This window comes from Hyalella azteca, unplaced genomic scaffold (assembly GCF_000764305.2).
Source record: "Hyalella azteca isolate HAZT.00-mixed unplaced genomic scaffold, Hazt_2.0.2 contig16234, whole genome shotgun sequence".
NCBI classification, from domain to species: Eukaryota; Metazoa; Arthropoda; class Malacostraca; order Amphipoda; family Hyalellidae; genus Hyalella; species Hyalella azteca.
Window position 1 is genome coordinate 5753 of NW_025946060.1, and position 72089 is coordinate 77841.

The 72089-nt window shown below is 43.7% G+C and overlaps 3 protein-coding genes across 6 annotated transcripts; 2 read left to right on the plus strand and 1 right to left on the minus strand.

Annotated features, from left to right (window-relative positions):
- The first annotated feature begins 2256 nt into the window (after window positions 1-2256).
- On the plus strand, window positions 2257-3165 carry LOC125179264 (neurotrophin 1-like). The gene has a single exon (XM_047884806.1). It carries the CDS (start codon window positions 2257-2259, stop codon window positions 3163-3165), a length of 909 nt encoding a protein of 302 aa, XP_047740762.1.
- A 2110-nt stretch (window positions 3166-5275) lies between these two features.
- Window positions 5276-31141, minus strand: LOC108666444 (hemolymph clottable protein). 3 transcript variants are annotated; one of them, XM_018153320.2, is made up of 35 exons: window positions 30767-31141; window positions 30362-30479; window positions 29831-29988; window positions 29349-29489; window positions 28918-29138; window positions 27277-27473; window positions 26820-27013; window positions 26358-26504; window positions 25783-25863; window positions 25102-25391; window positions 24106-24268; window positions 23298-23504; window positions 22907-23089; window positions 22456-22568; window positions 21587-21691; window positions 21017-21119; window positions 19872-19985; window positions 19569-19682; window positions 17654-17780; window positions 17112-17340; window positions 16005-16188; window positions 15390-15515; window positions 14708-14814; window positions 14319-14425; window positions 14050-14078; window positions 13768-13849; window positions 12302-12483; window positions 11572-11727; window positions 10926-11072; window positions 10387-10520; window positions 8857-9111; window positions 7600-7744; window positions 6814-7204; window positions 6218-6363; window positions 5276-5757 (listed from the first exon to the last, which is right to left on the minus strand). In XM_018153320.2, the coding sequence occupies exons 2-35, from the start codon at window positions 30462-30464 to the stop codon at window positions 5593-5595; spliced, it is 5346 nt and encodes a 1781-aa protein (XP_018008809.1). In that variant the 5' UTR covers window positions 30465-30479; window positions 30767-31141; the 3' UTR covers window positions 5276-5592. The 3 variants fall into 3 exon arrangements, with proteins under 3 accessions (XP_018008809.1, XP_047740760.1, XP_047740761.1); XM_047884804.1 differs by lacking the exon at window positions 23298-23504; XM_047884805.1 differs by lacking the exons at window positions 27277-27473; window positions 28918-29138; window positions 29349-29489; ... (1 more) ...; window positions 30362-30479; window positions 30767-31141 and adding an exon at window positions 27195-27220.
- A 14594-nt stretch (window positions 31142-45735) lies between these two features.
- LOC125179265 lies at window positions 45736-55844 on the plus strand. 2 transcript variants are annotated; one of them, XM_047884807.1, is made up of 4 exons: window positions 45736-47959; window positions 52360-52465; window positions 54873-55087; window positions 55672-55844. In XM_047884807.1, the coding sequence occupies exons 1-4, from the start codon at window positions 46390-46392 to the stop codon at window positions 55788-55790; spliced, it is 2010 nt and encodes a 669-aa protein (XP_047740763.1). In that variant the 5' UTR covers window positions 45736-46389; the 3' UTR covers window positions 55791-55844. The 2 variants fall into 2 exon arrangements, with proteins under 2 accessions (XP_047740763.1, XP_047740764.1); XM_047884808.1 differs by having other exon boundaries at window positions 54876-55087.
- The last annotated feature ends 16245 nt before the right edge of the window (window positions 55845-72089 follow it).

Genomic DNA, 72089 nt, shown 5'->3' on the forward strand with positions numbered 1-72089 from the left:
CGGGTTGTTGTAAATAGTGTTTGCTACAACACGGGCGGGTTGTTGTGAATAGTGTTCGCTGCAACACGGGCGGGTTGTTGTAAATAGTGTTTGCTACAACACGGGCGGGTTGTTGTGAATAGTGTTCGCTGCAACACGGGCGGGTTGTTGTAAATAGTGTTTGCTACAACACNGCTTGCTACAACACGGGGCGGGTTGTTGTAAATAGTGCTAGCTACAACACGGGCGGGTTGTTGTAAATAGTGCTTGCTACAACACGGGGCGGGTTTGTTTTTGCTCTTTTGTTGAGAAGCAACGCCTGAAAAAGTCAATAACATGTCGATCGCGTTTTGGTTTCGGGGGAAAAGGTTATTTTCAGCCTGAATGACCAATATTAGTATTTTATCATGTTGATATCTTTAAAACAATTCTGGCACCCTCGAAAATGTTAGACGAGAAAATAACAGCGACTCTTGCTTGGAAAATTGAAGTCGTACAAAAAAATCGGGCTTGGATGGCAAACTGCCTCACTTGACGCCGTCTGCCGCAGAGTGCGCCATTTGCGCAACATCGCCCCACACAGCGGAGTGTGCCGCGGCGGGGTGATTGCGCCAACTAAAACGCAGGCCACATGGCAAGATGTTGCGGCGAGTGCGCCACATGGCAAGATGTTGCGGCGAGTGCGCCACATGGCAAGATGTTGCGGCGAGTGCGCCACATGTTAAAATGTTGCGGCGAGTGCACCTAATGGGAACTTATGGGAAACATGTTGCGAAAAAAATCACTTCATCGTTAAAACGTGAGAATCAGCACGACTCAATTGGTGCGAAGCTCTTAAGCACAAAAGTCATGAATTTTATATAATATTCTCGCCTTACAACAAATGGTCACATCGAAGAAACTTTTGTAATCGCAAGCAAGTCGGATTGATTCACAGAGTAAATCTACTAAAGGAAACATTGCAGTGGTCTCGTTATTGGAAGAGCGCTGCATCAGTTCGACTAAAACCAAATAACTAAATCCGAGAGATTAAATGCAACTGAGAAGCAGACGTGAAGCGATATTCAACAAAAAAAGCGCTGTAAAATCGATCAAGTTATTTGCAATAGATGCTAGATTCTTTGTAGGCTAATTGCTGAAAGGTCTGTGTGTCTGTATCGCTCTGAGTCCTTCTTCTCTACAATATTGTAGTTGATTGCACATTGAAGTTTGCCAAGAATGTTATCGAACGTTGCATAAGTTTTGAGATGAGAGTGAAATATATTGCCGTATTCGACCAGCTCCGACGAAATAAAAGTTCAAGTTCTCTACTAATAATTTTATCTATGCAATAACTATATGCGAGACCACCAACAGATCATCGAGAAGGAGATTAATGATTAACTAATTTAAGTGAAATAGCATAGATTTTTAATTGAAAATTAAAAGAATATACATTGTTGCCACAGCAACAATGGTTGACGTTCACAATGCTTTTGCCTTAAGAACGAAGGTATAACGCAGACTTTAAATAAAGTAAATAATTCGGTTAAATGAAATTTGATACACATTATGAAAATCGTTTGTGGATTACAGCAGTTGTGGTGGCCGTGCAGGCCGAGTCAACGTCGCACGAGTCCATCAGTCTGGGCAAGTCGAGCCTCGCCTACCAGCACGACCACGAGCACGGCAGTGGCCGGAACAACCACCAGCTCCTGCGAGGGCACCACGACCACGAGCACGGCAGTGGCCGGAACAACCACCAGCTCGTGCGAGGGCGCCACGACCACGAGCACGGCAGTGGCCTGAACAACCACCAGCTCCTGCGAGGGCGCCACGACCACGAGCACGGCAGTGGCCTGAACAACCACCAGCTCCTGCGAGGGCGTCACGACCAGGATGTCTACCACCTGCCGCCAAGTCCACGCTACCAACACGCCTTGCATCATCACGACTATGCACCGAAATTTGAGTCGGGGCTTCAGATTGAGAATCCGTATATCCTAGGCCACAAAATTTTGTCTGAGTTTGATGAAGAGCCTTGGCGTACAGAGAAATTGGGGTTCAGTGTAGATGTTCTTCACAATCCATTTGCTATGAGCCCATTCATCCACCCTGCTCCGCCAATATCATACCTCAAAGTTCGAAAATACGGCAGTGGCAGTTCAGTCTTTCATCCTTCTATTAAACCTCGTTTGTTCGCGCAGTCTGTAAGCCCATTCTACTTATCGCCAGAATTATTATCCCACAATCATTCTTTAAAAACTAAAGAACATGAAGTGAAAAAAAGAATCTAAAATGTTAGTTACCGATCAGGGTTTTCTAGCTGAGAACAAAGGTGTAACAGTTTTCCGAAGACAAGATCCGGAAGTGAAATTGACGAGCAACAAGGAAGAGGCTGCGGGAGAGGAGGAGGGAAAGGTTGAAAACAAACCCATTGGTTCAAGCGAGGAGCTGGGAGAAGAGGAGGCCCCAGACAGCAAGTCCAGTGTAATTGACTCCGTGACGCCTGAGGAGTTCCATATAAAAAATGTGTACCCTCCGATTGAGTCAGTCCGATTTCTTAAGGATGAACCTCTTCATATCCCCAAACGTCTTATCTCCCCGCAGACGGTCAAGTCGAAACACAAATTTACTTTTGGCGCTCACTCTTTCAGCCCAACATATCCATGGCGGCATGATCGTTTGAATGAAAACAAGTACAACTCCGACAAGAAGCCAAACTGTGCCGAGGATGACAAGCACTACTGTGAGAAAGATGTACATTATCCAATGAGTGAAATATTGGACTCAGCCCAGCAACACGCAACTCAGCTGCTCGAACTGTACGCTGATGTTGCCAGCCTCGACACCGAACTTTCTGTGGCTTTGCCCGGGGAAGCCAAAGGCGATGAATCGTACGTCTGCCCATCCAATATCACTTACGCTCAACCGTTCCGCGCCAAGAACAAGAGCGGCAAGTGGATGGTGATAGTGAACAACCTGCAGGTGAATTACCAACTACTGACGCAGTCAGTGAGGCTGGAGGAATGTCTTGCTACTGGGGAGAGCTGTCCCCTCATACCCCACTGTTATCAGTCGCGGTGTTCACAGAAGTTCAATTACCACCGATTTCTGGTGTATGTTCCCTACGACCCCTTCTTTCCATTCGCAATTGAGAGCTTCAAACTTCCATCCGCGTGCGCTTGTCACTTGAACGAAAATTAGCTTGGAAATTTAAAATTCTTCGTTTGTAACTGTACCTGTCTTTTCGTTACTCTGTCATATCCGATAATACTATCCGTTTTATAACTATTTAGTCAGCATTTACTCGAATTCTTTAACCTGATTCCAGGTAGTAGCAGATATAACGGATAGAAACTGATATATGTTTTAGCAATTCATATGTAAACTAATTGCAGTTTCTATGTTTAATTTCAATTTTCAATTCAAGAAAAGTTTACCAACTTTCATTGGTCAATGTATGAACTCAGGAGAACGTTTCTGGAAATGGTATGCAAAGAAAGCAGTTCTCTAGTCTAGCGATGTAAAGCATTTCCCTCGAGACAGCGTATACCCGCTGGTCAACATATGCATGGAAACGGCTCTCGCGTTAATATCTAAAGTTTAAACATTATCATATAAGAAAAAGGGCGTTTATATCTCCTAAATGCTAGATGCCATTAAATAACGTTGGTATGATGGTAAAAATTCCATTGTATTTTCATCCTACGATATGATAGGGCAAATGAAGGAAGGCTGATCTTGAGGAATGTTTATTGCTACACAGGGGTAGGTTGTATGGCTTGGCTCTGCAGAGGCACAGGCACTGTCTTGTTCTGCTCCAGTCGTAGGGGTGACAGTAAAGATATTGCAGAAAATTGCAATTAATTATTTGATCCTGAGCATAGAACGTACGACTCGAGATGGCAGAATATGACCGATAATAAGGCCACTTAAGCACTTGGTTTAACATATCAATGGAGCAGCGATTGCGAAACACGTTTTCTCGTTCATAATTTCAGTCGGGGCAGTAATCCAATTAAGTGCCGGACTTCGAACAGGATATTGGCCATGAAAGAGCATGTTAAGAAGGTAAATTATTACTATTTAATTAGTTGAAATTTAACATGAATGTCAAATTACTTGTCAATAAAACATAATGAACAATTCCCATTTAAATGCAACATAAGACACCTAGAACGAGTTACGTTCCGTAATTGCTAATGTATGACAGGAAATTCGGAGAAGCCCAGGGCAAGTCTGCGTGAACGCTCGTCTGTGTGAGTTCATTAATTGCCTGCGTTTTGTGGTTCGGAACACTCGGGTTCCAATTGAATTGATATCTTGGATTCGCCCACACAACTTTTACGCCAAAAGTGTTCAGCTGCATTGTCTGTGTCTAGCGAGCCTTACAGTGATGTAGGGCATAAGTATATAGCTCCTAACATTCTTATTCATTGCAATAACTCACAGAGTATTGAATTAAAAGGTTAGAATATAGTCCATGGGTTTGTTCAATGCAACGGGCGTTGTTATAATGCAATTATTCAGCAGGTTCCTAGGCAGCGGGCACTCGGGCGAATCTCACAGTGCACGGCAGCAGCTGATGTTGGTCGTTCCAATTTGTATCAACGACGTGGGTATTGCTTTACGAAGGTTAAATTTAAGTGAGGCTTGACTTTAACTTTCCTTGCAGGCTGTAGATTGTAGAATTAATGGTAATGAGGATGGAAAAATTGCAAATTGTAATTAGGAAAAAATTAGATAAGTACTCACTGCAGTGAGTGACTGAGAGCGCATTTTCTCGTCCGTCCGTCCGTGAAGTCACGGACAGACAGACGGACGGAGGGACGGACGGACATGACGAGCATAGTAGCGCCTTTTTTCCATAAATTAGAAAATGGCTAAAAATGAAAGGCGTCAAGCGGTGCTCCCGCACGGCATGCACCAGCAAAGGTTGGTGGGACTCCTGGTAGATATGTGCTTTAGTTAATGTTGTCGAGAACTTAGCTAAAATATGAGCAAGCTATGGTTTTCCGCGTTGTACCGAATTAGTTAAAGTTGTCGGGACTCCAGCTTAGGGAAATGCAAGTTAATTTAGCGGGAACCCTACTCAGGGACGCGCTGGTTAAGCCTGTCGGGATGCCTAATTAAGCGCACTAATTAAGGCGCTTGGAACTTATCCAAAAGGAGGCGCTAGTTAAGGCTGTCGGGACTCCCACTTAAGAAGGCGCTAGTTAAGGCTCTCGGTCCTCTCACTCAAGGGACGCTAGTTAAGGACATCGGGACTCATGGAACGCGTTGGTTAACGATATATGGCCTCCCACTTAAGGGGGGGGATGCTAGTTAAAGACGTCGGGACTCATGGGACACGTTGGTTAACGATATTGGGCCTCACACCTAAGGGGACGCTAGTTAAGGACGCCGGGACTCATGGGACGCGTTACTTAACGATTTTGGGACTCCCACTTAAGGGGACGATAGTTAAGGACGTCGGGACTCGTGGGACGCGTTAGTTAACGATGTCGGGACTCCCGCTTGGGGACGCTAGTTAAGGACATCGGGACTCATGGGACGCGTTACTTAACGATGTCTGCACTCCCACTTAAGGGGACGCTAGTTAAGGACATCGGGACTCATGGGACGCGTTAGTTAACGATGTCGGGACTCCCGCTTGGGGACGCACTCCATGGGGAAGGACAGCAGGACGGGCATAAGGGTGCCTGGGGAGTCCTCGAGGTAGGACAAGCGCCCCTCCTTCTGAGCCTTCTTCAGGCTCTCCGGTAGTCGCGTCTCCGCCCAGCACTTCACCTCAAACTGGAGGAGGGGGAAGTGAGGGGGATTAAATTGATTTTCAGTAAGGAGGAAAAATGCAATTGCCAAATGTATTAGTAAGGAAAATGCTGACGAAAATTGTATTATTTTCCGCATATGTATTTATATTTTAGTGTTTTCAAGCTACACATTAACACACTATATGGTTGAAGAAATCATTGAACATTACGGGCAAGTAAGTCCACAGAGATGAGGATTAAGGCGAAGGAAGATATAACGCCAGCAACGCGGCCATCTCAGCCACGAATTTGTTATTGTCAAGAGGATTCAATATTTTTGTTCAGAGAAGGTTAATATTTTTACATAGGGAAGGCTACTATTTTTGTTCAGTTACAGTTATTACTTCTGTCTAGAAAAGTTCACTGCTTTGCCTAAATAAAGCCACTATTTTAGCCTAAATAAGGTCACAATTTTGGCCCATATTGCAGTCACGAGGCCCCACCATAGCCTCGCGCAGGGTGCCGGAGAGAGGGGCGCAGTCTGGAGCGCAGGCACTGACGGGGACCGTGGTGAGGCACACGTGGCCTGGCTGGGCCACCACACGGTGGGCCTCATCGCTGCAGCGCTCAGGGTCATAGTCCTCCGTGGCTGAAGGAACATGGGGAGTGGTAGGATGAGAGTGGTGATCGAGTGGTGGAGGTGAACGAGTGGTGGTAGTGAACGAGTGGTGGAGGTGAACGAGTGGTGGAGGTGAACGAGTGGTGGAGGCGGAACTTGAGGCATATTGACATCACCGCATTACTGCAGAGTGAAGTAAGCACTAATGGCAACATCCATGCGAGGCAATCAGACGATAATTATATCAAACGCAAAGTTAACATAAACGGATCAATAAACAATAAACGCTCCATGGGTGATGGTTCTGAAGTAAGGTCTACGTTCAGAGTTCAAATATTTAATAATTTGAAGGAATAAAACGTAAATTAATTAGAAAATATAATGCGTAATACGGAATAATCAGATAATTAATTAAAAAATATAATACGTAATACGGAATAAACCGTTAATTTATAAGTGGACTTTATACGCGGTGCTCACCAGGCTGGCCGAGTTCTGCAGGAGTCCTCGGGCAAGTCCACTGCTGCCTCTTGAGCTTGTCCACGACCTCAGAGGGAAGACTGCAGGGCTGCACAGTCCACGACGCCGCCATCGTCTTCCCCTGATGGCGGAGGAACAGACACCCTCTAGGGTCCTGCAGATCCCCTAGGGCAACGCCGTCGAAGTTGCCACAGAGTCCTCCGACCGCCCCCCTGAAGAGGGCGCTGTCCAGGACCCGCAGCACGAGGGCGTTCGAGTTCCTGATGAGCGCCTGCAGGAGGGACGGCAGGAGCACCTCGACAGTGTCGGAGGTCCTGCTTACACTCGCCACCACGGAGCCTGAGGCGTCCACGACATCTTTGGTGTTGCCTGCCATCGTTGCGTTGTTTATCTGAGATAAGGAATGTTCGTGCAGTAGTTGTAGAGATTATGTTTCGTTGCCGCACTTTATTTTCTAACACTAGTGCGGAACTGGAGGCGCCAACAACTGTCATGTGCTCACTAATTAAGAGCTACATTACCTCGGGAACTCTAATGACCAGCCACGAAAATCATTTGCAAAATGTTATGAAATATTTAACAATAATACGCTTGCCACGTGCCAGTGCCAAGTGACCTCAGTAGACCTGCCAAGGAGTGACCACCCAGTATGATCCCCAAGTGATCACAGTAGACCTGCGCGATCATCTATATTAGGATGAACGAGTAATTTGAAATGCCCCACAAGAGACGGTGGATTTATTACTTGTATTCTAGCAATGCACAATCACAAACATTAAATCTCACCAGCACAGAGTGTCCCTCGACGCGGATATCGACCCCGGCGGCCGGCATGAGGACCCTGTAGCTCAGCGGCGCGTGAGGCGACTCGTCCGATCCTCGGAAGCTCACCAGGACGCCAGAGTTGGCACCCACGTGTTCGAAAATCACCCTGCACGCCAGAGATATTGTTCAGCTAACTAAAATAACATTTGAGTAATAAATATTAACTAAGTGCAATTATTATTGCGATTTGTCACAGCTTTAAATTGTGTATCGTTGAGATGCCAGTGTTGTCTTGAGGTCCTTGTCTTCCCACACAAGCCTTGGAAGATCCTATACTCTGGAAATATGGACTAAATATCAAATTTCGAATAAAAAATATTTACGCTGAAACTTGTATTAATTGTTGAACTTACAAACGTCATGTATATTAAATATTCATCGACGGCGACGGTTGGAAAAGTGTAATTAAAAAGTTCAGGTATACGACAACCTTCACATGTTTAATTAATTAGTCTAATATTAACCCTTTTCTTTAACTAACAAATTCCAGGTTGTACATAAACGTTATTTTATTTTAGTGGATTCTTTGGTTTGGATCTTTACAGTCATTCGATAGTTAAGTTTAGGATAGTTAGCCCAACTCGTGATATTGTAGCCTCTAATGACCAGGCCTTCGCATGAAGGGATGCCATTTGAGGCACGTCATTACATTGTGGTCTCCCTCTCTCCTTACATTTAGGTTTGCTGAGTGGCAATGTTACTTAAGATGAGAGTACCTAACCGTCATAACCGAACTCACAGCCGTGCTAAGTTGGCAATGAGTCTTAAATTTCTACGATTGTCTTTCTCGATCCTTTCTCCTCCGTAAGTTAATTACGTTAGAGAAATGCTGTGCACCAACACAACCATAAGCAAGAGATGCTGTGTACCAACACAACCATAAGCAAGAGATGCTGTGTACCAACACAACCATAAGCAAGAGATGCTGTGCACCAACACAACCATAAGCAAGAGATGCTGTGCACCATCACATCCATAAACAAAAGATGCTGTGCACCAACACAACCGTAAACAAGAGATGCTGTGCACCGACACAACCATAAACAAGAGATGCTGTGCACCATCACATCCATAAACAAGAGATGCTGTGCATCAACACAACCACAAACAAACAAACAATCCATACAAATAACAGAAATTTCAACACCTACCTCGTAAAACTTCCAAACTATAAGCCAATTTGCAGAAGCAATATAATGAGATGAGCTGCCTAACTACCTGTCACAAGTGGAAGGCTCCATTTCGTAGGACACCATGTCGAAGGTGACCACCCTGTTGGAGAGGACGTAGCACTGGTCACTGGGAGGCACCACGGCTGGCTGGGTACTGTGTAGCTCGCCGTCGTGCCCTTTGGAGTGGTGACCGTGCAGGGGCAGCAACAAGTCGAGTATCGTAGGTACTGGTAGCTCTTCTACATAGTCCAGACAACCAGGACGGCTGATCAGACCAGTCGCACGCCTAGTCGTCTGCGACCTGAGGGCCATGTGCATGGTTACGCGTGAGTGACATGCATGATCACGCACGAGTGACATGTATGATCCCACGCGAGTGACATGCATGATCCCACGCGAGTGACATGCATGATCCCACGCGAGTGACATGCATGATCACGCACGAGTGACATGTATGATCCCACGCGAGTGACATGTATGATCCCACGCGAGTGACATGCATGATCCCACGCGAGTGACATGCATGATCCCGCGCGAGTGACATGCATGATCACGCGCCAGTGACATGCATGATCACGCGCCAGTGACATGCATGATCACGCGCCAGTGACATGCATTCCACGAAGCATTTGGTGTAAAAACTTCAGTCCCCATAAGATAAAACGATCAGCTTTTTGATAAATAAATTTAGGTGTAGAATTTATTCCCCCACATACTTCGTACTGAATAGAAGTTGGACATTTTATCTTTCAGTGTAGCCACTGTAGGCATAAAATCGTTTTAAAAATGATGGAATTGATAGGCAGTTTTTGCTTCGCTATGATGTAATTCAGTTCTGTTCTTTGTAGGGAAACTTTAAGGACGGATTATGTTCGGTAGACGAGGGCGGCTTTCTTCCCGCCATCTCCCTGCGATTTTGATAGTCTAACGCCAGTCGTTTTATTCAACATAAATAAATTTGCAGAAATTTACGTCCATGACAGGGTCGCTGATATTTAGGAGCGGAGCGTACGCAGGAATTTTCGTTATAATGAACCCCACGACGTAACAACGATGATGGCACATTCTTCTGCCATCAATGGGAACAAGTATGAAGCAAAGTGCATGAGTAAAAATGCCCAACTGCCCCACGGAACAACATGTGGAAACATTAAAAAGGGGCAATTTGTATGCTCTTAACCACCACAGGTTGTGGGTAATGTGTAATGCAATCCAGGGTGTTGTGTAATGCAATCAAATGGTTCTGGTGAGTCAGCGAGCCAGTGATGGTCGTGGAACTACCAGTGGCATTAATGCCCGGAAAAACTGACCTATCAGCCCCTCCCTTACCTAGTTGGCACTGCCAGGATGGGTAATTACAAAAACAACCTGGTGAGGTTGACCACCACACCCCCCACCTGGTGAGGTTGACCACCACCACACCCCCCACCTGGTGAGGTTGACCACCACACCCCCCACCTGGTGAGGTTGACCACCACACCCCCCCACCTGGTGAGGTTGACCACCACACCCCCCACCTGGTGAGGTTGACCACCACACACCCCCACCTGGCGAGGTTGACCACCACACCCCCCACCTGGTGAGGTTGACCAGCACCCGCCGCTGGGGGGCGTCGACGCTGATGCAGTTGGAGGATGTGTAGGGGAGGCTGAGGCTCCGTAGGACGCTCGCCGCCGCATGGCTCTGGTTCAGCAGGACTCCTGGCACGTCCTGACCACGCATGTACAAAGGAAATTAAAGGAAAGGAAAGGAAATTAAATAAATCATTGTTATGATACTTCATTGTCGTTTTTAAAAGCTGAATGAAAATCGTAAACTAAACGTTAGAATTATTTATTTGTAATTCAAATCTTATCGGTTTAAAAAAGCTAACGATTTTCTCCGTGCCGGATGATTTGTCCGGTTCAGAGATTATGTGTGGGCGAGAGTTCAATTATGAGGTAATGGGAAACCTGAGCAGAGGAGGTCATATCTGTCATGTGATCTGCACACGTCACAGACGCACCGACGCACCTGTTGCCAGGACAGGTCGGCGTGCAGCACGTCATAGACACACCGACGCACCTGCTGCCACGACAGGTCGGCGTGCAGCACGTCACAGACACACCGACGCACCTGCTGCCACGACAGGTCGGCGTGCAGCACGTCGTAGAAGGCCGCTCGTCGCAGGCTGGTCGTGGGGTCAAGGCGGTCGAAGTTGCACTGCGTGGGCAGGCGGCGGGCGAGGAGCCGCAGCTGCTTGGGGCTCACAGACAGCTGCGCCTGCAGACGGCAACGAGAGGCAGTCGGTGATACTTCTACTACATGTCGACATTGGGACTTTATTTTATTGAACTACATTTTATTGGGACTTTATTTACTATATTTTATTTTATTGGGACTTCAGGATCGAACCTCGGGATCGAACCCACTGACCCAAAAGAAATAATCGGGTCTAAATTTTTCAGCTGGTCTTCGGAACGTTTTCAATGGAGATACGGTGAATTTATTTAACGTTTTGTTGGCGATCGAAACCGAATTAGGATATAAAATCTTGAACGGACATATATAGTCAAACTTCTTACTTGTAATGCACTTGCATTTTTTTAATGTTAACAAAATCATTTATTATGCAAAACAAAATTTTTACATAATTCCTCATAAAGTTGTACATCGAATATTCAAATTAACTCTAAAATAAAGACTATTCCAACTAAACTGAAAAAGAAATTTTTCGGATAAAAATGAGTCTTATGAAAAAATGCAAAAAATAACCACTCGCCTTCAGCGCGGCAACTTCGGTTTTTTTGGAGGCTCGACAAGTTGAGCCGACGCCCAGCGTAGCAGAAACTGTGGCGTGCAGCTGATCTTGAAGGAGCTTGTCGAGGCGGTCGAGCGACGGCAGCGCCGGAGACGTGACTGAGCATTTCAAGCACACCTGCGGGTTCAGGAGTAACTTATGTGTATTGATACTAAACACTTGATATAACGCACATACATGCGGGTACAGGAGTAACTAATGTATATTTATAATAAAGACTTGATATAACGCACATACATGCGGGAACAAGAGTAACTAATGTATATTTATAATAAAGACTTGATATAACGCACATACATGCGGGAACAGGAGTAACTAATGTATATTTATAATAAAGACTTGATATAACGCACATACATGCGGGAACAGGAGTAACTTATGTGTAATGATAATAAAGACTTGATATAACGTACACACTTGCGGGAAAAGGAGTAACTTATGTGTAACGTTAATAATGACTTGATATAACGTACACATTTGCGGGAACAGGAGTAACTCATGTGTAACGATAATCCTGGTTGGGGACCATTCACACCTGCCGGTCTAAGGATAACTGATGTGTTACGATAATCCAGGGTGAAATATCATACATAACTTTGGATCTAGGAGAAACTGTTATGAAAAAAAACCCTAACTTTATGATTCATGCATGCAAATATAACTGTATCTGCAAGCACCTGATGATACTTACTTTAGGTGGCCTGGGCACATCGGAGGGCACGCCGCTCCTGAGGAAGGTGAGGTGATAGCTTTGTGTCTCCTGGCTGTCTTCCGTCGTGTTGGGGGCACTGGCGGCCAGTGACGCCTCATACACGATGTCGTGAACGCCTGATGAGAAGTTGCCGCGTGCAGTCACCATGAACCCTCCTGCACCTGCAGTAGTGACAAGTCATAACTTAATAACTTACTCAACCACCTCACTGATCTTAAGAGCCTTGCCTCTGTCCTGTGAACCTCCCGGTAATCGGGCCCGTCAATGAGCTGAGGTTCCTAACACGGTTCTCACGCCTGTAAGTGAGCGATGGTTCCTGTTACGGTTCTCTCGCCTGTGAGTGAGCTGATGTTCATTTTAAGGTTCTCTTGCCTGCCAATGAGCTGAGATTCATGTTTCGGTGTGGAAAAGTCTTATTTTTTGCAAGAATTACGGTTGGAAATACGTTTTATATCGGGTTTGAGCAATTACTTATATAATTTGGCCGGCTTTAATTTCCAACATCTCTGGTAATTCTGTGCGGCCAACCTTCCTCATTTCTCTCAATATGTATTTGAAGATTGAAGCTAACTTCGGATTCAAGCAAGGTCCCGCAACAGCAAATGCACCAGTCAAATTCTTTGTGACGGCCATCGACGCTTAATTTTCACATTTTCGTCCATTTCATCTTCTCTATTGCGTGAGACTTCAAGACTGCGTCTCATCTGAGGTGGCAGCCTTGAGGCGTGAGACGATCTGGGATCGATTGCAACAGCTAGTCTTTTCGGTCTCGGTGAGAGCTCGGGAGAGCTAGGACCGGATGTTGCAGGTTGGTTGTCCGTCACTGAGGTGTTGAGTCAATTTGTAGCTCCGGCCACTTTCCGCAAAGGAAAACTTCATTATCTTCACTTAGTTACTCTCAACCTGAATAATAAACCCTTCTAGTCTTCCAACTGCATATATATTCAATAGTTAACCCATTTATTATATACCCTAATTTCAAGATGGCTACGCATTTTTAAGAGTGCATCTGTTAAGTCCTTTAATTTTAGCATTTGGTGATATTCTTGACCTTAATATTCAGCTAGCTCACATTCTCTATTACAATTTAGTGTTAACGTTTCATTCCAACCAGTTGATATTTTTGACTGGATGAGCGTAACGAAGCCTAGAGCTTCAGTTTCTCTGTGTTACCTGCCTGGCTTGCCCTGGCCAGTTGAAGAAGCTTATGCTCAATTCACTTTAATTGCCTAATTCTTCCCGAGTACTGAGATTCAGACCAAAGAGAGATGAAACGCTTAAGCAAGATTTGCTGTGTTCTCCAGAACACAATTCCGTGTCAATAAATTAAAAATTTTATTTTACGTTTTCTTTTCATTGCTATTTAGATGAACTAACGTTAACAACTCCTTCCACTGCATGAAGAGGGAGGTCGCGCTAAAGTTTTGGACATAAGGTTCACTCACCTGTCAGTGAGCTGAGCTTCCTGCTCCGATTATCCTTCGAGTCGTAAAGTTCGAAATCGGGAAACTCGCGCCTGGCAGAATCCTGGTCAAAAGTAATTTCATTATCGCATGAAAATTTGCACATCAGAGATTCAATCAGTTGAAATGTCAACATCAGCAGAAATGTCTTCAGAAGAAATAAAGTGCACATTTTCAATGTGAGATTCATTTATAGGAGGAGTTTTGACAGTTTGATTGGCACTAGAAGAGTTGAATGAGGTCGTCACGTCTCATATCACTCACATTTTGCTTGTGCGAGGTTTCGGCTTCTTCTGTAAATATAAGAGAAGGCTTTAACATATATTTGGTCGATTGTGAAATAGTCTAAAAAGTTAAAAACTTGCCATGTTTCCACCATTGTAAATCAGTTGTAATGTTACCTCCATAGCAAATGTTAACAACCAAGACGTATTTTTCACCGGAAAGTATAAAAAAAGTTGTCACTTGTTCCCGAAAATTAGAAAATTTCCCCAGATCACCGTAAAATTCTGGAAAAAGTCGCATCTGCTCACCGAAAGTCAGAGACAACATGGCGCTGCTCGTGTGGTTGCCGGATGTGTCGAGGTGAAGAGTATGCTGCTGGTACCGCATCGACGGGCTGGCAGCGTCATGAGCAGGGCTGCGGCATTGATTGAAGAAAAAGTTAACCTGATTTTGGTCCTACACAAACCGCCCTGTTCAAGAGAAATCACCGCCCTGTTCAAGAGAAAATTACCGCCCAAAATTATAGAATTTTAATGTCGAAATTTTTTCTTTTCATTAATTATAGCTTGTGTGTACATACTCTTTTTCTGAAATCGTGTCAGCAATCTTTCAAATGATAACGTCACAATTTTCAACATTTAGCAACTAGAAAAAAAGGAACAACATATACAAATTATCATATAATTGAAATATTCACATGATATGCTGCCAAAGGCTGTTAGGAAGAGCGCGAGGGATGTCGTTATCTGCCTCGACGCTCACGTGGGCACCGACGCCGACGAGCTGCCCCAGCCACCACCTCCACTGCACGCATGGCAGACTTTGTTAGTTGATGGCTGCTTTCTACTTGAGTTACTCACTAACTCTGTTCAGGACTTCTACCACCTCCACTGCATGCATGGCAGACTTTGTTAGTTGATGGCTACTTTCTACTTGAGTTACTCACTAACTCTGTTCAGGACTTCTACCACCTCCACTGCAGACATGGCAGACTCTGTTAGTTGATGGCTGCTTTCCACTTGAGTTACTCACACTCACTAACTCCTGTCTCTTATACACATCTAGATGTGTATAAGANTGCATGAATGGCAGACTTTGTTAGTTGATGGCTGCGTTTTACTTGAGTTACTCACTAACTTTGTTCAGGACTTCTACCACCACCACTGCACGCATGGCAGACTTTGTTAGTTGATGGCTGCGTTCTACTTGAGTTACTCACCAACGATGCTTACGGCCTTATTCACCCTTCACTGCACGTTTAGGTGGCTATGTTTGTTAATGCGTTGCATTTTATTTGTGTCACTCATAAATGGTTATCTCATTAACCGCAACTTTTACTGCACGCATGAGTCATTAATTTATTCGTATTGCGACCCCACCTTACGCAGCGGCGTATGAGGTGTTAGCTGCCCTCCGTGCCGGTAGGAGACTCTTGCCATGCCGGTGCCTGGGCTCAGTGGGCGCACCAATGAGTACGGCCAAACAGACCACCTCCATACCGGTACCTATAGGGAGGGAGTAGCAATATCGACATCGGATATTAAGGTGGACAAGCAGATGGACGGTAGGTACTGCAGCCTTGCGAGGAATCTCATGCCTTTTTCGGACGAGAGCGTTGATTTGAGGACGCGGTTAAATATTTATGCTATGTATTTTTGGAAAAACATATATGTTGGTAATAATTGAAGGCTTGGTGGATTAAATGTACAGTAATGGTCGCTATGTCGAAGCGGCTGTAGACATTTCATCACTTCAACGACTCTGCGTTTTATAAGGGATATGACTATATAGACGAGTGATTGCTGGAGTCTCACGAGACCTAAATTTGGAAGGTATTCATGAAATTTGAACGTAGACTCACGTAGTTGATGACTGAGTGTGCCGGGATCTCAAGCCATCGAGTTGATAGAACTATATAGCAAATAGACCTGCCTTCAAGTGATACACATAATTAACTGACCCTCATGATTAAGAGATTCATTAATATGCCTTGCCTCCTTGTTGACGTCAGCGCTGACGTTGAGCTGAAGCTGACTGTTAGTAGTGCCTGCGCTGAAGGTTGCGGCGACTGATGAGTTGATCAGTGCGATGCTGGACCGGAGCTGCACTCCAGTTTCCAGTGTCTGGTCCAGCCAGGGCACCAGGGCCCCCAAGGAGCTCTCCAGGCTCCAGGCAAATCTGCAGGTTGGGCTCACAGGTCACAATTTGGCTATAATTTCTTAATTAATCCATTTTAGGAACTTTGGACCCTTTAAAATGAACTCGACGGCGCGGTCATTGAAGCATTCGGGATGTCATCGGCGTACGGGCCACCATTAGCGTGTCATCTATCTCATTATTCCACAATTTTTAAACAAAATTTGACCCCATATTTTCATCTTGCCAGTCGCTTTTGTATTATCAATTGAACTATCAGTAACATTAAGATCTTAAGACTGAATCAAGGAGTTCAGGTTTCCAAAAGATATAGAATTCCGAAGTGGTTATTTTGAATGCAATGGAGACAGTGAAAAACTTCTAACCGGCCTGACGAAAATTCCATTCACTACACAAACAACTTTGCAAGAATCTCAGCTTTTTGCATCATATCTTGTCTTGTTCATTTATAAATCAAATTGGAAATACAACAGAAATGGAATTTGCACTTGGCCCACAAGTTCGAATAAGGTCTGGATTAAATGAAGAGAAGACATTAAGAAAGATCTAATAGCCGAACTAGATCGTCAACAGACAATAATCTTTTAGGTTTTCTAATGTCATAAGTAATAAAGTGCCACTTAAGTATCTCGTACATTACCTTCTAGATCTAGTCCGTCAATTGCTATGTCTAAGACGAGTAGGCCTGGTCTGTTACTTGTGAGGTCTGTGGGACTAGGTCTGGTGAATAACCATGAGGTCTGAGGACTTGGGCTGGTCTATCAACCATGAAAATCTAAAGGAATAGGTCTAGAATATCAACTGCAAGGTGGGAGCAGCCTGGTTGACTCGGTAATTGTGTCGTATCTCTGATGTCGCGGCGCCAGGATATATAGCGCTACAATAAACTTCGAGTTCATTGCATTAACATATTATAAAGCTTCAAGTTTGCGCCCCAAACTCACGAGGTGTTGCCGGTGAAAGCGACGGTGGTGTGTTTGGTGGGGTGGCGAGGGGGGCCTTCAGTGACGCTCCGTACGTCGTACTTGCCCTTCTGGTAGAGGAAGCCCGGGGTGCGGATGTGCCCCACCACGGGGATGCCCACGTCTGTGGGCACGACCACCTCCCGCCACGCGGGTTGCCCGAACTTGAAGAAGTGAACGTCACGGCTCGTGTGGGACGAGCCGCCGGAGCCTGGGAGGGGGGAGAGGAAAACGGTACAACGGTAAATTTTTCCAACGTCTTCAAATAACGTCATGACATCTACTATTGAGATTTACTATGAAACAAATGAAATAAAATAAAATAATCGTTGTAGTCGATTATGCCGATTCCGGCAATATCAAGCCTATCATTCAATATTTTATCAAGCCTGCCGATTACGGCAGGCTTGATAGAATTAATTTATTTCCAAGTTGGAAATAATAAATATTTAAGCTTCAAATATAGTAAAATCAGAAGTCTTTATATTAAATGTAAAGTAATTTAAATTAAACATCAACCCCACCAGGAGGTTTGAGATCCTGCAGGAAGGCGGCGTCGAGGGGGAGGGGGGCGTGGAGGCCAGAGAAAAGCCTGAGGAGCAGCAGCCCCCAAGGGGAGGACTGGGGGGTCGTGGCCGCCCCCAAGCCGCGCTGGGTGGGGGAGCGAAATGGCTCGGAATAATTCGTTTGAGGGAACATAATGTCTAAAATAATTTTGTGATAGAAAGTTAAGGTTTCTCCTGCCATGAGATCCTCACAAAATATCTCGTCAGACTTGTCGTGGAAAATTTGGCCAGCAGGCAATGTTTGACAATCGAAAAGAAAAAAATCTCTTGTAGCGAATAAAGACAAGCTAATATAAGACTTAAGGCTTGTAGTCAAAATGCAGCGAAGTCTGAGAGCGAGGTTTTCGCGACCATCGTGTAAAATCCTTGATCTGCCCAAAGCTCGGCCAGTCGCTATACCCGCGAGCTTGTACCCTTTGGAATATGATATCCTAGCCAGACCCTTCTTCGCGGCAACTGGTCGCTTTCAGGTGGCCGAGGAATGGCCAGCGGTCGTCTATAACTAATTGGACTAGGCCGACCACTGGCCACGTATTATTCTTCGCCCCTCATTGAGTTCCCGGCACCATGCCACCCGTCGTGAACTGACAGTTCAGTAATTTACGACGCCTCTTTCCCCTCAAACATTGCACAACGTCTCCATTTGAGCAGCTAGTATGCGGGATTTTCCCTCCGTGTATCAGCAGACTCGATCATAAATATTTTTTGGTAGAAAATATCTATAACAAGGAAGCTGATCAAGGAATGCCGAATATACCATTCAATTGACAATAAAAATTACAACCCGTTCATATCTCGAAAAAAGTGTAAAAGTCGCAGACTTGATGAACAATAATATTCAAAGTTTCTTGGAATTTCCTCTCATTAAAACTCTTTTAATACAAAGTTTACATATTTTTTGTTACTGGTCGACGCTTATAAATAAATAGCTGGGTAAGTATGGAAAAATCCATATCGCCATCTCATTTGCGAGTGGAGTAAAGTCTATCCTAATTAGTGAAGAAACGCTTAGGGAAGAGCCGAGCCTATTCGAAGCCTCTCGGCTTTCAATCAGGGCCTTAAAAAGATCCTGTGTTAAAATTTGTGAATCTTGTCTTCTAAACACCACGAACAACCATTCTGACTCGAAGACACGGGGGAACGTTTTATCTATCTGAATTTGTTGAAATATTCTGAAAGATCCTTCAGTCTTCATTAAAAATTTGTTGAATTTTTAGCTCTACTTAGATTATTTTACTTTAGTTTTGGGTGGGAAATTGTCTTTACGAACAACCTTGAATTTTTTGAGAACAAATAGTCTTATTGAGCCTCTTGGATATGGCGGATCAGAAATTTTCATTCTGCAATGAAGTTCGAGTAGGAAAAGATGCAATAGCATCAGAGCTGCGGAATAAAAAGTAGCTCACTGATAAAAAAAAGAAATTAGGACGTAGCTGCAGCTTCCCTAACAAAATTTAGAGCCGAGGGCGGCTTTTCCGTCTACATTCCGGTCCTCGAAGCAGACAGCTCCCAGAGGCTGGTCCTTATTCTGCTAACTCCTGCCCTACTCTCAGGAGACTGTAAAGTCGGCAAAGATGTTTTGACTAGCCGCTGATTGCGATCAAACCTCTTTGCCGATTGCGATTTTGACTAGCCGCTGATAGAGCCGCTTACGCGAACAGCAGCTCTGGGGCGGAGGCTGAAGCATACCCCGAATTTTGTTAGGGAATTTATTTAAAAAACTCGTTAGCTTCGTCAGATTTAAAGTTGGAATTTTAACTTAGGCCAAGGATACAAGGCTTTAACAGCTTCCAATTTCAAACGTGGTTTCGGATTTAAATTTAAATCTTAGCTTCTTTTAGCGGTAAACCCGCCAACTGTGACGGCAACTCACGAGGATTTCGTTGAACTCCCGCCGCAGTTTGGCGCCGCTTCGGTCGCTGGCCTCACCAGCGCCGCGCCACCGCAGCGCCCGCCACAGCTCGGCGCCCTGGCCGTAGAACCCAGCCTGGGCGCACAAATATTATCAAAAATTTTGATTTTAAATTTCTTATCGTACACGTAAATTTCTCCTATAAATGCGTAATGCTATCAACGACAATCGCGCATGAAAGATATTATTCACTATTCATTACAGAATTGTTTGAGATTATCGCACCACCATTGCGCCATATGAAAGAAATGAATAAAAAGGCACCTCAAGGAGCGGCATCCTGATGGCGTTCATCTTGGCGGCGAGGCTGACGAAAAAGTCATCCGGCAAGCGCGTCCTAAGGCTCAACAGCCATCCGAGCTCCGACTCCAACTCCATCTGTACAGAGGGAAAGACGAGCATGGAGCAACTTACAGAGGGAGAGACGAGGTATGTAGCAACTCCGTCTGTACAGCGGGAGAGACAAGGAATGGAGCAAATCCTGTACAGAGGGAGAGACGAGGTATAGAGCAACTCCTTCTGTACACAGGGAGAGATTCGGTATAGAGCAACTTCTTCTGTACAGAGGGAGAGACGAGGTATGGAGCAACTCCTTCTGTACAGAGGGAGAAACGAGGTATGGAACAATTCCATCTGTACAGAGGGAGAGACGAGGTGTGGAGCAACTCCTTCTGTACAGAGGGAAAGACGAGATATGGAGCAACTGCATCTGTACAGAGGGAAAGACGAGGTATGGAGCAACTACAGGGAAATTCGATTTGTTGCTGCCGCGCTTTTTGAAGCCAGATAACCCGTGGCCAGGACATCAGGCCACAGTTTGTTTTGAACTTTCGAGGTCTCGTTGGCACCGCGAGCTCATATAATCTTCAGTCGTGACCGCTGAGGTGAAATGCAGGTAATATAAAGAATATTTCCGCTGAGTAATGAATTTTTCTTTGATAGGTACTTTGTGATCCACCGTGGCCCCCGTGACCCACCATGGGGGACGTGAGGACCGCCGTGACCCACCATGAGGGACGTGGAGACCGCTGTGATCCACCATGGGGGCGTGGTGACCGCTGTGACCCACCATGGAGGGCGTGGTGACCGCTGTGACCCACCATGGAGGGCGTGGTGACCGCCGTGACCCACCATGGGGGCGTGGAGACCGCTGTGATCCACCATGGGGGTCGTGGTGACCGCCGTGACCCACCATGGGGGGCGTGGTGACCGCCGTGACCCACCATGGGGGGCGTGGTGACCGCCGTGACCCACTATGAGGGGCGTGGTGACCGCCGTGACCCACCATGAAGGGCGTGGTGACCGCTGGGACCCACCATGGGGGGCGTGGTGACCGCCGTGACCCACCATGGAGGGCGTGGTAACAGCCTTTTCTTACCATGATGGTCGTAGTGACCGCTGGGACCCACCATAGGAGGTGTTGCGAAGGCCTCCAAGATGCTGTGCAAGGACTGGCGGGACGGGGCGAGTACCGGCCGACTCAGCGCCAGCGCCTCCTGCGCGTACCGTCGCCTGTAGGAGTCAAGGCGTCAAAGGGCGTTACGAAGGACGTAAGTCGTAAGAAAATAGGTAAGAGATCGAGCTGTGTCGGCCCCGCTTAAGGAAATGAAGGGAACTTGGCACTTTCGTGCAGTACACACATGTACACTTGTACAGTATGTTTAGCACATAGATTTTATCAGACTTAAAGGATAGCAAGATGCCTGACCAATATGCTGTTACCTGATAAGCATTTTGAAACCGTTGGATCAGGCTGATATTCAGGGCCGGGACACGAGTCAACTTATAGCCAGGGTATGTAAAAACTACTGGACGAGCGTATGTAATTTATCCCTAATGCTTTGAAGCATGTAAATAAAGCTAAAGATAATCATGACGCTGAAGATAATCAAGCTAAACATAAGTAAGCTGAAAATAATCAAGACAAAGATAATTAAGCTCAATATATTCATGTCCCTAAAGATAGGGGTCAGTCTCACTGAGTGCGCCACGCGGGGGCCCCGAGCTCTGCCACGGAGCGCATGGCCTGAGCCACAAATTCCGCCACTGCAGGCGACTCCTCCCGCCACGTCGCTCTGGCCAGCCTGGCGGGGGGACACAAGTACCGTAATAACAAGCCCACTTTATTATTACATCCGTAATCTTTTTTTTCTCGCAGGGTCTCAAGTTGTACAACCTTCAAGAAAAGCAGCGTTGAAAAATCGTCGCGTTTTTACTAAGGTGCCTTTAGTGGGAGTGACCAGTATGCATGAGTGCTGCTCAAGTTTAGTAAACTGAGAGGCACGTGACATTAGTAGGTCCCTTTTTAGGTCGAGAACAATACAAGGAAAGGTTTATACTGTTCTACTGCAGGTGTAAGCATGTAATATATCAGTGTCATATGTAACAGCAACTATATGTAGCTGCTACAAATAATGTGTCTGCTGGGGCAGTTGAAGGAAACTGCTTAAATATAGACTACTGGTAGTGCTGGTCATTCAGTACAGACTACTGGCAGTGCTGGTCCTTCAGAACAGACCACTGGCAGTGCTGGTCCTTCAGTACAGACTACTGGCAGCGCTGGTCCTTCAGTACAGACTACTGGCAGTGCTGGTCCTTCAGTACAGNAAGTCTCACTTCGGTACCTTCATACCTGTCTCTTATACACATCTAGATGTGTATAAGAGACAGTCGGTACAGACTGCTGGCAGCACTGGTCCTTCAGTACAGACTACTGGCAGCACTGGTCCTTCAGTACAGACTACTGGCAGCACTGGTCCTTCAGTACAAACTACTTGCAGCACTGGTCCTTCAGTACAGACTACTGGCAGCACTGGACCTTCAGTACAGACTACTGGCAGTACATTACCTGAGCCACCACGTTTGGTCGGGCCGCCATGTCAACATCGCCAGGACGGCCGCCTGACGAAGCGCTGGAGGCTCCACTTGTGACGCCACCAAGGGTGCCAAACCATCGAACACCTGTCGGGTGTGCAGGAGTGATTATTTTATAAGAAACATGGGCCATAGAGACCATTAGATCCTTTCCAAAAAGTCTTGATCGGTCTGGTCGGTCTGGGAAATATATACAGCCTCTGCTATCTAAGCAGAGGCTGATGCAAAGCCTCTTACAATCTAAGAGCTGCTGCTATCTTTGGGTGGTTGCTGGAACATTGTTTCTTTTAGACGAATTTGAGGCCATTTTGATCTTACCAGCCTCATCACCTGCGAGTCTGCCTCTCACGGAGAGCCCTAAAGGCCTGGTTGAAAGACCAAGGAAACCAAAGGAAAGGCCTGGTTGAAAGGCATCACCCCCTTACCTTGCTACGGAGGGCGGGGGTGGTGTGCCCCGACACGACACTAAGCACCGCGGCAGTCCTGAGGGCGACGTCGGAGCTGCTGGACACAATGATCTCTAGGAGCTCCTCGAACGCGGCCTCCCCCTGCAGGTACCCGAGGGCTTGGACCAGCGCCACCTTCTGCCACGGGGGGTTCGACGGGTCCTGCGCAACGTCATGGAGGAGTAGTGGGAGGGTTAAGAGTTTGCCGGGGGTGGGGTGGTAAAGTTAAAAATCTGACGCGGTTGTGTTGGGGTTATGAGTGCGCGGGGTTGGTGGTAGGATTGTGAATCTGCCTCACTGCCGTGAGCTCTCTGTCTGGCTTGGCTCATTCGTGTGGCTTAAGTTATTCCTCCGTAACTCTCTGCCGCACCTGCATCAGGCGTCTGATGAGGGCCAGCAGTTTAGTCTGCACGCTGCAGTGGTCGTCATAGAGGCGACCGTAGAACTGACGCCTGTCAGGAGCACACAGCCTGCGCGCTGACGTGGCCGTCGTGAGCAGCGCTGACGTCAGCAAGAACCTAACGCCGCTCGCCTCTGTGGCTGTGGCGTCACTGCTGCTCAGAGCCTCCACGAAGTCCTGCAGCACGCAAAACCGTCACGTAAAAAATTATTCTACTGACACACGGCAAAACCGGTCACATAACCCCTCATAAACGTAGATGCGACCGCTCGTGCCGATAGCTTCGACGCTAAGACCTTGAGATTCCCGAAATAACTCGTGCCCAGTGTTTGTTTAGGAACACCAACCCAAGACCATGCTGATGCGCCACCATTGGCGCGACCGGTGTCCTACAGTGGTAGTAGTATAATGTGCCACCTTACTACAGTGGCGCTAACCACTGCACTACAGTGGTGCTGCCACAGTACTACAGTGGCGCTGCCACAGTACTACAGTGGCGCTGCCATAGGACTACAGTGGCGCTGCCACAGTACTACAGTGGCGCTGCCATAGGACTACAGTGGCGCTGCCACAGTACTACAGTGGCGCTGCCACAGCACTACAGCGGCGCTGCCACAGAACTACAGTGGCGCTGCCACAGCACTACAGCGGCGCTGCCACAGTACTACAGTGGCGCTGCCATAGGACTACAGTGGCGCTGCCATAGGACTACAGTGGCGCTGCCATAGGACTACAGTGGCCCGACGTACCCGTACTCGTGCCCTGCATGGTCACTCACGTGCAGCTGAGTGGCGGAGACAGGCGAGCGCGTGGACGTCGCCACACTCGCCAGCGTCGCCCACGCGTCCAGGGGCGACGGGCGACGCTGCAGGAGCTCGTCCAACACCACCGCCACCGCCGCTGAGGCGCCGCTGGACGACAGAGCTTCACGGAACACCTGTCTGTGGACGTCAGTATTGATGGACGTCAGGATTGATGGACGTCAGTATTGGTGGACGTCAGTATTGATGGACGTCAGTATTGGTGGACGTCAGTATTGATGGACGTCAGTATTGGTGGACGTCAGTATTGATGGACGTCAGTATTGATGGACGTCAGTATTGGTGGACGTCAGTATTGGTGGACGTCAGTATTGGTGGACTTCAGTATTGATGGGCGTCAGTAGTGATGGACGTCAATTTTATTGAGCACGAATGTTTCCTTGTGATGTTGCCTTGATATTACTCTGATATTGTCTTGCCATTACCTGAGATCATTATGATATTTACTGACATTGCTTCGATATTGATCTGATATTACCCCAGATTCTCCTGATGTGATATTATTATTCCTATGATATTAGGAATGGAGACGCAAACCGAGGTAATGCTAAACCAACAACGGGCATTATAAAAATATTGATTAACATATTCAAGTGAATAAGAACCGTGAGTGTTTTAAGACAATGTTTCCATCTAATAATATACTACAGTTATTTCAAAATCCTTTAATCCGAACTAATAGAGATGGAACCGAGTATCCCAATATCGCTTTCAGACACGGTCACGTTGCACTGTTCAGCGCAAAGGTGCACTGCAGAGTGGGGCGGATGAACAAGCGGCAGATTAGAACAAAAACTCATAACAGGAGGTTTGGCAACACGGTTTTAGATCGTAGAAGTTACGCGGTGTCATTGTAACTAACGCTGATGAGCACCGCGCACAACTGTACTCATAAATAGCTGTAATAATTCGTGCAAATTTTTATTGCCGATTGACCTTGTATTTGCCCTTACTTGACGAGGTCATCTTCCATGGCCAGAACCTTCTTGCTGACGTCTGCCAGGTCCTCTTTGGTGAGTGCACGCGTCAGCTCTGTGATGCTGACAAGCTGGTCAATGACCTGCCCTGCAGCTGATCCTCCTGACTGTGGTCCTCCTGACAATGCTCCTCCTGACTGTGGTCCTCCTGACAACGCTCCTCCTGACGGCGCCTCGCCATGCGCCTTGCCAGCGCCCGAGTGCTGCGCCACCAGAAGCGTCCGCAGGGTCGTGGCGGTGGCAACAACCTCCTGCAGCAGCCGCTCCTGTGGGGGGGAGGTAGGAGTTCAACAGCCCCCCTGGGGGCTCGAGGCAAACTTCAGTGTGTGCTTGCTCGAGCCACTTGTAATAGCTTGTAATAGCCTAATTGTCAGCAACGAAGGTTGAAATCGCCTAATTATCAGCCGACGTAGCTTAAAATAGTCTATTTTTCAACCGGAGTCGGTTGCAAAGTCAAAATTGTAAGTCCATTGATCAACACATTTTTTTAACTGTGGAGACACATTTCCCCCATGAACTTGATAAATGAAACGATTCATCCTTTTCTGTATTGATCCGTAAAACCCTGCTACTAAACTTAGGACTTCCCAATTATCATGACAAATATAGACAGGCCTGCCGAAATATCATTGTGTTAAAACGGTCCACGACGCTCACCTTGAGGAGGTGGGTAGCTGAGGCGTTGGGGCGCCGCCCTGTGAGGTATTCTTCGGGGTACGTGGGCGCCAGGGCGTCGTCCTGTGCAGGGGGTGAATGTAGGAAATTCACGGCACACATGGAGCACATGAGTACATGAGGACATACATGCATGTTAAGTGTATGAGAATAAAGCGAGCACATGAGTACATGAGGACATACATGCATGTTAAGTGTATGAGAATAAAGCGAGCACATGAGTACATTAGGACATACATGCATGTTAAGTGTATGAGAATAAAGCGAGCACATGAGTACATTAGGACATACATGCATGTTAAGTGTATGAGAATAAAATGAGCCCATGAGCATATGATTTTCAATCAAAGAGGGAGAGGGGGAAAAATTAGCAGGAATAAACTGAGGGGGAAGATGGGCCAGTGCAAGTGCGTATGAAGTTGATAGAATTTAAATTAATTGATGACATTTCCATGGGTGTCGGAGCCAGGAGACAAGCTTGTAAGATGTGTAGGACCAGGGCTGGCAAGGGAGCAGTGTGAGGGGCTGAAGGGTGAACATAAAACACGATTTCTTACGATTGAAGAGTATCGGACCCAGGACGAGGGCTGGGAGGGGGACTGGGGGAAGGGTGAGGACATCTCGAAGGCCATCGAGTTGAGGGTCTTGAGGCTGGACGGCGGGGGCGGGACGCGGCGCTTGTACGTCATCGTCAGCGCCAGCGTCTGCAAGGAGGGTGGGGTGGCAGGAGGGGTTAGGAGCAAGTCAACTTTACTAGTTAGGACTAGGTGCGTGAAGCACTCATTGATTAATTGATAGTTTGGACAATAGTAATATTTCAGACTTGGTGAGTGTGGCTAGCTATCACAATTGGCTCAGTGGTGAGCTATCGAAAACAATCTTTTTTAATTTGGCGTGCTTGATAATTCAATCAATAATACATTTTTTGTAACCTCTACAATATTGTTTACCGGCTACACGACAATCTTAACTCAAGAAACTAATTCACTAATACCACCTGTTTAGTAACAATTCCCCACCTGGTTCGTGACAATCTGCATCACGGCACCCGGTATTCCCAAGGGCTTCATCACGGCCCCAGCGTCGACCTGCGCCCACTCGAGCCTCAGGTTCTGGGCGCGGCGGGGGTTGTTTTCCCCCCTCAGGATCAGGCGCCCCAGCGACGACTGCGTGAAGAACCGGTCACCAGAACTGGACGTGTGGTTCTTCCCGCCTGCGACGAGTATAATGACGACGTCGTTATACAATAACTCTTTGACATTGTGTTTTGTTCGCTGCATACAATAACGCCCTGGTGAGAGGTACTACTGACCCTCCGATTTGGTGGAGGTGAACATGAGGGGCACTACTGACGCTCGGTGTTGGTGGAGGTGAACATGAGGGGCACTACTGACCCTCGGTGTTGGTGGAGGTGAACATGAGGGGCACTACTGACCCTCGGTGTTGGTGGAGGTGAACATGAGGGGCACTACTGACCCGCGGTGTTGGTGGAGGTGAACATGAGGGGCCTGTTGGTGCAGTCGTTGAGGTCAGTGGAGCGCTGCAGTTCGTAAAGGTACTCTGATATCTCAGGCCAGGAGCCGTCGGCGGACTTTCCCGCCCGGCGCTGCAGGTCGCGCCCCGGCAGCGGATGAGCCGCGCGCACCGCGCCTGACGCCGGCGACAGAACGTACCTGCAGAGGAGGAGGAAAAAGAGACCAACCGTGAGGACAAATAGCCAAGCTTGCATACCTGGACCACGATTTGAACGAGACTCACGATAATGAGGTGAATGAACTGAGGTCACTGCATGATCAATCGTAGAATCCCGTCATCGATTTGCTAGAAATGTTCGATTACGAGCTGAAAAGAATCTAAGATAAAGTATCTTATGTTCAGAGTTTGAGAAGCTAATAAGGACTTCTGAGTCTGATTTGTTCTCGGAACTTCTCTGTTTAGTTCCGTACCAGCAGGATCGAGTTAACTTTAAATAATACTTTTTTTCAAGAACTCGGCGTTGAGAAGGCGCGACATGTTGCGGCGAATGAATAAGTCAGTATTAAGATAATGTGTAAACCATTATCATGCTAGTCAAACTAGTTGAGTTGATGCATGATAAGCAAATATTACTGTAGAGGAAATTCATCCGGCCAATCTTCATTGGTCTACAGCGCCACGTCAACAGTTACGCAGCCAATTACGTAGTAAACGTAGGTATAGCCTTAAAGTGCTTAGCTCGTTGAAACTCGTGGGATGTGGAACGCGCACTTCTTGTTTCCACTCTCGGATAGACCTCCTGACTGGCCACAAAGGGGCTACTCATCCACGGAGTAACACGTACTGGCTCCATATCATGCATATCCACATTTACATCCTCCTACCCTAGCGCTTTAAGCTTAGAACTCAGCCGCACCACTTGCGTCCTGGTGGAACCTTGCATCCTGGTGGAACCTTGCATCCTGGTGGAACCTTGCATCCTGGTGGAGCCTTGCATCCTGGTGGAACCTTGCATCCTGGTGGAACCTTGCATCCTGGTGGAACCTTGAAACCCCGGCGATCTTGCTACCTCTACTGTTCCTTTACTTTTCCTACTTGATTTCCATTGTTTATTAAATGCTAAATAAGTTACGCGTGTTTTTATTTGCATCACGTGGTGAGGCCAGGTTGAGTTTGTGCGATTGCGGTAGATTCCTTGGCTGAAATAACCCTGGACCGTAATTGGAATTTTCCAGCTTCTCTGGACTACGGTTGGAGTAGTGGTCCCAAATTCCTTTACAGTTACTTAAATAACATTTCTATTTACTCATACTCCTCAAATTCTGTACCTGACATCAAACAATGACGAAATAGAGGATTAGAATGACGGATGGGCACAAGAAGATGAAATAAAAGTAAGATAATTAATAATATAATGCTCAGCAATTGACACACCCGCCATATTATAAGACATTGACCTGCCGCCACGCCCCAAATGCTATGTCTGATAGCTGGGAAAAATAAGCAAATTATAAGATAACATGAATTTATCATTTCGTATATACCACGAGATGAAGTCGCAATACCTGACAGCAATTGTTCTCACAGAACAAAAGGGGCTAATAGCTTCGATAATAACATTAGCGCTTAATATGTTCTCACTGGACTGTGCACGCTCCGTAGATGGTGTCCTCCCTCCTGCTGAAGGAGGTGGGCTGTAGGGGGCTCCTGCTGGTGTCGCTGTCGAGGGAGTTGGTGCGGGTGTTGGTGTAGGAGCGTTTGAGTTGGTGCTCTACGGTAGGCAGCACCAGCAGCAGCTGCACGACGCCCTTGCGAACGTTACTCAGCCACAGCGGTTCGTCGGGAGGCACTGCGAGCTGTGGCTGTGGAGGAGGGCTGCTCAATACCTATGGGGAGCTGGGCCAACAAAAATCCCTCGGAAAAAGTGTTCACTGGCCAATCTAAACACAAATAGACGCAACAGCGCTGCATTTACCATAGTGCTGTACTGTGGAGCGATTAAATGAAATCTCAGCTCCTACACCGTCATCAATTCCCCATCACCTCTCAGTCACCTGCCATGAAAAGCGCACCTTGTTGTGGTAGTCCAGGGTGACCTGGAACGGTGCTTCGAAGAGCTCCCTGAGCGCGGGTGCTAGCTGCCCCTGCTGCTCCGTCCCCAGCTGCCCGCACTCCCCGCTGCCGTGAGACTCGCCCACACGCGTGTCTCTGAACTGATGAAAATAAGAGGTGCTTATGATGGTGAACCAGAGGTGCCTAATGGTGTAATAGAAGCTGCTGTGAGAGGTGCTTAATGGTGCATTACACCGTTCACACGCTGCTGTGTCTTTTAGTGTTGATCTAAACCTCCGTTCAAGTTCTAACATTCACTTTGACGACATACGCTTGACTTTGTCCTCAAATTGAAAACAAACGTACTCCGCTTTTTTAATTTTGATGAAATTAACTACCATTTCTCCAGGCAAAAAAAATGATTGAGTCGGAGAATTTTTTTCCAATCAGTTATAAGCTATGAATCCTTCGAAACAACTGGAAAAAATACCCCGAGCCGCACCCTGATCAGAAAGACGTTGTTGGGCGCCGTGTCAACCTCGAGTATCGTGTCGATCGACACCAGTGAAGGCTGGGGTCCTGCGTCTGGCAGCGCTGTTCCAACCGTCGCGTGGTAGCGGTACTGGTACGACAACGGGTACTGCAGCCCACTGGTGGTGCCTGCGTGCCGTTGGCAAGGCAGATTAAACACAAAACTGAACGGCTGGAGGACGAATTTGATGAGCGAAAGTTCAGGTTGCTGTGTATTTTTGTTATGATAATAGTTTTTCTTTAGGTTCACGGACTCTCCTATTTAAACCTGGTCGACGCATCTAATTTGGAGCGTCAATCAGGCTTTTGCAAAATCCCAAGATATTTCTATCAGACCTGCTTCTGGCTGACCAAATGCTAGAAAATTGCTAGCAGTAATGCTATCGGCTAATAAAATGCCAAAATATTTCTATCGGTAACCCCATTATAAGCCTCACCATACCCCATGACAGTTTATCACACATGCACCATCATGCCAGCTGAACAATAATGCTGATGGTACCTGCTGCTAGCAGCACGGTCATGATGAGCAGGAGGTTCATAGCAAGCTGTCGTGCTGGTCGCAATGCAGCAGCACGTCTACAGCACTGCCTAATGCTGACCATGACGGCATCAGCACCCTGCAGAATTATATATATTAATTATATAATTATATAATCATATATAAGCGCTGCACTACTCCGCTCCCCACCCACGGTCATCTGCAACGGTACGGTGCACTTGACATCAGTTGCGCTGAGAACAAACTGCGATGAATTATAGGTTCAGCATTTCCTGATTTTTCTAAACTTTAACAGATTATAAGTAAGTGAAAGTTGGTGGGGCCTCAATAAATGGGAGAGTTGGTGGCTTTACTAGAGGGGAGAGTTGGTGTGGCCTCACTACAGAGGAGAGTTGGTGGCCTCACTTGAGGGGAGAGTTGGTGGTGCCTCACTAGAGGGGAGAGTTGGTGGCCTCACTTGAGGGAAAGTTGGTGGGGCCTCACAATATCATCAAGCACTTCCTTCCACACTCAAAACCTCAGGAGGCAAAATTCGGCTTCAGCGACGTACAAGGACGAAGATCTTCAAACGCAAATTAAACCGAAACAATTTACTACCAAAAAGAGATAAAAAAAACTCATTTAAGCAAATAAGGCTGCCACAATTAGACAAATAAGGCAATCAAAATTTAACAATAAATGCATACAGTATTGCTGAACGTAAGCAATCACGAAAATAAAATTAGAAAACAAGTCTTCGGTGTCACAATTAAGGTTAATTTCTTTAGGACTTCAACTCTTCAGCCTCTCTTACGTCTTCAGTCGCACCCAATCTCTATTAACAAAATATATATAGCCTATTAACAAAACAATATCAATTCAATTAATAACGCAGCTGGTTCGAATTAACCTTGATGTTGATTAATAATATAATGAATGTGGTTAATTAAATGTAAATGACAGCAACTGCCTGATGACTTGAGACGAGGCCGTCGTGGGGGCAACTGAAGCAGACAGTGAGACTTGATACCTTGGCTTGAGGGAAGTGATACCCTCGGTGAGGAGATCACTTGAGGGAAGTGATACCCTCGGTGAGGTATTGAGGGTATCAGTTGAGGGCAACCTGCAATTGCTGCACGGTGTGTCACTTGAGCCACGTGTCCCACTCAGCAGTCACACTAATCAGTCCCACTCGTCAGTCCCACTCATCAGCCCCACTCATCAGCCCCACTAAGTAGTCCCACTCATCAACCCACTCATCAGTCCCACTCATCAGTCCCACTCATCAGCCCCACTCATCAGCCCCACTCATCAGTCCCACTCATCAGCCCCACTCATCAGTCCCACTCATCAGCCCTCTCATCAGTCCCACTCATCAGTCCCACTCATCTGTCAGGGCCAGGAGCCCAGACGTCGTAGGCAGCTAGCAGGTCAGTGCTCAGGTCATCACAAAGCGACCTCAGTCTTGAGCGTCCAAATCAGAGCTATCAAATAAATACTTCTACTTTATACCAAATCATTTAAATTTTACCGAAATACTTCAATTGCCAATAGGATACTGCAATGTCCTATCAATTAATATTTTATCAAACACTTTAATTACCAATATGATACTACAATGTCCTATCATTTAATATTTTACCGAAATACTTCAATTACCAATAAGATACTACAATGTCCTATCATTTAATATTTTACCGAAATACTTCAATTAACAATAGGATACAACAATATCCTATCATTTAATATTCTACCAAACACTTCAATTACCGATAAGATACTACAATGTCCTATCATTTAATATGTATCAAAAAGATACAAAGAAATAGACGATATCGACTATGATGGGGCTATCATTGGTTTTCTCCTGGTTATGCGTATCTTCCTATCGTTTACGCACGTGTAGGATTGAAGCAACAGCTCTTCAACCTGGCGCGTGAGCGTAGCCTCAACTTAAGGTTGTCTCTGATCTGCTGAAAGTTGTGAGCTTGCTTGAATTTATGATTTTGTGCCTTTAAAACTAATGTAATTCGGTCAGTACGCGAGTGCAGCGAGCACGCAAATCCTGGCCAAACCACGAGGGAATTTGTGTCCACACAAATTACCTACACTATACAAGATACAGACTAACACATTGGTGTTCACGCAAACAGCTGGAGGCTAATAAAAAATCAACCAACACGTAAACTCACCTCTTATCCCCTTCATATATTATCCCTCTTTGACGTTACATTTGGGCATATAATTCTGGAAAAGTTCCTGGTTTCTATATCCGTCGTCTCTAGTTTAAGCGATCACGAGCAGATAACGCTGCATGGAACGTGCATGACGACTTTCAATGCCAGCAGGCGAGGGTCGGGCGGGCCAGCAGTCGAGGGTCGGGCAGGATAGCAGTCTTGGGTCGGGCGGGCCAGCAGGCGAGGGTCGGACAGGATAGCAGGGGAGGGTCGGGCGGGCTGCCCTTGTAGGGTCGGGCGGGCTATTCTCGCTACTGGATTATCGATCATTCACGATGCCCCGATTACAACGGACGCTCGCTCTCGTAAGCGAAGTGAATAACAGACGTAAAGCTCAGAGAATAGTAGAAAGCGAAAGAAAGTTTTCGAGTGGATCGGAGAATCGTAGAAATTGGATGATGTTGCCACTTTATTGCACTGAAATAGCTAAACTAATTTTCCACAAAGAAACTTCGATTCTCATCCCACAAACTACACGAGCTCAAAGGTTGTAGGTTTTAAGCGTCAAATTACAGAGTATTTGAAGCTGTTGTCGTGGCGCCATTCGCTCAGACCAGCATCGCTCTTTAACGATTGCGTTGATGGAGGATGTCCATACCCATACCAGTCGAATGATTTGAAGGGAGCATTATTTTCCTGTTGAATAATTTTTACCTGACAGTTTTCTTTTAGTAAGTAGACATGATTTACTGAAATATGATTTGCTTAATATATACTAATCAGATTTCTTCCTTTTTCACCCCAGCACTTCTGAAACATTAAAGTGCTTAACATTAAGGGACATTAAGACGATGTCGCTCGTCCCACAGAGCACACAGCGGCAGTGCCATATCTGTTTATTCTCACAGCACAGGCCACGGACATTAATTTCAATAGGGAAACATTCGCCGCCTCTCAGCATTGCCGACGATTAAACGTCGGGTACTTTGACAAATCTCTTGTTCCTCCCCCAGCGACCGGCGCTCAGACAGCGTGAAAACGTTTGGTTTTATTATCGATACATCACGTGTCGTTCTCAAGTACGTGGACACGTCGCGCGCAGTCGCTGCGGTGACGGCGCGCGCGTGCGCTTTTGTCGCCGACACGCGTCGCGCGCGCGCGAGAACCAGCGGCCCGGCGCTGCCGAGCGTCGCGTGTGGTGGCAACATTTCGAGTGCGGGTTGCCGCAAGATTAGCCCTCCTTCACGCCGTGCTTATTATTTCCAGTAAATAGGGCGGCGTGCGGAATGCAGGCGACAAATAGCTCCATTCAGTATTTTGGGCTTAATTGGATGGAAACATTCATTTCTGCAGATTATGGCACCGTATTGGTGGGAACGATGCCAAATTGTTCCAACGCAGCGCACACTTCTCATTCCGGTCATTTATTTTTCATCTTAGTTATGCAGCTTGAAGTTTATTAGTTTATATTATAAGGTGGAGACTGGAAAGAAACTCGGTAATTGCTCATTGGAATATCCTTAGAGGATAGAAGATTCTGGTGATTGCAGATCGCCCCCGTCGGAACGTTCATAGGTTTTACAGGAAAGATCCCTAACCTAAGACGTCCGTGTTACGGGAAAGATCCAGTAAGCCCCGGTAAACGTGTTACATGAGAGATTCCGTACCCAAGAACCCGCGTTACGGAAAAATCCCGTAACCTATATAAGAGCCCGTTGTGCTGGTCTTCGAGACACGAGCAGAGTGAGCAAACCGAGGGAATATCGTTAAATTTTCGGTGACGGTTCGGCTTCATTTTTCAGTTTTCGGCTTTATTTTACTGCAACTCTAATTTAAGTAGTTTACAAAATCCGCAATATTGGTGAACCGAGGTAGAAAATATAAAAATGCTATTACATATTAGTTAGTGATATCATATAGTATAAATTCAGAACACAAAAATTCTTCAAAATTAAACGTCCAGAAAAAGTTAGAGTTTTAAAGTTCGGTCGCGATAAAGCAAAAACTCTCTGTCTCACCCTGTCCAACATGAACACAAATGCAGTTTTTTTGGCTGGGACAGAATAAGTCCCAGGACTAAAAGTAAGTGAGCCTCAGGGCGACACAGTAGCTCAAGGCAGATGAAGATATGACAGTGATCGCCAGCTTACGAATTTATTTATCTTTAATGCATAACTGATATCACCGGGAAATATTCACTCCTGAATTTTGAAATTTTATTTGAAAAAAATAAACCTTTAATTGATCGGGTGTCATGGCAGCGGGTGGAATACGCAAGGAATAAAAAAATTTTGTTCACGGTTTGATTTTATCGCAAGCTCTTTAGATAAATTAATGAGCTGGCATCGGGATTAATTTTTTAGCAGATAAGACAGTTGTTAGGATGGATAGTGATCGGACGGCAATAACTAGACTGCTTGAGTTCAATATACAACAATTACAGCATACAAACCAATTATGAACGCAATAATGAGGGCTACAGTAATGATGACAGCAATATTATGCATACAGCGACTTTTAACGTTCCACTCAATGTTAATCATATCTTGATCGTATTTTCATAATTAGGAGCAGCATTCGGTCAGATGAGCTTATTAAATCATCAGTAAGTGACGGCACGGCCACGATGTCATATTCATTCATATGAACCAGCTTTTGAATATTTTACGCTTTCTCAATCACCTGATTGATGGTTCTCGCCGGAAGCAGTTCTTGAAGCGGAACAAACTGGTCGATTGCTTGTTTTCTTCGTTGCAATTTAATTTATTCTAATTCCTACATATATTGCTAAATTGAATAAGCAATAAGCAACAAATTATTGCGGCCATATTGATGGCGCTGCGTTCCAGAGAAGCTGATCTTCAGAACTCACTAAGTAAGCGTAAAAACTTACGCTTTATTTTCTTGTCTATGATTGGTGGATTTGGCTTGAAAGGCCTTCTATGATTGGCTGTTGAACTTACGATCTCTCAACTTTTTTTTGAAAGTATAGGCCCAGAGAAACTGGGCCTTTACTTTCAAAAAAAGTTAAGAGATCGTAAGTTAATCAGCCAATCATTGACGGCCTTTCAAGCAAAATCCACCAATCATAGACATGAAACTAGAGCGTAAGTACTTACGTTCACTTAGCGAGTTTTGAAAGTATAGGCCCTGATCTACAAACGGGTCTCTGTTTGGGGTCAGGGAAGCTGCGATTGCGACGTACGGCGCTTGTTTGCTGTGGGACCTGGGGCGACGATAAGCCGCCCATCATCCATGCCGCCCATCATGAAAGCCGCCCATCACGAGAGCCATCCATCATCCATGCCGCCCATCATGAATGCCATCCATCATCCATGCCGCCCATCATGAAAGCCGTCCATCGTCTATGCCGTCCATCATGAAAGCCGTCCATCATCTAAGCCGTCCATCATGAAAGCCGCCCATCATCTATGCCGTCCGTCGTCTAAGCCGCCCATCAACCAAGACGCCCATCTTTAAAGCCGCCCACCATCAAAGCCGCCCATCATCAAAGCCGCCCATCATCAAAGCCGCCCATCATCAAAGCCGCCATCATCAAAGCCGCCCATCTTTAAAGCCGCCCACCATCAAAGCCGCCCGCCATCAAAGCCGCCCATCTTTAAAGCCGCCCATCATCAAAGCCGCTCATCATAAAAGCCGCCCACCATCAAAGCCGCTCATCATAAAAGCCGCCCATCATCAAAGCCGCCCATCATCAAAGCCGCCCATCATCCAAGCCGCCCACCATCAAAGCCGCTCATCATAAAGCCGCCCACCATCAAAGCCGCTCATCATAAAGCCGCCCACCATCAAAGCCGCTCATCATAAAGCCGCCCACCATCAAAGCCGCTCATCATAAAAGCCGCCCATCATCAAAGCCGCCCACCATCAAAGCCGCCCATCATCAAAGCCGCCCATCATCAAAGCCGCCCATCATCAATGCCGCCCATCATCAAAGCCGCCATCATCAAAGCCGCCCATCATCAAAGCCGCCCACCATCAAATTCGTTTAAGCCGCCACTCGTTTAAGCCGCCACTCGTTTAAGCCGCCACTCGTTTAAGCCGCCACTCGTTTAATTAAGCCGCCACTCGTTTAAGCCGCCACTCGTTTAAGCCGCCACTCGTTTAATTAAGCCGCCACTCGTTTAAGCCGCCACTCGTTTAAGCCGCCACTCGTTTAATTAAGCCGCCACTCGTTTAAGCCGCCACTCATTCACTCTGGCGCGCGTACGGCCGCAGTCATCTGAGGGACGGCGCTGATCTGCGGCCAAGCTTCTAGATTATTAAGTTAAAAAACGAGCTCTACTTCAGATTTACGGGTGATATTAAGGAGGCTTAGTGTAAATAACGACAATAATGTATGTCAATAATATAAAAAATATTTTCAAACTTACGGGTGGTATTAAGTAGGCTTGATTTAAATATTATGTCAATAATATATGTCAATAACATATGTCAATAATATAAATAATATCATCAGACTTTCGGGGGTAGTAGTCTTAGTTTAAATAATATATCAGGACTTCGATGGGATGTTATTAACAAAACTTTGACGAGTGTGATGTCAATTTCCCAAAACAACTTATTAGTCTTGATTTGTTTGAAGTTACAAGGGGAAAGTGAGGCAGAGGATTTAAGGACATGAAGCAATACCATCGCCTCGAGTGCGCGATTCAGAACATGCATAATTTTGCTCCGCTGAAAAGAGACTCGTGAGGTATTTTCTCAATAAAAAATCTCAATTAAGAGTGTTGATCATTTAACAATAATTAATATCATGAAGTACATGATCAAGAAATAAAAAATAAGGAAGAAGTTAAACATAACTAGAATGACAATAATATATAATTTATTTACAGAAAACTGTTTCCCTGTTGAGAAAATCATCAATTAGACGCATCCCGTTGCGGGTTCTAACCCGACAAAGTTTGTCTGATAGCAGCTTATCAGAATAGGGATCAGTGAGGGGTTATCACTGGGGGGTTTGGGGGTTATTGGGCAATTCGAGGGGAACACCACTGGTAAAACGGGCAATTCGAGGGGAACACCACAGGAAAAACGGGCAATGCGAGTGAATCACCACTGGAAAAAGTTTCATGTGTTCCCACACGTCCCCTCTTATGGCGCCCACTTGGTCCTACAAGTGGCATGAGCTGACGATGGTCAAGTGGAGTGGAAGTGGAGTGGAAGGAATGTAGCCCAGTGCGGTGATATAATTCCTTTGATCGCTCCCACAAGGCTACGGCAGTAGAGTGGATTTAAAGACTGCAAACTGGATTGCAAATTCAAGAAAATGTTATGATGGAAACTAAACACGTGTAAATAGAGTAATCTGATTGCTTTGGATATCGATCGATTAATTTTAGGTGCACTATGCATCAGGTTTTAGTCGTGTTGTATGTGAAGTACACAGCATGTGTATGTTGGCAGTTTACTGCGCTTAAACTTACAGCATTAACGCTGCTATCCTCCCCCACTGCTGCTATAAGCTATAACGCTGCTATCCTCCCTCACTGCTGCTATAAGCTATAACGCTGCTATCCTCCCTACTGCTGCTATAAGCTATAACGCTGCTATCCTCCCTACTGCTGCTATAAGATATAACGCTGCTACCCTCCCCTACTGCTGCTATAAGCTATAACGCTGCTATGCACCATCAACACCGCACATCAGCCATACGGCGCATCACAAATACCATACGTCAACCACATCAATATACTCATCAACCACATCAATGCCACACATCAACCACATCAACACCACTCATCAACCACATCAACACCGCACATCAACCACATCAACACCACTCATCAACCACATCAACACCACACGTCAACCACACACCAGGCATCACAGGAGGTCACCGCATGTCGCGCAGGTGTAAAGTTTCACGCATAATGACAGGACGCGACCTGCGCGCGCCAGATGTACAGCCAGCCAAGTGCCTTCACTCCGCCCTGCAGACGACACCCGAGCCGCCCCACATATCGTATCTGTGATACGAGCTGTGATCTTGTAGCGCGTGTTGAGAGTTGTATTGAGTACGAGTTGTATTGAGTACGAGCTGTATTGAGTACGAGCTGTATTGAGTACAAGCTGTATTGAGTACGAGCTGTGATCTTGTGGCGTGTGTTGAGAGTTGTATTGAGTACGAGCTGTGATCTTGTAGCGTGTGTTGAGAGTTGTATTGAGTACGAGCTGTGATCTTGTAGCGTGTGTTGAGAGTTGTATTGAGTACGAGCTGTGATCTTGTGGCGTGTGTTGAGAGTTGTATTGAGTACGAGCTGTGATCTTGTGGCGTGTGATGAGAGTTGTATTGAGTACGAGCTGTGATCTTGTAGCGTGTGTTGAGAGTTGTATTGAGTACGAGCTGTGATCTTGTAGCGTGTGTTGAGAGTTGTATTGAGTACGAGCTGTGATCTTGTGGCGTGTGTTGAGAGTTGTATTGAGTACGAGCTGTGATCTTGTGGCGTGTGTTGAGAGTTGTATTGAGTACGAGCTGTGATCTTGTGGCGTGTGTTGAGAGTTGTATTGAGTACGAGCTGTGAGCTTGTGGCGTGTGTTGAGAGTTGTATTGAGTACGAGCTCTGATGTTATGCCGCTTAATGTGAGCTGTTTTTAATGTGAAGCGTAGTATCGATTAGTATTACCTAGCACTTCGGGTTAGTATGTGATCAAGTTCATACTTAATAACGTACTTGGTGTGAGTTTCAATGAGTAGTACAAAGTTCATCTATCTCATTGTTATAGAGATATAGTATGGCCAGACATATAAGTGTGCGGTTACGTACATCTAGTTAGCGAGGAAATTATTCGTACATCCTTTTCTTTATAATATTTTCTTGAATAAGTCGAATAATAATGAGTGTATGAGCCTAAGATTTGACTGAAGTAAGCAGTATGTATTTATAATAGGGAAAATAACAATAAAATTTCAGAACAAAATGTAATTTCAAAATGTTTTGACATGCAGAAATTCCCAAACATCTTCTGGCGCAATTATTCGTACAGTAAGAAAATATTAATATAGTTGCAATAATAATAATCAATGGTATATTTTTCCATATCGGTGAACTCCATCAGTCTCATTTTATTGTTTATGATAATATGCGCAGTGTATCCGGCTTGATATTATCCCAATCTTCAAATGCGATTTGTTTCAATTCCTGCCGATACATGGAAGGCCGATTATTGCTTCTAACTTTCAAGTTTGGCTATAAATTCTCAATTAAATTCAAGTCGTGGCTATTTGTTGGTCATGGATTAATGGTCACTTTTGTTTATTAAGCCAAGTGGTTGTAGCTTTCGAATCACTACCTTGCTGAAATATCCATCGTCGTCCAAGAACCAAAGTCCTTGCAAGCGGATGTTTGATGGTTTTCATTCAAAATCGATATATAAACATCTAAGTTCATTATTCCATCAATTGGAAACTTCTTCCCGGTACCACTTGATGAGTATAATGAACCCAATACATCATTGAACAATCCCAATGAAAGACTGTTGGGATTGTGTCCTTACGAAGGAAAGCCTCTCCATTTTTTGCGCCAAATCTTCTTCGTATTATTAAGCCCAAATAGCTTAATGTTTGTTTCGTCGCTGCACAGTTCTTGGTTCCAAAAGACTTCCCCTTGTTCACGTAAAATCTTCAGCATGCAAAACGAGCAGCAACATGAGGTCGTGTGTGAAGTGAGAGTCGTCGAGGTCTTCGTCCATATCGGCCATTCTTGCATGTCGAGACAATTCGCTGTATAATTTACGCTGACTCACGCTTGTTCCCTCACTGGTTAATCTATTAGCAAAGTCCTTCAACTCCACTCTTTGGAATTATATTTAATCACGACACGGTTTTCGAACTGATAGTTCCGATAGTTTGAGTTTCCGGCCTCGACCAGGCAACGTTTGTGCTGTGCCAAACTCTACCAACGTCTTCATCACCCACTTTAGCTATGGATCTTGTGATATTCAGGCGCTTCGAGATGCACCCATAACCATTGCCAGACTTGTGTAGGTAGGATTAGTATTTCCCAACTATACGAATAATTGTGTACGAAGGTGTTGAGAATTTCTGCATGTTAAATCGTTTTGAAATTACATTTTGTTTTAAAAATTTAATGTTAGTTTCCCCATTACATAATGCTTAGTGCAATCAAATCTTGTAGTCATATACATTCCTTAATTTTCGAGTTATTAAAGAAAACATTGAAAAGAAAAGGGTTGTACAAATAATTTCGTCACTAACTATGGGTGCTATTTCTTCAGATGCACACAAATATTATTCTCTACGTACGTACATGTTATTACATCAGTTGTTATTAATGCACTACGTTGTTATTAATGCACTAATTTAACTAAAAAATTTTTTTTTCAGACGAACTTTCGGCGCGGTAATATGAATATGGTTTGGGGACGCGGGACGAGCTTGACGTGAGCGCCTGCGACTAGGGGATGATAAAAGGACACGTGGACGTCGCAGAGGCCTGCGTCGCAGGTCTTTAAGACAATGCTCCAGATTTTCATGCGACGCGAAGGGTACAGAGGTTGTTACGTTTGCTGGTCGTATGACTTCTAAGTCCAAGCTAGCTATAAGGTGGACCATGGGCAGAGACGAGACTATAGGTTTGGGGAACTGTATTTGGTGGAATCTGGTTTACAAATGAGGCATAAAGGCTTGTTGGCCTTACATGACCTACTATTGACACTATACTATAGTAGTTCTACTTGAATTTGATGCTAATACGTAAACACGTAAGTCGTAACAGAGGTGATGCAAGACCGAGTCCTTCATCGCAGGCTACAAGAAAATTGTGGGGGGGACTCGAGAAGATATGGGACTTAGGAATTTTCAAAGATTTTATAACTAATCACGTCATCCATATATTCTACTGATGAGTGTCGTACTTATTTTTCCAGCTAATTCGGGTCCTTGACGTCTTGATGAGAGCACGTCAGACCTGCCAGCAGGGCACGGCTAATCCAGCTCAGCCGCCGTACATCGAGGCAGGTTGCAGGCGCCGAGGCTTGCGTTTGGGTTTTGGCAGCGGATTTAAATCAGCCGCGCCTGCCGTACGCCGGCTTAAATTAGGTAAAAAATAACCGCCAGTGGCTCAATAGGCGGGAGAAAATCACCGCATTTGCATGCATGGGAACGCGGGAAACGACGCTCGGGTCACTAGGTGCTGCCAGCGAGGAGCGGACTAGTTCTCTGATAGCGAAACAATTAAGAAATATAATCATGGTTCTCAGGTTAACATGAAGAAGAAATAAATAAGAATATGCGTTCAAAAATTACTTTTTAAGACAAAACTTCTAAAGAGACCTAAACATCTTCTCAAGAAGACATTTCTTTACAAGGCATCTTCTTTAGAAGGCACCTTTTTTTTAAAGAAGACATCTCAAACATCTTCTGAAGAGTGTTGCACATGTACAATATATTTATTATTTTATTTTTAAATATTACAAAAATTATTTAATTTTGTTTAATATTCAAAAAGATTTTTTTTCAAGTTTTAAAAATGATCTATTCTGTCAATTGATTCATGCATTGTCTCCGACTTTACGCAAGTGTGCAAATTTCAGGTCGATTGGAAAGATAGAAGTGTGTTAAATATGATTATGAGATTTGTTGCAGACAAACAACAAGAAGTGCAGTTAAAGAGAAGTGTTGTAATAAAAAAGTCACAGCCATCGCTGGCCTCTTTGGCCTCGCGATGCGATCATAAGCGACGGCACATTGCGTTCTCAGGTATGATATTCAGGTCCTATATTTTCAAAAAAATTCAAGAGCCATCAGCCAATCATTGACGGCCTTTCAAGCAAAATCCACCAATCATAGACAAGAAAATAGAGCGTAAGTACTTACGCTCACTTAGCGAGTTTTGAAAGTATGGCCCCGGGTTGGTAACCTCGGTGCTAAGACATTTACGATCACATTCTATTCTGGCCATTTGTACTTACTTCTGTGCTATTTATGCTTTGTTTTGAGGGTAATTTCAGCAGCTGGGCTACTTAAGCTTATTGTCGGTCATTAACGTCTACTGCTGGGTCACTGGCCTAACCTGCACTGACCACTGCTGGGCCGGTCAGGGCTGTATCATTCAGTAATGTGGTATATTTAGTTTATTGTTGAATATATCATAATAGTGTTGGGGCATATAGTTTACTGTTGAATATAGCATAATATTGTTGAGGCATATAGTTCATCGTTACGTAATTAAATATAATTCCGGAGCATATAAGCCTATATATACAGAAGGGAATGACGTTTGGACTTGGGGATGATGTTGGACTTGGGGATGATGTTGGACTTGGGGATGATGTTGGACTTGGGGATGATGTTGGACTTGGGGATGATGTTGGACTACTCGCCTGCAGCAGGCGGATGGTAAGTGCTCTCGTATACTTCGTCTCTTCCCTCTCGCCTGCAGCAGGCGGATGGTAAGTGCTCTCGTATACTTCATCTTGTCATTGTTGGAACTTCGAGCCGCACATTTCTTGACACTTCGCAGGCTCAGGTTTTTGGTTGAAATCTTCATGTTGGTAACTGGACGCGGTGGTCGTAAGTTGGACTTAGTTCTAACTCTCGATTTCATGGCTGTGCATGGGTTGTAACTTTAGCTAATAATGGCTGATAGACATACGGTACTACAAGTGCTGCTAAGTATATTTTTCCAAGGTGCGCCTTATGAAAACAACTAACGACGTCGTAAGTTATGCATCAAATTAGCGCCCGGGTTCACGAATGGACCGTCCAATCGCAGGCTGCAGCAAGAGTGTACGATAACCGTAAACTTACGATCATCTTAGGTAATTTGCATGAGGCTGACTGACAATTAGCCGCCAACGATTTCCTGGTATTATGTTTGGTATCGTGCCGGGTAACTGTTCTGATATTTAGTCCTGCCTCGGTGGTAATTCATGAAGATCCCACTCGGTATCACCGATCCTCATTCCTGATCTCGACCTAATCCTGATCCTTGAGATGCACGAGTAAAGGATCCATCGGTCATGGCGTGTTAAGTGGATATAAATTGAGCAGTAAACATGAACAGGTTGCAAACGTTGTCAAAGGTTGTGAAATGATGCAAAAAAATGCCTCGGTATGTAACAGGAACATGAAAGAAAACATGTAAGAGATGCAAAAGTTTTCATGACACTGAAGAATCTTTAAAAATTTGCTTTGAGATATAGAATAGTAGCAAAAATTGCATTGGATGCATAAGTCATGCAGAGATTAAAATGGAATACGAAAGTTAGGTTCAGTATGATATTTGATGCGAAAGCTATGCCAAAGCCAGCAATGGGTGCAGGAGACCCATTACATATAAGTTAAAAGGCCCTTTCCTCTATTACCTATAAGTTAACAGGAAATTGCATCTTGATTCTCGTGAGATTGCATCTTGATTCAAGCTGCAATTCAGGCAATCAATCTGCAATTACAGATTGATTCAAGCTGCAATCGGAATCTTGATTCTAGCACCATAGCATACAAATCTCGGACAGTTTTCCGACCTCCCGGGCCTCTCGCCTGCGCCTCCGACTGTGGCCAGGAGGCCAGGCGCCGCAGGAGGACGAGGCCATGCAGGCGGCAGGCGGGCAGGATAATTGAGGCGCTGACAGGCGCGTGCCCGATGATTGCTTCGCCGCGGGGCACAGAGGGCGCCGCCCTCCTGCAGCGGAGCTCAGCAGCCTCTGTGTACAGAGGTCCTGCTGGAGTGCCATGAGATACAAAGGATATCTCTTTATTGTAGAGCGGATATTGGGACATGAAAGTAGCGGTACAAGGACCTGAAGTGCTCATACATTTGTTCATAATATAGCCTGAAGTGCTCATACATTTGTTCATAATATAGCCTGAGGTACTCATACATTTGTTCATAATATAGCCTGAGGTACTCATACATTTGTTCATAATATAACCTGAAGTACTCATACATTTGTTCATAATATAACCTGAAGTACTTAAGTTCAGAGACACCATACTTAGTTCACTTATTGTATCTGAAGGACTTAAGAAGATACTTGTCTTGTTTATACTGGTGTAAGCTGTTAATGTAGCCATTATTCGTATACTGAATATACTATTTAGAATGCTAGTAATTCTTAAACTGTTTTACCATGAATTTGTTATCTATCTAATAATTGTGCTCTAGCACGCTATTGATTAATGATTAGTTATTGTTTTGTTGCCAGGAAAGTTCATAGCTTTGATTGAAACTTGGAACATTAAATGTTAACCGCAGCGGAGTTTGATTTCATACTGTAAGTTGAATAAGGATTTGGTTTGATAATCACGAGCCGTACACGATCACGTTAATCATTGCATTTAGTTGGCTTCAGAATTAACCCGCAGCAATATTGCGCACTACAACAATGTTAACATTTCTATTCCATAATTCTGTTCAACATCCCTCTCATGCATGCATAATTCATTATTCTAGTCAAATATCATCTCTATATTCATTCTCGTTGCCAAAAATTTTCGAACCAAGAGCATGTAACGCCTCAGCCATATTGTTTCTCTACCGTTTTATATGGCCCTTTATTAGACAATTTTCAGCGATGAATTATGCCCGGTTCTTCCTTCTTATTCTGCTCTTTATCCATTTCATGCTTCAACGTTTAATTATTGGCTCTTATTTTTCTTATCATTATGTTTGTTACATGCCCGTCATGCCACAGCCTTCTCATCCCTCTCGATGTCCCACGCTGCATGCGGCGTCCAGGACTATAGACGACCCTCAGGGTCCGGACGATTAGCCCTCTAATAAGAAGCGTCAACACCGTCGCGCGGACCCTCGCGCTGCGCTGGAATGCGGTGCGCGAGGCTGGCGACCCAGCGGCGTCATTGGTTGGAACTTAATCGATGTTTCCAGTCGCAGCCAACCAGAGAGCAGGTGAGGGCTGGTGGGAGTTCCCTCGTTTGTTGCGAGGGGAAAATAAATTTGCTTCCTTTGGTGGTTTTGTGATCGAGTTGCCCAATGGAGCGGCAGTTAACAATTAACTCGGACGAACTTTTGATGTATGAAGGCTTGCGATAGGCTGAGGAGATCCGCACGAACACTGGAAATATTCTGATGAAGATTTCTCGCTGAAATTCGTCGGTTCTCTTGCATCCCAACTTGTGGAGAGCGGTATGGAAGGATAACTTTAAGCCCCGTTTCGGGCCGCTGTCACCCACACGTCCCAAGACAATTTGTTCAAGGGCTGCCATTGGTCGAGGATAGGCCCTCGAGCGGAGTCTGCCTGCGCGCGCAAAATAGATCGCTGAAGCACACATCACTTGCACAAACATTCGTGTCAGCTGCAGACGCGCGCTCCACCTGTTCACCTTAATATTTCCTGCTCAATTATAAACCCAGAGGCTCTTACCCCTCCTTTAAAATACGACGCTGGTCCTGATAATTCTGAGCTGGGCCTTGAAACCATTTATTAAAGAGCCTTTGTTAACCGACTTGGAGGAAATCCAGATAGCCAAGTTTTTTAAATCTTCCTGCAGATTTGGATGCGCGCGAATTAAATGCTGAATTCATAATCACTAGCGAGTTTTTTGTATGCGTTGGTGCTGTGTTATTCTGTGTCTGAGTCTTGCGTAAAATGTGTTGTTGCCGTTGTGGGCAATTTCCGTGACCTGAGCGCTGTTTCATCCGCCATTAGTCAGAAACCCCAACATCCTCATTGAGGAAACTGTTTACATTGGCTGAGGGTTTCTCAGGCGTTGGGGGAAGTGTAGCACTCTGGCTACAGAGACTGGATCTCGGCAGAGGGGCGGTCGTGCGGCACAGAGACGCCTGCCAAGTGCAGCTCTGCTCGCCTCTTCTCTCAGGAAAAAGAGAAGCAAGTGCCAGCCGGGGAGCCTCTGGCGTTGTCGTGATGTCTTCAGCAGCTGTTGTCGAAGCCGCCGACGATAGTTCGGCTCCTGCTGGAGCGGCTTCACCTTCCGCAGTCCACACTTTGACTTTAGGCCGTGTGCAGCCCGCCTCCTTACCTGCTGTCGTGCGCTCTAGTGACACCTTGCGCGACGAGGTTGGCAAGAATCCAATCAAGGATGACCAAGATCTTCGATTAACACCAGGTTTTCTTATCAAAGATTCCAAGGCTCTTCAGCTAACCAATCTCAGCGGTCATGCTGATCCGGCACTCAAAGATTGCGTGTTAAAACAACGGGGCGAATTTCCGAGTGGGACTCAATCTCGACAGGGGCCTCAGCAAGGGGATCAAACTTCCGGTCACTTGTCCCCTGAAGCGTCTCACTGTAAGGTAGCGAGGAGGAGTGTGAGTGAGCAATCAGTTCACCAGTCCTTGAAGAACTCAGCTACTGGATGCAACAATTTGAAGTTCAGCCAGAACGTACAAAACCCAGTCAATTCTTGTTCGTATGCCAACACTTACGGAGCCCAGTGCTCCACCCCAGCAAACGTTTCTAGTCATTGCGTCAACTCATTGCCAACACAGCAGACTCTCACACCTCAACTTCAACACGGCCACGGCATATCGTCTCCATTTCAGCGACAGCAGCTACTACAACCTCGACAAAACAACGTAGATTGTCATCAGTTATTTAACTCGAGCAATAACTCCGCAAACTACGGCTTGATTGACCAGCAGCAAGCGTATCACCATCAAATACAAGACCTTCATCACCAACAGAGCGTAGCACAAGTAGGCCATTACAACGAATTTTTTGCGGCACCACCAGAACAAATCTACCACGGCTTCAACGGCAGCTATCACGACCATCAATATCAGCAGCTCAACCAGCACTACCAGCAGCACGTGGGTCCGCGTTACAACCCGCAACCGCACCAGCAGAACCAGACCCTCAGATGTTCATCTCCTTGCATGAGAACAGGTTTCTACAACAGCGGCAAATCAAGTAGCGTTTCTTCTTCCACTTCGCCATCTTCTGAGACCGGCCAACACTCTCCTCTAACTCCCCCGACTCTCCTGCACGTCGAGAATCAAAGCCATCTTGCTAAATCCATCGAACCACCAAACGTCCTATCACACTTCCAGCCTGGACTCAGCGCTACCCAGATCTCCCACTTAGGCAGCTTGAAGCCTTTGAATTCAATTACTGCATTCAACAGTGGGTTTCGTGGCACGCCTGACAGACTTACGCCCATTTCTCCTCACTCTGGGGACCACAGCCCCAGCACCGATAAGAATATCGCCTTGAAACAGAGGGGGAAAGAGAAAACTTCTGTTACCCTCGCCGGTCCCTCGAGCGTGACGGAGGTGTCCGCGCCCCGAGGCGACGGCATGCAACAAATTGGAGGCTCTGCTTGCATGGGTGAAGTTAATGGCAGCGGCCCGGGCGTCCCGAACCAGGGGACACAAACGCTGGGCCTCATGGGCCCGTCCTTCGGGGGTGACGACGAGGAGCTTCCGTCCTGTGCATATGCGCACAATCGCCTGCACGGCCTGCCCTTCCTCGTGCACCGTGAGTAACTCCCGTGATGTTGTCATCGTGAGTGATTTGTGTTGAGGAATAATACATGCATTATCATATGAATCTAGGGAAGACTAAAATATTCGCTATATGTTGGTTTGACTAGTGCGATAAAATTATACAATAGGCCAACGGCTGGAAATATAAATGGCATTAGGAATTGATATTGAACTCAAATTTCTGCTGTGATGTGCACCTTTTTGGCCCCAGACGCGGCCTGTCAAATGTTGCCGAAACTTGAATGATTGGATGAGCGCTCAGCTCTCATTAAACCGTGTCACGCTGCATGAGTGAGAACTCCACTTTATATCGCCGGCTCGTCTTAAATAAATGAAATTTTGTAGGTTTGGTTTGAATGGATCACATTCGGACGGCTTGCCTTTAACGGATGCTACCCGGTAGGCTTGCCTTACTCGAATTATTTTGGGTAGACGGGCCTTAAAGAAATGATATATTTCGGTAAGCGTGACGTGAACGATGTTCGGTTATACGATTAAATTGCCTGCTTCACCGTGGACCGTTGACACTCCAGCCTGTACCATATTCTCAACTGGCCGCTGCGTGACCATCGATGGTTATGACGGACACCGATGGTCATGGCGAGTAGCCAAGATGGTCGTAATGAACTCCTACCCATTTCAAGTTTGGTCAAAGAATTTAAAGTAAGCGTCAACATGTTCGCCATATTTTCAATGAAAATATGGCGAGATTAGCTCGATCATCAGTTCAATTCGAGAGATTAGATTAGCTCCATCATCAGTTCAAAAATATGAAGAATATAAGTAAAATTGAAAGATATTATTTTGTGTATCTTTCGATTTTTTCTTCTGATTTTACTTAAACATAATCTTAATTAATCGGTGGTCTCCGAAACGTTTTCATCGCCTTTAAATTCCTGTTGAACTTGCGATTTAAGCAGACTAATAAATAATACTTTTATTCGATACAAAGTTTACCCATGAGTGCCACGCACTGTTAATTGAGTGTAAAATGCCACTGGAAAAATTCATGGTTGAAAACTGAATACAAATATTATAACACGGAGACCAACTGCGTGGCATGCGTGCGGTGCCGTGCACGGAGTGTCATGCGTGGAGTGTCATGCGTGGAGTGTCATGCGTGGAGTGTCATGCGTGGAGTGTCATGCACAGCATTCATCAGTAAGGTCACAGTATTTCAACACGGGCAATGCCGAGGCTGCAATAAATCTACGGGGTTCAGTATCCAGACTTCACATGTCACTTCGATGAAAGATAATGATGTTAAAAGAAATTTCATAATGATAACAAGCAAAATGTTTCTCTTTCGCTATTTTTTATTAATGTTTATTTTAGAGGCGATAGGATATAAATTAATCTTAGCCAAAAACGGAGGAATTGAGTTTGCGTAGATTGCCGTAGAACAAGGAACAGTATTGCACGCCGAGCTGAGGGTTATATTGGAGTTTGTGTAGTTTTTTCCAGAATTTATTGAAGAATTAATGTCGCTTATTTATAGGATTTATTGGATACTTTGCGTCGCTTCTTTCCAGTACTATTGAAGAGTTTGTATCGCTTCTTTCAAGGATTTATTAGAGAGTTTTTGGTTGCTTTTTTTCAAAGATTTATTAAAGAGTTCGTGTCGCATCTTTCTAGGATTTATTTAAGATTTTGTGCCGCTTCATTCAAGGATTTAGTGAAGAGTTTGTCTCGCTTCTTTCCGGTAGTTTGTGTGGCTTGTCTATAGGAATAATTGAAGAGTTTGTGTCGCTCCTTTCCAGGAATAACTGAAGATTTGTTTTCGCTTCTTTCCACGATTTATATAGTAGTTTGGATCGCTCCTTTCCAGAATTTATTGAAAACTTTGTGTCGCTTCTTTCCTTGAGCAACTGCATGAAGTAGTTATGTCGCTTCTTTCCAGGAAAATTTAAGAGTTTATCTCTCATCTTTCCAGGATTTATTGGAGTATTCGTGTTGCGCCTTTCCCGGATTGATTGAAGTGTTTATTTCGCTTCTTTCCAGGATTCAGTGAATAGTTTGTGTCGCTTTTTTCCAGAAAAGACAGAAGAATTGATGTCACTTTTACTTAGGGTTCGGTTCATTGCTGAAGTTGTGTCGCTTCTTTCTAGGGCTTATTGAAAAGTTTGTTTCTCTTCTTTCCAGCAAACATCGAAGAGTTTATTCCGCTTCTTTATAAGATTTCTTCTTTCCATGATTTATTGAAGAGTTCATGTCGCTTCTTTTCCATCGTTCAATACGCCGCAAAAGTCAGACTGCAAAATCCCTTGCCTCCCAATAAAATCCCCCAATACAATAAAATCAGCTTCATACTGGTAGTGATACAATAGCAATAATATTATCACTGTTACAATATCATCAATACTTATATCAATAACAGTACAGATAATATTACAGATATAACGGCAGTGTTACCAGAAACAATACCTATCCACCCCTGCCCCAATCCCACCATCTCTTCTCTCTGCCCCCCAAACTCTGCCCCCCATGTTACGAGAAACAAAATGGCGGCCGCTGGACAGCTTCTCTCTGAAGCTCAGATAAAAGCTAATGGTTTATTCTCGTTCACAATAATAATAAATTTGTTAAATTATATGAAACGGATAGCTTTTATTATTTAAAACTAAATGATTTTATCATTTACTGAGTTACTGACATGTCAATCTTCAATCACGAGGTAATAAGTTATTAGCAAGTCGATTATTATTAATTTGTCAATTTAATAATCTGATTAAAATTATTATACTCACTGCAGTCACTAGTGCGATCATTGTTCAATCAGCAAGTTTAAATACTTGTCACACTTGTCTATTTTCTTCATTACATCTTTAATATTTTATCATATGTCCACCATTTTATCCTATGTTCACTACCAAGTTAAGCCAACGCGCTTATCAGTGCAGCTGATAACCCGAAGAAAAGAATGTTCCTTTAAAGTAAAATGTGTAAAATTTAAAGTAAAATTTCTATTGATGATTCTTAAACGCCGACTTATTTGTTTTTATCGAATTCTAAAAATAAATAAATATAAAAACCATTTCTAAAAACCACGTTTTTCTGGTGGTTACATAAATAAAAACAATGAAATAAAAAAAATAAAAAACTTTTAAAAACCACGTTTTCTTAACGGACAAAAAAGAAAAACATTAACTCTTACATAACATGAAAGTTATGTATAATGTTATGTAATGTTATGTAGGAGCTAATGTTTTTCTTTTCTTGTCAGTTAAGAGAACGTGTTTTTTTTTAAGTTTTTTTTAATTGTTTTATTTCGCTGTTTTTAATTTTGTAACCGCCAGAAAAACGTGGTTTTTAACAATGTTTTTATAATTATTTATTTCCTACTTTTTAGTTCAATAATTTTAATACTTAAAACAAAGTCTCAGCAACACGGCACGCTAAAACTCTGGTTGTTCGACAAAAAACTCGATTCCCAACCGTGAATTTTTTTTATTTTTTATTTTGTTTTTTATTTTTCTAAATTATTACTTCTGATGATCAAATCTTGAATTGTTAATTAGGCAGCATGAGCATGCATGCCAAATTTCAAGTTTCAAGGGTCTGCAGAAGAGCTCTGAATTAAGGTTTGAATTTTTGATGACAGACGGACACGAAACGAAGCTAAGAAAAACCTGGTAATAATGGGTTGGTAGTTATTTACTTCTGTCAGGCACTAAATATTTTATTTGAAACTTCAAACATTCAATTTACCGCGGCTTCAGTTTTGGCACATTCGTGAAGCAATTTCCATGGCTTAAACCTGTTAGCTTCCACGAAGGCTTCCACGCAGGCTTCGTGAAGCTCAGCCCGCGGTCTGTCGTTCTGACGTGACAGTCTGACGCGTACGATCTTATAAAGGCGTACCATTTTTGAACGAATTATTTAGCCTGGGCCCATAATTTCAAAAAAAGTTAAGAGATCGTAAGTTCATCAGCCAATCATTGACGGCCTTTCAAGCCACTCTTTTAAAAACAGTTAAGAGATCGTAAGTTCATCAGCCAATCATTGACGGCCTTTCAAGCAAAATCCACCAATCGTAGAAAAGAAAATAGAGCGTAAGTACTTACGTTCACTTAGCGAGTTTTGAAAGTATGGCCTCTGGTCTTTAACGTCGCAAGTTATGCAATTATATATATTGCAATGATTTTAATACGATATGCTACTTACGTTAATTAGCAAATTTTGAAAGTATGGCCCCTGGTATTTAACGTCGCAAGTTATGCAATAATATATATTCAATGATATTAATATACTGCATATATACTGCATTATATATTAATTATTAATATATATGTGTCTTAATAATATATATTAATTATTATTAATATATTATTATTAATATAATAACAATTAATATAATATATACTACAATAATTGTGTTATGCACTTCTACAGCTGGCGGCGGAGAGGACGACGTAGGGGACGAGTTCTACCCGTCGGGCTCACCTTACCGCGTGCAGCGCCAGGCAGCCAACGTGAGGGAGAGGAAGCGCATGTTGAGGTAAGACGTCAACCTGATGTTGTAATGTTGAGGTAAGACGTCAACATGATGTTTTAATGTTGAGGTAAGACGTCAACCTGATGTTGTAATGTTGAGGTAAGACGTCAACCTGATGTTGTAATGTTGAGGTAAGACGTCAACCTGATGTTTTTATGTTGGGCAAGTAATGGAGAAGAAGCCCATGTTGAGTAATGCTTGCCTTGTCATCAATTGGTCCTTAAAAATACATTGCTTTTTGCATCTTCATTATATTACGTTTGGGGGATAAGCAATGTACCGGAATAGTTTACAATGTTATAGCAAATTTGCTACGTCTCGAGATGTCGTCTCCTACCATCTATAACGTCGTAGTAGTCACTCTTCCTAGACGTAGTCTTTATCATATTTTAATAGGTATTAAAATAGCTTGGTTGCTTAAATCGCAAATTTACCAGGAATTTAAACAAAGAAAATAGCAAAAAAGAAAATAACGTTTTCTCTTATAAGAAATGGTGAACTTTTTAACTATTTTATTTGCTTTTAAATTCATACTTGAGTATAGTTAAAATAATACGAGAAAAATTGCTTGAATACTTTGAATACTTTTTTACTTTGAATACTTTTACCGTGAATACTTTGCTTGAGGCTTGTGAGAAGTACAATAAATACAATGCTATATTAAGTTGTGAACAATTAGGTTCTGGTTCAGCAGTATTACTTGGAAGTTTGGAGGAATCGTGGCTAACGTAGGAATTTGAGGTTTTACTGAAGCCTATTTAAGTAGGATAATAAAGGATTGTAAAAGATAATAAATGATTAAAGAGGTATTCAGGGTAGTTTATTCCAGCAAAAAGGGTCAGAGGCTGCCTCAGTTAAAAGGCGTGAAACGATGACCAGGTCCTATACTCTAAAAAAAAGTCAAGAGATCGTAAGTTCATCAGCCAATCATTGACGGCCTTTCGAGCAAAATCCACCAATCATAGACAAGAAAATAGAGCGTAAGTACTTACGTTCACTTAGCGAGTTTTGAAAATATGGCCCCAGAACTAATCAGGCAAAATCAGCGCCAGTTTAAAGAGATTATGAGATACGATAGGTTCTGCGGAAACTGTAAAATATAGTTCGATAAGCGACCTTCGAACAAGGTCATAATTAAAACATGAATTTCACATGGACGCTATTATTCCAACATTAAGCAAAATATAAATTTAATATTCCAATATTTAATATTCGTAATCTTTGTTATTGAGGTTTACAAGCCACAATGATGATTCTCAAATGATTTGGGATTCAATTTCTACTGACTATTTCTCTCATAAAAGACTACAATAGTTTCCTGATAACTTCGCACTAGCCAGAGAATATCATATGCTTTACTGACTGAATATTTTGAAATTATTTAATATTAAACTTGAAGATATCCGAAATAAGTTGGCGAATTCAAGCTAATTAAGTTATAAAAAGTGACAAAGATTTATGAACAACGAGTTTGAGGTTTAATAAAATTAATTACGACATTCACAGCAATGATAGTGTGAGATATAATATTGAGTCACCTCGATTAATATCATTCATTCATTTGGTTTCACTAAGCAGGGTCAGCATAAATTCTCAAAACAGGTCTAATGCTACGGGTTGCATGGTCGACAAACACTTTCTAATCACTATCTAATAACTAACATGTACAAATGTTGGTTTGCTTTTTATGTACAACAAAAAAATGAATATACTACTACAATACATGCTTACAAAATTAGTAAACTTAACACTAACCCAGTAGTTATGCTAATTTACTAAAACACAAAAGAAGCGCCTGACAACCGTTTAGGAAGCTTGGCGTTTCAATTCAAATAGCCCTCTGCTATTTTCCTAAGCTCTGGTGATGCTGCCAGACAGTTCGGAGATAAATTTTTCGTTTGTCTCGGATTATGTGAATTACAGAATAATAATATTTTCTTATTATTTGAGCTTAAAACTATTACAAAATTGTCAGAGATTATAGTGATTAAGATTGACCATGATTAACTGACATACAATGCTGATTACATTTACTTTCATTTAGTCCATTTGACGTAGACCATCAGCCAGGGTTCACAAATGACGTACGCAATTAAGGCATTAAAATATATAAAAAATACTGTTTTTCTTCTAGTAATACTATATTGAATTACTACATTAAAAATATAAGAAATCGGCAATACGTTATGATTTGGAGCTGGCTTACTTCCGACCATTTTCAATGTTACATTCATAAGCGCTTTATTCTCGATATAAATTTTAACAGATGAAAGGATTTACTTTGATTATCTCTTCTTACATCGCGCACAGGACTGGCCTGAGTTTAGCTCTCTGATCCTCACATAAGTAACAATGCTATGTACATAGAGGCTGCGTTTAACGCTTTATTCTTCTCTCTTCCACTCACCAGCAGTATCAATTCTGCCTTCGATGAACTGCGAACGCACGTGCCCACGTTCCCGTACGAGAAGCGGCTCAGCAAGATCGACACGTTGAGGTTGGCCATCGCCTACATCGCGTTGCTACGTGAACTGCTAACATCAGACCTGGACCCTGTAGCCCACATCGAGAAAGGTCTGCGGGGAGAGCTGCCTCCCGAGCAGTGTCATCTCTGGAACACCAGCGGTAAGTGTACCCTGGGGCCATATTTTCAAAATTCGCTAAGTGAACGTAAGTACTTACGCTCTATTTTCTTGTCTATGATTGGTGGATTTTGCTTGAAAGGCCGTCAATGATTGGCTGATGAACTTACAATCTATTAACTATTTTTGAAAGTATGGGCCCAGGTATCCGTGATATGTATTTGGCAAGTATCACGCGCGCTCGAAGTTTTATTGCTGCTGTTGAAGTACAAGATGTTGGCCGGTCAAACGAGCGCACGAGAATTTTGTATAACTAATTCAAATAAACTCAATTTAGTTACCGAATTTAATTTTTTGCGCCCATTATATAATCCTATTGCGTCGGAGGTAACTATAGCCATGTTATTGAACTCTAGGTACTTAAACTTCCTCTCTGTTTATTTCTCTTCACACGCCTAGTAATCTCCATGACCGGCTATACGAGTTCATATCATAGTTTCAGCCATTGATGTAGCAAGCAACTGATCTAAACTATCAAATATGTAGTCATTTAAATTATAGTCATTGTTTCTAACATTAGTATTTAATTTAGAGCGCTTTGAAGTTATAAGAGTTGAATGTGGGCAGATCTGACGGCCCGGCTGTCCTGGATCAACTGGGAGAACTTGGGGGTGACGCCGAGCCGACGCTCCCTTTTCTCCACCCTGTCCCTCGCCAACGACTCCCTCACCACCATGCCCCACTGAGGGCAGTGTGCTACCATGCCCTACTGAGGGCAGTGTGCTACCATGCCCCACTGAGGGCAGTGAGCCACCATGCCCCACTGAGGGCTGTGTGTCACCATGCCCCACTGAGGGCAGTGTGCCACCATGCCCCACTGAGGGCAGTGTGCCACCATGCCCCACTGAGGGCAGTGTGCCACCATGCCCCACTGAGGGCAGTGTGCCACCATGCCCCACTGAGGGCAGTGTGCCACNACACGCTTGCATCTGAAGGCATCTTCAACACGCTTGCATCTGAAGGCATCTTCAACACGCTTGCATCTGAAGGCATCTTACATACGCTTGAAAAAACTCTCCCTGGCACTTCCATTATTCGCTTAACGCGTTCAGCGCTTAGCCTCAAAAACGCAAGTGTCTATCCTAATGGGCGGCGCAATGGAAAACGCACGAAGGACGGCTTCGTTTGACTTCCTAATGGAATTCTACGTTTCGAATCTACATTATTCTTTGTCAAGCAATGAATAGAAATTTCCACTGCTAAACTACAAGGCGTGTTTCATAGTAATACCGTCTTGTCATAAAAACATTAATGCAATTTCCTCGAGCAATAATTTATTCTTTTGAAAGGCCATATTTTACTCCACTTTTCTACGTCCTTCCCATTAATATTGAGGCTCTCAACGTCTCTTGAGACCAGCTTCTGTATGCCATCATCAAAGAAGCTTGCCGCCTGATAAGACTGCCTGATTAGACAATTTCGTATCGAACACAGCTTGGGAGAGCTGACAAATTTTGAGCTAATGACGAAATCGTGAAGAGTCTGTTTTTTTTTTCACTGTATAGTATACTTTTTGAATAAGATCATCGGTAAAGACTGAATGCCTCCCACTTTATTCGTTTCTCATCATAACGTTTGTGCGGCCATCTTTAAGGGCTCTAACCCATTTCTGCAAGATTCCTTCACTCGTAATGTTTTCACCATACAACTCACTGATTTAGCTACGTATCTCAATTGATTTGTGGTGAAGCCTTGAGCACAGAAAACCTGGGTGAAGCCTTGAGCACAGAAAAACTCACGCAATTTACAGTGGGCGCGATTTTCAATAGGTGAAGGCGTTTTAAAATCACATATAAAAATTAAAACACGATTGGACGGTTTCGTTATGGCATCTGTGGCTTTCCAACAGATGTAGCTACACGGTGCACATGTACTAAACTGCGGCCGCCCAGTTGCGGCGGTGTAATTAAAAAACTGGGCTTGTTCTAAAAACACTCCTCGTGCATCAGAACCTTCACCTGCTGATGTAATTGTTCAGCTTCTTAATGGTTTAACGCCAGCGCAGTGGTTCTCAAATTGAGTTACATGGATCAATGGTGGTAAAAATGTGCAACTTGGTCCCAGCGGACCACCGTGTATATAACAATAACTTTATGCGATAAATTAACGCACCAAACAAGATTTAGTGAATTAATTATTTATTACATACTAACAAATTAATTATTACATACTAACAAATTAGTCCGGTGTTCCCCGTGATAAATAATCGCTCCAATTTTTGGTTTTAGTTATCCTGAATGATATCAATAATATTAAATGAATTTATGCCGCTTAAAGAAAGACCTGTTCAAACCAACATTTTAAGGGGACCGGCTACCTAAAACCGAGGTAGCCTATAACTCCTACAGCTATTATCCGATCATCATGAAACTTCACATACATACGTAAAATGTAAAAATAATAACATTTTACTTCTATAAATTTTTCGAAAAAATTGATAGAAAACGTGATATTCATAGAAAACGGACAAATAACGGGTACTATAGAAAATCTATCTCCTCCCACAAATATCGTCCACATGCCCCACTGAGGGCAGTGTGCCACCATGCCCCACTGAGGGCAGTGTGCCACATGCCCCACTGAGAGCATTGTACCACCATGCCCCACTGAGGGCAGTGTGCCGTCATGCCCCACTGAGGGCAGTGTGCCACCATGCCCCACTGAGGGCAGTGTGCCACCATGCCCCACTGAGGGCAGTGTGTCAAATGCCTCTTCCAGCCCTCCATTATAGAAGCAGTTTTCCATGGCCTGATATGAACGAGTCTGATGCAGAAGTTCTAACGGAGGAACTGCCCATGACGCGTAATATAGTAAGAAAATACAGCTCGGTCAATGAGTATGAATTGCGATAAAGACGCGACTTATGTCATAAAGAAGAGCGGCTATCAGGAAAGTGAATAAGATGCACACATATTAGAGCGGTTTAAGATTACGCTGCAGTTTAGTGTTTAAGTCTTCTTTGATGTTGCCTTGTTAACCACCATGTGGAATTTTATGTCCTTCGCTGTACATTACTTGGAGCTCCGAATAAAAAAGGTTTTTGTTCTGTAGTATTATTGCATCTGAAGGCATCTTCAACACGCCTGCATCTGAAGGCATCTTCAACACGCTTGCATCTGAAGGCATCTTCAACACGCTTGCATCTGAAGCTGTCTCTTATACACATCTAGATGTGTATAAGAGACAGATGTTATGTAATGTTATGAAGGAGTTAATGTTTTTCTTTTTTTTTGTCCGTTAAGAAAACGTGATTTTAAAAGTTTTTTATTTGTTTTATTATATGATGTATATAGTTAACAGAAAGTTTCTTCCGTTGCCATGATGAAACCAAAAGTGAAAATGTAAAATTTCTCATATGCCTATAACATTGCAGAGCCCCAGACATCGTTGCTTAGGTACCTAGTGTCAACGAACCACCATTTTCATCCAGTAGTGCAGAACATACTAGGTTTTATTTCTGCAGGACTTTTCGGTGAATAAAAAGTTATAATATGGTCCTAATTCATAAATGTAGTCAGGGCTGTTTGTAGTGGACGTTTTATGATACGACTTATTCGGTCACTAGCTTTTGCGTCCAAAACTTCGATAATGCGGGTGTCCGGCTTCGACACGCTATCTCCCATGAAGGTGAACATTAAGGAACATTAAGTAAACCTTAATTTTTACATTAAACATGAATTAAGCATTNAGCTTAATCCACTCAAGGATGCTAGCAGCAACTTGTAGCGCACCTCTACGTACAATGTTAGGAGGGTAACTGAGCTCAGATGCCAGATACACCAAGATATGTAGTCTTGCCGCTTTTATTTTCTAAGGTCTATTTAGTGAAGGAACTCCACCCCCCGCCCCCATTAAAGCCCGGCCATCTGCGTCAATATTGCCGTACATGGATTGCAGTAGTATCGTTGGAAAGCTCAGAATGTCAGCTTTAAGATGAGACTAAGCATGTAACTGCAGCACAACTCAAGTAGAAACTATATTCAAAGATTTCAGCAGCTAATTACTTTATATCTAATTACTTAAAGAACTCTCCCACCCGCTTCCCTTTAAAGAGCCGTCATGAACGTAAATATTGGCGTACAGCGATGGCAGTGGTACCATTGGAAAGAGCAGAATTCCTGCTTTCAGATGAGCACAAAAACCGAAAAACGCCATAATTGAAAATTTTAGGTAGCCGGTCCCCTTAAGCAAAACTCTGATTTGATTTTTTATAATATGAAATGAACTATTTTGTGACTATGAAGGTAAATTAATGTAAACCTTTAAAACAAACGAGTATCGGCTCTTCATTCAATCCTTTCCTCCGGGTTTTGCAATGCCTAAATATTCTCCCACTAACAGGCCCAGAAGAGAAAAAAAATCAGTCGGTCGTCTATAGTCTCAAGAAGCCAAGACCGCACCGACTGCAGGTGCTCAGTCTCACGAGTTGAGAAATATGTGAATAATATGATCCAACCGCAGGTGCCCAGTCACAGGAGTCGAGAAATATGTGAATAATATGAGTCATGTATACACTAGGACTGCGAGCTGACCACCCAACCCACCATTTGGATACTAGTCTCAGGGCAGCTCCGGTATAGAGCAAGCGTAGCCGAATAACATGCTTCCGTGATCACAGCTCGGGATGAGGATTGGGAAGATAAGGGCAATGAAGCCTGTAAAAAATTAATAGAGATAACTATGGCGCGCATGCAATCATATGTTGAACGATCTTTTGATTTCTCTAAATAGTTTCTGAGAAATCGCGACGGAGGAAGAGTCGCGACGGAGAAAGTAAGGTTAACTTGAGTGAAACATATGATTATTTTAGGCTCTGACAGAGTTAGCTGGAGCTTCACCGTCACATGTCATCAACATGAATATTTCAAGTCATGAATATTTCTGGTATGATAGAGAAGTTTACGAACAAGTTGATTCTGCACATACTTCATGAAAATACTTAAATATGATTACTCTAAATAATGTCAGTTAGGTGGAAATAATCATGTAAGATTTTACTGTGAATAATATATATTTCAGCAGGTTCTCTTGCGAATGCGAATTTTACTCTGAAGCGGATAGCTCCAGACAATACCAGGGGCCACGGCTATAAACTAAAAAAATGCGTTGTAACACATCCATGCGACAAAATTTCTTCTCGCTTCGAGTCACCGACATGTGGAACAGCCTCCCTGATAGCATCGTTGACGCTTCGAGTATGAACGACTTCAAGAACAGACTAGACCTGCAGTGGTTCCCAAACTTTTTCAGGCTGGCGCCCCCTTTGGCTCCCTAGTGAATTTCTAGCGCCCCTCACGGACATACGCCTCTTTCTTGAAATTTTGTACGCTGCAATTTTAAAAGATAAAGGTCAAACACAAATGTATATTTCACAAATAGAACCCCATTTACTGAACCAATGTTTTTCAGCCGTTTTAACTGTTTCAGCACTAGAAACCTAGGACGTCTCGGGCGAATTTACGGCCGGACTCGTGGCCGGTCTCACGACCAATCTTCAAATTCAATTATCAAATAATATCTCCCAAACTAATGAACGCAGCTCTATGAAACTTGGAACACGTATTCATCAGATTCATCAGAACCTAACGGTGATGTTTAGCTCGTAAATTTTTTAAAATTTCACCTTCATTCGTGAGCTACGCGTATAATGCGAAACAGGCCGAAGTTCGCAATGATCAAAGAATTTCTTCCTAACTATTGAACAGATTTGAACAAAAGTTTGAACAAATTCCTAACTACCAAACGGTGATTTTATAGCTTATAAAAATTTTTTTAGATTCTACCTTCGTTTGCAAGTTTTTTTTCATTTTCCCATCATTCTTGATTTCACACTTCCTTATCCCAGCAGGCATCTGACGTTGAAAAAACGTTGATTATTGGTTGATTTCAGGTTGAAATGTTGAACAACCAAAATTAAACGTCATGTCAATGTCGAAATCTGACCAACACTAGAAGGGACGTAAAACAACCTTATTTCAACGTTGAAATAACGCCGATATTGGTACGTTGAATGTTTACTAATTTTTAAACGTTGAATCAATGTTTATTTCAGGTTGAAGTGCTGAACAACCAAAATTAAACGTCATATCAACGTCGAAATCGGACCAACACTAGAAGGGACGTGAAACAACCTTATTTCAACGTTGAAATAACGTCAATATTGGTATGTTGAATTTGTACTAATTTTTAAACGTTGAATCAATGTTGATATCAGGTTGAGATGCTGAACAACCAAAATTAAACATCTGATCAACGTCGAAATCTGACCAAAACTAGAACAGACGTAAAACAACCTTATTTCAACGTTGAAACAATGTCGATATTGGTACGTTGAATTTTTTATTTATTTTTAAACGTTCAATCAATGTTGATTTTAGGTTGAGATGCTGAACAACCAAAATTAAACGTCCGATCAACGTCGAAATCTGACTAAAACTAGAAAGGCCGGAAAACAACCTAATTTCAACGTTGAAAAATGGTCGATATCGGTACGTTGAATGTTTAGCTATTTACCAGCATGGAACTAATGTTATCACACCAACATTGAATGAAATACATATACATAAGTGTACGAGTAATGATCAGAGAATGCAGTTCAATTTTCAAGGAGTCGAACAATTCTTTAGCTTATTTCTATTGCTCATGCACGCGAGCTGCCGTGGTCAAGGTTGCTAAGGCGTTGCGCGGTTTAAAGCGATCCCGGGTTCGAATCCTGCCACGGACGAAAAACAGGTTGGTTCTTCAACGTTGATTCAATCAGAGAATTTGACGTTGCAGCAATGTCGTAGTAGTAACATTGATTCAACGTTGCATTGTAACGTCAGTACGACGTTTCATGAGAGACGTTGCTTCAATATTCATTCTAAACCTATTTTCACCCCGATCTCAATGTCGTAATGTGTAGTTGTTTCAACGTCGATTCAACCATAGAATTCAACGTTGCAGCAACGTCGTAGTAGCAACATCGATTCAACGTTGCATTGTAACGTCAGCACGACGTTGCATGAAAGATGTTGCTTCAATTTTCATTCCAAACTTCCTTCCACCCCGATATCAATGTCGTAATGCGTAGTTGATTCAACGTCGATTCAACCATAGAATTCAACGTTGCAGCAACGTCATAGTAGCAACATTGATTAAACGTTGCATTGTAATCGTCAGTACGTCGTTGCATTAAAGATGTTGCTTCAATTTTTTTATTCTAAACCTCCTTTCACCCTGATCTCAATGTCGTAATATGCGTAGTTGATTCAACGTTGATTCAACCACCGAATGCCTGCTGGATATATTTGGCCCGTATCGCCGGGTAATTTGTTACTTAAATTCGCGGCGATCAAGAAATTTTATCCTAACTACTGGACAGATTTCAAAGAAACTTTTCACATAAATATCTAACCTACCAACGGTGATATTTAGCTCGTGACAATTTTTCTATTTTGCTTTCGTTCGCGAGTTATACAGATATAGGAGAAACGACCGGATTTTCTACCTGCCGGTTTAACCAAGAGCCTTTATACGTATAGCCGTATAACTCGCAAACGATGGCAAAACGATAAAATTGTAAACACCAATGTTGCTGAGGTTAGGTATTTAAATACTAAGTTTCGTTCAAATCTGTTCAGTGGCTTGGAAAAAATTTCTTGATTACTGCGAATTTAAGCACGTATTGCTGTTTAAATCACGAATGAAGGCACAATCGAAAAAATTTTCACGAGCTAAACATTACCGTTCGGTAGTTAGGACTGTAAATTCAAAATTTCGTTCGAATCTGATCAATAGTTTGAAGAAATTACTTGATCACTGTGAATTTCGGCCCGTATTGCCATATAACAATGGCAAAAACAAACAATGGCAAAATTATAACAATTTTCATAAGCAAAACCTGATCGTTAGGTCATAATGAATACGTGTACCAAGTTTCATGGAGTTTAGTTCATTATTTTGAGAGATATTCCTTGATCATTCAATTTGGAAATTGGCCGTGAGACCGGCCGCGAATCCGGCCGTTAATTTGTCAGAGGCGTAAACCCAGGAGAGGTTAAAAAAATAGATCTGGGTGAAAAAACCATCGCTGGGAGTAATGTGCTGCACGCGTTGTGTACAAATCTTCAAACAAACGTTCGAACTTCTGACATTGACTTCGGACTACCGCATCCCTACCGCCCTCTTCTACCTTACCGCCCTCCAAAATCTTTCCACCGCCCCTAGGGGGGAGATATCGCCCACTTTGGGAACCACTGGACTAGACGAAGCTATGCAGGAGCATAGTATGTCTTGAAATACCTAGCACCTTATGAGCCTTACAATAGGTTTAGCAACCATCTCAATCAATTCGTCAATTATGGAAAGATCGGGTTCATAAGGCCGGATCCCTTGTGGAATCAAGTCACGAAAAGTAAAAGAATCGGCAACAGGCCATGGGCCTATTCCTTCAGTGCCGACACATCTATTCTATTTTATAGATATTATAAGATTGACCATAATTAACTGGCGTCTATACCTAATCATGGTCAATCTTAATTAGGATTAGGTTAACTGGGACGCCGCATTAGGTCATGGATTGACCTAATTATTATGTTATGGATTATTTCATGCATTAGGTCATGGATTGACATAATCTTCTATACCTAAACTTTCTGTGAAGGTTTGGAGAAGAGACTTAATTCAGTGCTAGCAACACTCAGCAAACGCCACTGAATTCAATTGTTATGACGATTCTACAAGTGCAGCTGACATCCTTCAAAATCGTTCCTTCGTTGAATCAATCGACGTTACTTAGAGACACAATTCATGAATACCGCATTATATAGTAATAATTACATGGTCTCCTAATACATAACATAACATAGTGATGTTGGCGCTAAAGAGTAGACCTGATGTGGCCAGTCGCCGATTCCTAAACTTTTCGTGATTTGTTCACAGAAGATCTTAAATCGTGTCATTTGACCGGATCTTTTCCAGACTGACGATAGTTTGAAATAGCAACTAGACTTCCACCGGGTTCGATATGGTGATAGGCATTTCAAGTGTGAACATATATTTTTTCCATAGCTTTATCTAGTCTGTTCTTGAACACGTTCATACTCGGAGCGCCAACGATGTAATCAGGGAGGCTGTTCCACATGTTGGTGACTCGAAACCAGAAGAAATGTTGTCGCGTGGACAAGTTACAGCGTAGTTTTTTTAGTTTATAGTTGTGGCTCCTGGTGTTGGTTCTTGTTTCAAATTCTAGTTATCCTTCGGGGACCTTGTATAAACCATGAGTATACTTGTATACTTCAATGAGGTCGTCCCGACGCAAACGTCGATAACTGAGGCTTGGAAGCTTCATAATCTTCAATCTTTCTTCAAAGGACTTGCCCTTCAAGCCTGGAGTTATGCTTGTTGCACGTCTTTGAACATTCTCTATTAAATTTTTGTCATTTTCAAATCTCGGTGACCACACAACGTGTCCTAACTCTAGATTCGGGCGCACGACAGCAACAAACAACTGCTTCTTCGCTTCTGCATCTAGGAACTCGTATGAGCGTTTGATTAGACCGAGAAGTTTGTTGGATGTATTAGCTTTCGTTTCAACATACTTAGAAAATTCCAGCTCCTTGTCGATATAAACTCCAAGATCTTTTTCCACACTAGACTTCTCAATCATTACTCTCTCGTTGTAACCATGTCTTCTCATACTGTAATCTTTGCTGTTCATTGTTCTTCCCGAGGTAAAGTACTGTACACTTCTCAGCATTAAACCGCAGCTGCCACATATCAGCCCAGTTAACTAAACTGTCAAGATCATCTTGCAATTGCGCTTTATTTAACGCATCCATAACTGTATTATAAACTTTTGTGTTTTCGGCATACATCGAGCACACGCTGGACACTGCTTCTGGCAGATCGTTTATAAAAGCAACGAACAAAATGGCCCAAGAACTCTTCCTTGTGGCATGTCACTGCGCACTGATGCCCAGTCTGAGTGTCTGACACGGTTCCGTTAATACTGACGCGTTTTCGTCTTCTTACTAGAAAGTCTCTGATCCATTGGGGTACGTTTCCTTCTATTCCCAAAGACTTCACTTTAAGTAACAGCCGCTCATGCAGACACTGTCAAATGTTTTGGTAAAATCGAGGTACAATGCACCCACTGGCTCCCTTTCGTTCAGAAGGCGAGTCCAATAGTTCAACGTAGACAATAAGTTAGAGGTGCAGGATCTACCTGCAATAAAACCATGTTGACATCTGATACGAGATGGTGAACAGTCAAGTGATCGATAATCCTATCCCTCACAACAGATTCCATTACCTTATAAACAACACTCGTCAGACTGACAGGGCGATAGTTGCCGGGGCTACTTTTGTCACCGTTTGGAACAATGGTTTTATTTGAGCTTCTTTCCAATCAGACGGCAAAGTTCCGTCGTTCAAGGTTTTTTGAAAGAATACTGTCAATGGGCCGCCAGAACGGCTGCTAATTCGCTGAGCAATCTGGGATGGAGGCCGTCTGGCGGCCCACATAACTTGTTGGGATTTAGAGCTACCAGGCGATTGAGAACCTCTTCATCGTATATTTCAAAACCTATTAACTTCGAGCCGACTGGGCGCTCCTCAATATCTGGAATACTGTTCAAGTCCTCATCTGTGAACACATTGCTGAAGAACTGATTAAGAACGTTAGCCTTGCCCTCATCAGAGGAAATTTTGCGTTGATCTACTTTCATATCAGATGTACCGTCGTTTGTCTTACACTTCGAACGAGCGTACAAAAAGAAGGCTTTCGAATTATTTTTTGCGTTTTTAGCAATATTTTTTTCGAAGTTTTTCACTGCAGTGCGACAAACTTTTTTAGCTTGATTTCGATCTCTTGCATACAGGTTATAATCAGAATCGCTGCGAGTTTGTAAATAACGCTTGCAGGCTTCCTTCTTGGTCTTTAGCTGAGCTTTAACTGTACTGTTCATCCACTGGGACTTTTTGACTCCTCCAAGCGTAATCTTAGGTACACAGGCATCAACTGCGGACATAACCGTGTCTATGAGAAATGACCATGAATCAGCCACATTCATGTCCTTATTAGAGTCCGAAATATTCGCCGCATTCACCGCTTCACGGAGTTTATCATAGTCGCCTTTCGCAAAGTTCAAACGTTCAAGTTTCCGAAGCGTCTTTTCTGCACAGCACTTAATAGTGGAAAATCATGATTGGTGGTGGCTTTTGCCCAACGGAGCCTCGTGGCGAAGCTCATCTATCATTGATTCCTCACTAGTATAAACACTAGATCTAGAATTTTGGGGTCTGTTTACCCCTAAAATGGGTTGGCTTGGTGATGTTCTGGATTAAAAATGTGTCTCGCATAGACTCCAAGAACAGGGATGCTGGGTGATTCCCATCTCTTGGAAAAGATTCATCTGCCCAGTCTATTTCCGGATGGTTAAAGTCACCAACGATCAACGTATGCGGCCTGCTGAAAGTCATGCTCGGTAAAAGGCTATTTAGTACTCTATTGTTATCAGAAGAGCTGCTAGGTGATCTATAAATGACCCCTATGAGGAGGCTATCCTTGCCTTTTAGAGTAAGTTCGCATCACACTGATTCTCTAGCTGAGTGTTGCACTGCAGATAACTTAACTTACTGGGCCCCATAAGAGGTTCTAACGCACAGAGCTACACCTCTACTGCACTGCTCTTCATTTAAGTTATGAAAACAATCAAAACCTGGCAACTGAAGTTCAATAGGGAAAATTTTCTCCCCGTAATTTTTAGGGATTGGTTCTGTAATACAAATAACGTCTATACGCTCGTTTGCGATCACAGTCAACAGTTCACTTTTTTGTTCAAAACGGAATCCGAGTTCGTGTAAAAACATTTTGAAACTTTTTGTGCACTTTCACCTTGATGTATGCGGTTACTTCCTACATTATTTACAGACCTTAATCTACGGATATCATTCCTACGAATTACTAGTCCTCCATCTCCCCTGACTGACCGTAACTTCGTAAGCAGCCGGAGTTGTCTTGACAGCTTGTAAGTGATTGACCTCATTTTCCGTGCCTTTCCGCCTGATTCTCTCCTGCCACTTCCGCCCTCTCTGAAGGGGTGGAATCTTTCTTTACAAAAACTGACATGTAGTCAGCGGATTCTCCAAGCTTTTTCGCTGTTTTCAGCACGCTCCAGACCTGAGCAGGATACTTTACATTCACCAAAAGAGGTCTGCAGGTGTTGGCAGCAGCATCCTTCGAGCGTAGCCTCTTGCACGATGCACCATCAATCGACGTGTTTAGTACCCTTCTGCAACATTCTACAGCAAATGCCGTGTCATCCATCACTCGGTCCTTCGCATCAGATGCGGTACTTTTGGGAATCCCAAACAAAACTAGGTTGGCCTTCCTACGTTCTCTATCAAGTAATTCACGTGAGCTTTCGCTAGCATAACATAACATAACAATCGATAACATAACATAATGATGTCGGCGCTGAAATGTAGGCCTGATGTGGCCTGTCGCCGATTCTTTTCCTTTTCGTGCCTTGTTCATAGATCTAAACTCGTATCATTTTTCGACTATCTTTTCATGACTGGCGATAGTTTGAAGTAGCTACTAGACTTCCACCGGGTTCGATAAGGAAAATTTTGTCGCGTGGAGAAGTTGCAGCGCAATTTTTTTCAGCGATTTCAGATAAATCAGCTCTCTTGTACTTTACTTCCATTTCTTCCGTATTTTTCAGCTGAGCCTTCACTTCACTCAGCTCATTGCATAGCAAGCTCATTTTGTCACTCAGCGAGCGTACCATCTCACTCAAGGAGTATACTGCATCATTCAACGACTTCGACTCATTGCTTTGGTTTTGCCGCAATCACGGCAAAGCCAATGAAGTAATTTAAATTTCTGGAGAAACGAGTACTACTTAGAGCTCAACTTCGAACAGCTGATACAAATGAGATCTTCGCATCGTTCACAGGTGACCATCTGGACATCGCGCAGAGAGATAACTTTGCAGTACTTGCAAACTTTCATCTCTAGTTGGGCAGATTTGGTTACATTTTTTTAGAGGCCTTAGAGGGCTTTTCGACTATCTTTTTTATTTTCTGTCTAGCCATTATAAAATGCACGAACTAGACCTCTTGAACGAAGAAAGGGACGGAAAAAATACAAAAAAGAGTTGAGTTGAGTATAGTAAAGTTCCCTCGAAAATTTCTACTGGCGGATCAGCTGAGCTGTAGCTGGCGAGGGAAAGGACAGGGGTGGGGTGGAGGAATCAAGGGAGCGACGCGACAGGCTTTAGAGGGGGGGAGGGATAGGGGCCAAGAGGGTGGGGAAGGTATAGGAAGATGAGGCCTGAGCCTGCTAAAGGCATCGTTGTTCTTCGGTTGATAGGCCGCGAGGGTTCCCAACAAGCTACAAGCTTGCTCTCGCTTCACGCACTGGGATTTGTCGGGAATAAAACACTTGTACTAGCCGCTGTTTCTCACTATTCGCACCATTTTTACTGAACTGCACTGAACTTGAACCTTTCACTGAAATCGTTTCGGTACAAATTCGAGAGATAAGTCAAACTGGCATAGTAAAAAATATCGCACTTACTTAGGGAGAATGTTGCCAGCCTAGCACCTTTTATGGTTGAACTGTTCAACCGCTCCCTCGCTGACGGCGTTGTCCCTGAGAACTTCAAATCCGCTTACATCACGCCGCTTCTCAAAAAGCCGGACCTTGACGCCTCAGACCCAAATTCGTATCGACCCATCTCCAACCTGTCGATCAATTTGACCACGTGACACCGATTTTGCGTGACCTTCACTGGCTGCGCATCCAGCAGCGCACGCAGTTTAAAGTCGCTGTTCTGACGTTCCGCTGCCTCCATGGTTTAGCACCACCTTATCTCGCTGAAGGCCTGCGGCGCATGTCGGATCTGCCTTCTAGAAGGCGATTGCGTTCATCGTCGAAGGCTGACCTCGTCGTCCCGTCCTCACGTCTGTCCACAGTCGGCGACAGAGCGTTCCCGGTCGCTGCGGCCAGAACATGGAATGGTCTGCCAGCATCGGTGACATCTGCTTCTTCGCTGCCGTTGTTTCGTCGACGCCTGAAAACAGAACTTTTCCGTAGAGCCTTTGAATCTTAGACCTAGCCGTCATCTAATCTATTATGTATATTACTCATGTTTGTTCTATCATCGACGTCGTCAGTCTTGGCATATGTCCTTTGTTTTAGCATAGACGTCATCTGTTTTTATCCTCTCGTGTCTTTTTTAGCCACTTGTAACGTGCCCTCGAAGTTCGATCCGAACGAGACGCCACGACAATCTCTTCGTGGAATAATAATAATAATAATAATAAAAAGTGAGAAAATTGGGACCCGTAAACACGTACGTACGTTCGTCCTCGATCACGACCAGAAAGCAACTCCGATACATGGTCCAAAAATACGATAGACTGAGAGCAGCCTCACAATTTATTATGGGGGCTTTTTTTTCTGTGACATTCTGTCAGTAACGACATTTGTCGAACATCGTTGCAATTACCTCAATGTTTTCCAATGCATCTCTTAAAATGTGTTTGGCCCAGTGAGCGAGGCTGTCGTTTTCATGATTAGCTCTTGATGTGAGCGGCAGTGGAAATGAGACACTGCAAAAATTTAAGATACGACAGATGAGTAGAGAGAAATGCTTGCCGACATATGTAGTCAGAGAAAGAGCAGGAGGGCTATTCAGAAAGTATTCATTTTTCCAGTTTGGATGTGACAAATTGTTATTGTGTTAGAAATTCCCACATTTCTTAGGTTCTAAATTTTTTTCTTCATACCTATTGTTGTGTATGACTTTGTAAATAGTAAGGGTTGGCAGTAAGACTTAGAGGTGAAAACGTCTAATCAATGTTGCTCTGGTAGGAGTGTGTAAAGCCATACCGTCCTAATTGATATTTATTGTTTTGAGAGATCACTCTTTGCTTTATTTAATTTTTACGTGCATGTTCGCTCTTCTTTAATTAGAAGAGGGCCGACTCCAGATCAAAACTTTGGTATCGCCCTCTACTATGGCTAGACCACTTTATTTTTGGAGCTTTGGCTCTTTATAAATTGTATGTTCTTTACCTAATGGAAAGGCTTAGTTCTTTCCAATAATTAACTAATTTAAATTGGAGTCTGCCCTTGCGTCTAATTTCATAATTTCCCTTTATATGGGCTCTTTTATTACCTCTAAAAATTGCTGCTTAAACCGCTTGGAGGTACAAAATTTTAAGGTGGGAAGCGTTGTTCAATACTGAAATAGTGAGACAAAATATTAGGCACGTTCACCTGTTATTTTTCCCCATTATTCAACAGCTATTTTCTGTTTCATTTCCATAGAATTCCTGCATATCTGTTGCGACACTTCGTTCGATCTTTTGGGGGACTTTCAGCCAGGGCTCTCAGCCAATAATTTGAGAAAAACTTAGATGGCTGCTGAAAAACACCCAGATTCTGCAGATTTTATGGGGAAAAACCCAGACAACAAATTTCATCAAAAACTTTGTAATTTTACTTACTTCTAATGGAATTATAAATTTTCGGCTGCTGCTATATTTGGTATTTTGTGAGTCTCTGTCTTGGTTACCTCTTGGACGAGTGTAAAATCCCTATTTCTCTTACTACTCCGGGAAAAATGGAAGGTAATATTCTTTAAAAAAATTTCGAGATAGGATGGCAACATTTTCACAGCGTGACTTGCGCAAAGAGCAAAAGAATAGCATACGCAACCCATAACAAAACCTGATGGAATGTCTTTCTTCAATAGGGTTTGAAAGCCACTCCTGTTACCTCCACAGTAGAACAATTGTCGCTTTCAAATCCTATGATGCTTGAAAAAGGAATTTTTTTCTCATTCAGAGTCGTTTTAACAGCTTTGTATAAACCACTGGCTCTTCCATCTTCAACAACAATCGAGTCAAGCAAACCATCACATATATCATTTTTTCAACATAAAAAATTTAAATATCTAACTACAACAGCTAATACCCGTGAAATGGATATGTCTGTGCTCTCATCGCTTATCAGACATTCAGCTAGACTGAACTTTTCATTTCTACACTGATCAACCACTTCCCATTTTTCATAAGCAATTCCTTCCTGAATAACATATGAAGCTTTTGTTGCGTGAAGTTTTACATTTTTAGCAATACTGCTATCATGAAATGATCTCTTGCACACTTCCACTAGATGATCTGCATGCGCAAATGGCACATTGTGTTCAGCAATAGAAGCAGATACTGTACAAGTAGTTCTGCCTTTGCAACTTCCTCATCAGTGTCATCACTCTCATTAGGAATCTGTTTCTTAATAAATGAATCAATTTTAGTGGCTGCTTTAGCTTCTTTCATGTTGTTGAGGTGCTTCGCAGTCTTACATGTGCCATCAATATATGGATCTATTAGCATTTCTGAGTTGAGTTTTACAACATGCGCAATATGAAACACCTTTTTCTTTTGAATTTTCTTGCAGCCACTCCTTAAAGTCTTTTCATAAAGTCTTTTTTTCACTCTTGTTTAAAAGACTGTTTGTACCACTTTTTAACTATTTTTCTTGGGGGACTCGGCATTTTCGGGGCTTTCACTGTTCACTATATGTTAATTTAACAGCACCGATAGGTACAACAGCGACAGTAAGCAATGTAATTACGCACGTCACGACTATAACTTGTCACTTGACGAGCACAGTACTTTACAGTGTGCGCTGAGAAGTTGGGAACCTTTGCTTTGACCGGTAACGAACGCGTTCAATACTGGTAACGAAAGCGTTCAATGCCGCTGCCGTCTGTCAGCTAGGTAAAACATACAGTCTGACGGTTAGTGCGTCGCTACATTTGTTTTGTATTGACTGCAAAGTTAAATTTAAGGCATTGGGAATATTTCAAGCACATTATTAGCTTAAATTAACTCACACAACGAAAAAACACAGATTTTGCCATTTGGAAGAAAAAACACCCAGAACCCAGGTGACGGTCAAAAAACCCAGCGCTGGGAGGCCGGCT

Excerpts from the sequence above, each read along its gene's own strand:
- LOC125179264 (XM_047884806.1), top strand. The coding sequence starts at position 2,257 with ATGTTAGTTACCGATCAGGGTTTTCTAGCTGAGAACAAAGGTGTAACA.
- LOC108666444 (XM_018153320.2), bottom strand. The coding sequence starts at position 30,464 with ATGGTCAGCATTAGGCAGTGCTGTAGACGTGCTGCTGCATTGCGACCA. Across the intron at positions 11,073-11,571 it reads CCGAAGTTGCCGCGCTGAAG|GCGCAGCTGTCTGTGAGCCC; the intron begins GCGAGTGGTTAT and ends TGCCGTCTGCAG. Across the intron at positions 9,112-10,386 it reads GTGCTGGTCAACCTCACCAG|GTCGCAGACGACTAGGCGTG; the intron begins GTGGGGGGTGTG and ends CATGGCCCTCAG.
- LOC125179265 (XM_047884807.1), top strand. The coding sequence starts at position 46,390 with ATGTCTTCAGCAGCTGTTGTCGAAGCCGCCGACGATAGTTCGGCTCCT. Across the intron at positions 52,466-54,872 it reads GAGAGGAAGCGCATGTTGAG|CAGTATCAATTCTGCCTTCG; the intron begins GTAAGACGTCAA and ends TCCACTCACCAG. Across the intron at positions 55,088-55,671 it reads TCATCTCTGGAACACCAGCG|ATCTGACGGCCCGGCTGTCC; the intron begins GTAAGTGTACCC and ends GAATGTGGGCAG.